The sequence below is a fragment of the Dermacentor silvarum genome, chromosome 1 (genome assembly GCF_013339745.2).
Source record: "Dermacentor silvarum isolate Dsil-2018 chromosome 1, BIME_Dsil_1.4, whole genome shotgun sequence".
Classification (NCBI taxonomy): Eukaryota; Metazoa; Arthropoda; class Arachnida; order Ixodida; family Ixodidae; genus Dermacentor; species Dermacentor silvarum.
This window is the reverse complement of record NC_051154.1, coordinates 140,001,683-140,073,499: the sequence shown is the minus strand read 5'-3', so window position 1 is coordinate 140,073,499 and position 71,817 is coordinate 140,001,683. Positions and strand designations below refer to the sequence as shown.

The 71,817-nt window shown below is 47.6% G+C and overlaps 3 protein-coding genes across 3 annotated transcripts; 2 read left to right on the top strand and 1 right to left on the bottom strand.

Annotated features, from left to right (window-relative positions):
- The first annotated feature begins 514 nt into the window (after nt 1-514).
- LOC119463365 (uncharacterized) lies at nt 515-3,823 on the top strand. Its single transcript, XM_037724225.2, has 2 exons — nt 515-2,160; nt 2,865-3,823. Exons 1-2 carry the CDS (start codon nt 2,080-2,082, stop codon nt 3,684-3,686), a joined length of 903 nt encoding a protein of 300 aa, XP_037580153.2. The 5' UTR covers nt 515-2,079; the 3' UTR covers nt 3,687-3,823.
- Nucleotides 3,824-18,746: 14,923 nt separating this feature from the next.
- Nucleotides 18,747-48,656, top strand: LOC119463244 (uncharacterized). The gene is made up of 10 exons (XM_037724124.2): nt 18,747-18,776; nt 23,616-25,181; nt 28,131-28,382; nt 31,416-31,599; nt 34,969-35,226; nt 37,111-37,281; nt 39,557-39,703; nt 40,803-40,927; nt 41,981-43,261; nt 48,070-48,656. Exons 2-10 carry the CDS (start codon nt 23,631-23,633, stop codon nt 48,316-48,318), a joined length of 4,218 nt encoding a protein of 1,405 aa, XP_037580052.1. The 5' UTR covers nt 18,747-18,776; nt 23,616-23,630; the 3' UTR covers nt 48,319-48,656.
- Nucleotides 48,657-58,862: 10,206 nt separating this feature from the next.
- LOC119463087 (uncharacterized) lies at nt 58,863-61,774 on the bottom strand. Its single transcript, XM_037724112.2, has 2 exons — nt 61,501-61,774; nt 58,863-60,406 (listed from the first exon to the last, which is right to left on the bottom strand). Exons 1-2 carry the CDS (start codon nt 61,510-61,512, stop codon nt 59,132-59,134), a joined length of 1,287 nt encoding a protein of 428 aa, XP_037580040.2. The 5' UTR covers nt 61,513-61,774; the 3' UTR covers nt 58,863-59,131.
- Between the last annotated feature and the right edge of the window lie 10,043 nt (nt 61,775-71,817).

Below are 71,817 nucleotides of genomic sequence, written 5' to 3'. Positions count from 1 at the left end.
TTGAGTGAGGTCGAGCCTTGTGAGGTAGTTTGCACACATATTTACATGGCACCGCAAACTATAAAATGTTCAAGTACTTTTTCAGGCACGGTTCGCACAAACATTACACTTCATCCTGGGACTACATACGTAGGAATAATTTATATACAGAATGTATGAAATGTTTTAATTCTTAATTTGTGAGACTTCTAGCAATTTCATTAACGCGTAAACTGTTATGAATATATGCGGACTTCGTTTACTCTCCTTAGCTGACTTCGTTCGAGATCATTCGAACCTATGGCGTTTCTTCTTCTCTAACGATAGTTTTCTTATTATTACTGTTATGTGAAAAAGAGTAGCCGTCGCCATTTTAATTGAGTATACGTTTCTTTCATTCATTTCAATAATAAAAAAGAGGGTGCCAGCTACACATTTTTACAGTGCAGTTGCTGGCCATAGTCCCAATATTTAGGGCAGCCTTCTGCACACAGCGCGCAATTTCACGCTTATTATTTTTTAGGGGTATGCTAGTGCATTGCATGAAGAGGTGGATTCTTTTGCTTCCGTGGAAAACCATGCGGCAGTCGTGGCTCGGCCTATTCTATACAGGATAACACTTTGCGTCCGCCGTGCCCAGATACAATCGGTGCATAAATTTCAACAGACGAACTTAGACGAAGTTATATTTTCCGGTATTCGAGATATATTATCACCCCTTAAACTATGCAATTAACGGGGAGAAGAAAAGCACTCAATCTGATTACTCATCTACAACATCCGGTCACGCTTTCGGTCCGCGCTCAGTTCTGTTAGCGCATACCCGCTCTTCGATTATTTGGGAAGTGGCTGTGACCAAAACAAACAACGATGCATTTGTTAGTGAAAAAATCTTTCACCTCAGGAATATTACGACATGCCAGGCCTTACTAATGCATACCGCGACTGTATTACTGATTTTTCGCATGTGAAGGGAATAGTTCTTATCCCACTCGCCCCCCTGCAAAGTTCCAGGAAGGAGGGGTATAGCTAATTGTAGTAGGTCCCAATAGCAGGTTAGGCTTCCGATTTAGCAAATACTACGTTCAGTTCTTGATCACAGCCTCGAAATGCCGTGTTTCCGTCTCCTTGGCATAGATGGGCCAGCGACTCATACACGCCGCAAGATATTGCTAGCAGCCAGACCAAGTGCAATGACGGTTGAGGAGAAGCTTTGACCTTTAAAGTCCCAGACAGCATGTGACCATACCTCTCGCACGGACAACAGGCTCGTCGTCGGCCTAATGCTATGTCGACAACCGGCAGAGGTCGTCATTCCTCACCTATAGCAGTGATCTTGTACTCATCAAAACCATGTACAATGCTTTATCAGACGTCCGTGCGCATCATCTTGGCGACGTGCTAGGGGCTACAACCAGCGAGTGCGTCGCCTTCGCTCCCTCTCTTGCTTCGGAGAGTTGTATTCGCAATCGCGTGACTGCAGTTGTGCCCACTATTGCTGCTCTGGGTCAGTGGCACTTCCTCGCGCGCGGCGAAGGGACCGTGGCGTGGTGCAGGGTGAGAGAGGCCGTCGTCACTTTTCCTGTCCGGAGACAGGAACGAGAAATTCGCGAGAGAGTGGAGAGAGCGCATATTACGAAGATTTAGTAATTGAATGCGGCGGTATACCTATATCGCTCCGAACAGCTCCACGCAGCAGGAAACAGTCACCCAGGAAACGCCCTGTGCATACCTGAGAAGGGCTAAAATCATCAGGTATACGGGAAGGTATCAAAGGGATCCGCGGCGGAAGCGCGGAAACAACCCGCGTCTGGGAGAGCATGGAAGAGATCGCGGTCGCGGAAGAAAAGAAAAGACCAGAACTGTCGCCAGATGAGAACGGATATAGAAGTGGCGCGCTGGCGTCCTCGTATACTCATCGGCGAGAGTTTCAAAGGGAGCCTCGTACGTGACGAACTTAAAAGGCGAAGCTATTGGCTCCATATAGAGCGTGGGCTGGTCTCATCTCAGGCCTTCTTCTCCTCGCTTTGCGGCTGTACCTCGGCACCGAATGGGAAGCCGCAAGTGTCTGGTGACGTATTCGACGCGTCCGTATAAAAGATGCGCACGGGTCGGTGGCATGGACACCATTCTCATAAGACCAGCGGAGAACCTACCGGGACAGCAGCCATGTACACACTTGTAAGTAAAGGCGTTGTTTTAAGGATGCAATAGTCTGTAAAGAAGTTAAGAGTGACCGTGACGTAACAAGTTAGTGTTGCAAGGAAGGCGAGTACAAGTCGGCTGCCTTGGCATTGACGTTGGCCTTCATTGCGGAAGCACCGACAGGCACTTGACTTACCTATACAGAAAAAAAAGACAAAACAAGACAGCCCTATTGCGTTTCTATCAGTGAAGCTTAATACAATATTTAAATATTTAACATTCGTACCAGACCTCAGCTTAAGAGACACCACATCATATGGCAAAAAATGCTTGCACCATCCATGCAGAAATTAATGTTTGCGATAATTTATACGCCATCGTTAAGGCGCGCGTATTTCTGTGCTTAAAACAATTTATTTTTATCAATTACAGCGCCAGTTAAACGTGTCCCATATAATAAAATATTTGACCTGCGCTCTTGAGGTAAGAGATATACCTTTTGCTTTACTTGCTGAGGCTCACTAAACCCGCGATGAACGAATGCTAGCATGTACAGGGTTATTGCCTTAGCACTTAGCTAAAAATAGAAGCAAATCAACTATGAGATGCATGTGACAAGCACAGCAGGCTCTAGAGGTGCCTTAAATTTAAAGCTGCTGCCTTTAACTGCCATTCAGTTGAGCCTTCTCGAGACATTTTAATCGTATGAGTTCGTGTTCACTGACTTTTGACTCTCGCAGCTCGCACTCCTCTCGGCCCTTGCGGCGTGCGCCTACTCTGGCGACGTGGGTGGCCTCGGCTACGGTCCCGGACTTGGAGCCGCTGGTCTCGGTGGCGTCGGCTTTGGTGGTCCCGGTCTAGGCTATGGTGGACTAGGTCTTGGAGGCGTTGGACTAGGAGGTGTTGGACTAGGAGGTGTTGGACTAGGAGGCGTTGGCCTTGGGGGCGTCGGCCTTGGCGGCGTCGGCCTTGGCGGCGGCCTTGGCGGCGGCCTTGGCGGCGTCGGCTTTGGCGGCTTCGGTCCAGGACTAGCCGTTGGTGCTGCGCCCGTGGTGGCCGCGCCAGTTGCCGCACCAGTGGCAGTGGCAGCCCCCGTGGCAGCGCCCGTGGCTGTGGCAGCGCCCGTTGCCGTCGCGAAGCCAGTGGCAACCGTGTCGTACGTGAAGCAGCCCGTGGTGCGCGTCAACTACGTGACCAAGCCAGTGGTCAGCTACGTTAGGCAACCGGTGGCCTCCGTGTCACACACCATCAGGCCCGTGGTTACATACAGCGCAGGTGGCCTCGGCGCGGCTGCTGCTTTGGGCGGTCTCGGCGCTGGTGGTCTTGGAGGCCTGGGCCTTGTCAATGGAGTTGGCCTTGCGGGCTTAGGAGGCGGCCTCGGATACGGTCTCGGAGCCGGTGTCGGAGGAGGGCTCGTAGGTGTTGATGGTCTCGCAGGCGGGCTTGGAGGGCTTGGCGCAGGAGTTGGAGGGCTCGGCGGAGGCCTTGGCGCTGGGCTAGGCAGCTATGGCTACGGGCCTGTCGGCGTCAAGAAGGGATACGGTCGTCGCCGCCGTCGCTAGATACATAATGGGCTCTCAGTTTACCTAGACGTCGTGTGCATCAGAGCCTTGCGGCGCGAACCGCTCATGTCAATTTATTGCACTTGCTGGATTTGTGTAAATGTCATCCTCATTTTGAACATGGCATGGCTAGTCGCATAATAAAATGTATGACTGATCTCTTCTGTGCACAATGTTCGTTTTCAGCGTTATTATTTGTACTACACTGTCCTTTGATAGTTATTTTAGTTACTCTGATGGAAGGAGGAAAAAGAAGAAAGGAAAGGTAGGGAGGTTAACCAGGCGCATGTCCGGTTTGCTACCCTACACGGGGGAAGGGGTTTAAAGGGATGAAAAGAAAGGAGAGAGAGGGAAGAAAGTACTCTCAGTATGAACACGTGCGGTTGTCCAAAACTTCACAATCGGTCACTGAGGCCAGTCGACTTCATGAACTGTAACAATGCCCGCGTCGCTTTGTAAGCCTGCGACGCTGGGGGCCATGGTCCAAGAATATTTATCTCTGAAAACGGTCTGCTGTCTAATCGGTTTAACACACTCCGGAGAATGTCGCGTTCGATCTCACAAAGATGACAAAAACACAACACTTGTTCCACCGTCTCCTCACAGTTGCAAGAGTCACATATTGGTGTGTCGGACATGCCCAGAAGGAATGAGTACGCTTTCGTAAAAGCTATCCCTAACCAGAGGCGGCAAAGTAAAGTTGCATCACAGCCGGGGAATTTCGATGGGATCTGCAGCCTCAGTGGATCAGCCGGTGGAGACGACAGTTCGTAAAAGTCGGGCTGCTCCATGAAGTTTCTGTCTCGGTTTGAGCGAGTAAGCGAAGACCCCTCGCAGCGTCTGTCCTTGATAGGGGTTTAGGAACTGTCAGGGTTTCCTTATGGGCTGACCGGGCGGCATCATCAGCAATGTCATTACCGACGATGCCCAGTACCCCGGCAGCCATTGAAAGATGATGTCATGTCCGTTCATGAGGGCTTGATGGAGAACCTCTCTGGTCTCAGACACCAGTTGTTAATGTGTATTGCATCGTAATGCTGACTGCAGACTCTGAAGGGCTACCTTGGAGTCACAAAAAATGACCCACTTTCGAGGTGGTGCTTCTACGATGTAAATAACAGCAGCACGTAGGGCGGCAAGTTCTGTTGCCGTAGAGGTCGTTATGTGGGGCACTTTGAACTTCCTTGTGACTTCTAAGGCCGCGATGATAAAAGCGCCTGTGGAGCTGGTGGCTGAGACAGATCCATTGGTGTAAACCTGCGTTCTTAGTTCATATGCATCGTTCAGTAAGGACAATGTCAACTGTCGTCGAGCTACCGTGGAATGACGGATCTTCTTCGTAATTCCCGGAATCGTGAGGTTTACTTGTGGCTGTCGTAGACACCACGGGGGTGACAGTGGTCTTGCTGCTGGTGTAAAGCCCGATGGAAGGCAGCCTTGATGTGCTGCAACAAGTTCCGAAAACGTGGCCTAAGGTCTTTGTGCCGGCAAAGCAGCAATATGATGACTGGGTACGCGACACAGGTGTCGAATGTGTGCTCTGAGGTTGCCAACCGTGATCTATGTTGGAACCAAGTAGTCTCTAGCAATCATGATTGTTGCATGAGTCGAGGCGCATCGTGGCAGTCGAAGACATGTCCGCAGAGCCTGGCCTTGCAAACTTTGGAGGGTACGAATATTTGTTTCGCATGTGCTCGCCAAAACCAGCAAGCCGTATCGTAAAAAGCCCAGAAACAGTGTCTGTACAGCTGCAGCAGGGACCGTAGCGACGTTTCCCAAGTTTTTCCACACAGGAACTTCATTATATGTACAATCGAAATTAGTCTCCGCTTCAGGTAGATGCAACGGGGGCTTCATGAAAGGTTCCTGTCAATAATCACACCTAAGAAGCGGTGAGACTTCTGGTGGGTAATAGCCTGCCCATTGAGAGAAACAGGGTACGGTGTCATGGATTTGCGCGTAAACGCGATGAGCGCACATTTTTCGATGGACATACTAAGGCCTTGTTTTCGGAGATACGACCAAGTTAGGGTGGCTGCTCGCTGAATTCTTGCATGCACTTGAAGATGAGTCACCGCAGAAGACCAAAGACAAATATTGTCGGCGTAGATGGACAGGTGTATTCAGTTCAGCAAGGCCAATCATAGCTATGTTAAAGAGAATAGGGCTCAATACCCCGCCCTGTGGGACGCCGCCGTAGGTATAATAGTTGGCAGAGGGGCCATTTTCGGTCTGCACAAAGAAGGACCTTCTGGTCAAATAGTCCCTGATTCATTGGAACATACGGCCACCGATTCCAACAGCCTCCAATGACTCAAGGATCGCTTCGTGTGTGACATTATCACATGCCCCTTTCACATCAAGAAAGAGCGCCACTGATATGCGCTTGAGGCATTTCTGTTGCTGTATGTACGTTGTGAGGTCGTTAGCATTGTCTATTGAAGACCTGCCTCGCCGAAAGCCTGTCATTGAGTCAGGGTATATATTGTGGCGTTCAAGGTACCATTGTAGGCGTGTAAGGATAATTTTTTCCATTACTTTCCCTATGCAACTTGCCAGGACAATAGGGCGATCTGATGTCAGGTCTAAAGGCGACTTTTCTGGTTTTAGTAGCGGTACAAGCCGACTTATTTTCCATTGCTGAGGAACAATTCCGTCATGCCATGGGCGGTTGCAGTAATTCAACAGCTCTTGCCTGGCCTCTCGTCCAAAATTGGCAAGCGCTGCATAGGTGATGCCGTCAAGCCCTGGTGAAGATGAGCGTCGAGAAGCAGCCAAAGATGCGTCAAGTTCTTCCGTAGTAAATGGAAGTTCCATTTCTGGGACGCGAGACACAGGGACGACACTAACATCTTCGGCGTTGGGTGTGACACACACGCCAGCGATCCGCGCACAAAAATCGTTTGCCACCTCAAGTTACGTCTGGCAGTGATGTCGCTGTTGCGGAGACGAGCGGAGGCCACGAACTGTCCTCCAGATGTATGGCAGTGGTTTACGAGGGTCCAGTGATTCACAAAAGGACTTCCAACGTTGTTCCTGTAATTTGTCCAAACGGCGCTGGATTTTCTTCTGGGTTGTTCGTGCCATTCTCAAGTCACAAACGGCCTTCGTGCGCCTGTATCTCGATCCTTTCAGCTCATCGTCGAAGTGCCGTTAGCCTCTCCAGTTCTACGTCAAATTGGGAACGTTTCGCTGTCAACGTTAGGAGGCATGAAGCTTCTCTCATAGCCTCTGAGATGGTATCCTCCAGGCTATGATCAAGGTCTTCTCTGCATGCATTTTCCATATGTAGCTTAAATTTAGTCCAATTGATACGTTGTACTGCATTCGACCAGGAGTAATTGTTTAGCCCCCTGATCTTCAAGTAAGTGGGAATATGGTCCCTTCCATGCGTTTCTATGTCTGAAAACCACTGTACTTGCGAGCTGAAGCATCGTGATACCAAAGTCAAATCCAGGCAACTGCTGTACTTGAGGCCTCGCAGGTATGTAGGACTGCCATCATTCAACACGCAAAGGTCGTGATCATTGGCGAATGACACCAAATTTCTGCCTCGGGAATTAATCGCCGAGCTACACCAGAGTAAGTGATGTGCGTTGAAATCGCCCGTTATAATCCAAGGACCACTGGTATGTAACAATATGCCTCGCAGTCTATCACATTCAAATAGTCCTGACAGGCGATAAGTAGACACCAATGAGTGTGAATGACAAGTGTTTCTTACACGTAGGCAGACATACTGACTGTCGTCATGTGGTTGTACTGCATGATGAGCATACGTAAAATCCGTGCGGATGTAAACTGACAATTTTGCTGCGCTCCTAGCACGTCGACGATAAAAATGGTTCGTATCCTGACAGTTTGATGGGAGTAAGTACGTTGGGTTCACAAATAACGATTATAGGAATCCGTTTTGTGAAAATATATTGACGGAAGGATGAGATGCGTTCCACTGTAAAATCGAAGCTTGTCTAACCTCAGTGCTGAAATGACAGTATTGGACAAGGCTCGTTCAATACTGTCAACGACCGATCGAAACGATCGGAGTTATAGTTTTCGAAGATGTAGCTCTCAACCAACACGACAGTTGTCTACTCAAGTACTGGATTTAGAGCATCCAGTACCTGCAGTGCACTTTGAGCTGACGGCGTTTTTAGCTTGCCTAGGAGCACGCGAATGGCGTTCATCATTGATCGAAGCATCGCGATCACTTGTTTGTCCTTTTCAGGCAGTTTATCGGCGAGAGGTTCAGCATTGGTGGTTGCCGATGTGCACTGTTGGCAAACCAGGCCAAGCTGTATCAGCCGCAGTCTCACTTTTCCCAACATTCTGGTTCCTATGAGCCGTGACCGGTCTGAGCGGCAAGGGAGGTGGAGGCGGTGGATATGCGACAGACGCGGTAGAGGCGCTGACTTTCTTTAAGGAACGTCGGCGACGATATCGCCGCTTTTTGATGGTTTTGGCAGCCTCTCGGTGAGACGAATGGTCTCTCGCCATTTGTTTTAATACAACCAACTCCTTTTTCATGTTTGGGCAAACCTTTGACGAAGCTTCATGGGGCCCATGACAATTCGAGCATTTAAGAACAGTGGCCCTGCAATCATCCGCGGAGTGCGTTTCAGCGCAGCGAGAACACACTGCTGCATTCTCGCATACGCTTCTCACGTGACCCAGCCTCATTCATTTGAGGCATTGCAGTGGCTTCGGTACAAAAGGTCGCACAGGATGTCGAAAGTGGCCCACCTTTACATATGAAGGTAGAGTCTCCCTTGAACACTATCTTCAAACAGCGTGAGCTGCCCAGGCGGGTAACACTCGCGATGACATCAGCTTCACTGGCTGGTTTCACAAGAACTTCCAAGTGGGAGCTGGGAATCACGGCCTCTACATCGTAGATGACACCGGTGACGACGTCAGAGCCCAGAGGGATGTGGGAACGGACCTTCATTCCATCCAGGTCGGTGACGTTGCGCAGGGTATTGAGTGCGGCTGCATGCGTAACATCGATCGCCATGACGTTCTTGCGTGTGTTTAATCTGATGTCGATAATTTCGTTCAGCACCACTACCTCTATAAGCACCTAAACGGTTTGCCTGTTGAGGCGTTTCATGTTCCCGTTGGGTACAGCAGGAACGAAGAGGATGGTGTTGGTCGCAGGCCAACACCATCCTCGGTCTTTCATTCAATGTGCTCAAGGACGAAGAGGTCCTGGTGATGCGTCTCTTCGCCTTACGGCTCACAACAAGTTCAAAGTCGTCGTCGTCGGAGGCCTTCTCGCTGCTCAGTGAGTAGATATGGCTGTCCTCGCTGTCAGAGTCACTGTGACGGCCAGTCCGCTTTCTTGACGCGGCCACCGCTGATAGCCATTACTCTGGTACTCTGATTACTCTGATAGTCATTAATAACACTATTAAATTGGTAAGGCTAAAACGTGACTAGAGGGCTTACAAAATACTCGTAGGAGGTGCATGAGCGCACGAAACGATCGGAGTTATAGTTTTCGAAGATGTAGCTCTCAACCAACACGGCAGTTGTACAAAACGAGCGTTCGCTACTTCACCTAGTGCTTCGACCATCTTTCCTGATTCGCTTAGTTCTGTTACTTTGCTGTAACACGTAACGCAAATTCGCTTTCGACAAGACCCAATAAATGCCGAAGGAAAACAAAATTGTAAGGGTGTTCGCATTCAATTTGATAAAAAATGTCACTGCTAAAATATTCGAGAAAAACGAGGCTAGAATACCCAATCGAATACCGCATTTTTTCTAATCACTAAACAAAGTAAGATATAAAGGTTGGGTGTAGTCGTTCTGGTGAAAAAAAAAAGGCTTATTTACATCACTTGATACAAGTAACAACATTCATACGTGGACGCCCGGTCAACTGAGGACCTTGTAAATGAGAAACAACTAACAGGTGATCTGGCGTATCTGGCGCACAATCACAATGACAGCAATGACGCACAGGAACAGCACATCATCCCAGATGAACGTAGAGTGCGGTGCTTGATGAAGAAGCAAAGTGTACTGCAGCACCGCAAGTCGTTTTAAAAGGATGAAAACATGGCGAGATTGTCCAAATAATAAATTGTTCTGCAAAATTAAAAAAAAAAGCATATTCGTAAACTGCTTAACAGTGAGTCGCCCTTGTTCAATGACTGGAAATTGCTGTACGAAAGTTAGCTACTCCATGCGTTTGCTCAGCAACTGGTGCCTTAGCGCCGAAACCGGGGCTCGACTGCAGCAGAGTCATTCGGATCAGTCACCACTTGCATGGTGCTATCTATTATATTCGAACAAAAACGATTATTCGACGCCTTCAAATAGGGAATTCTCGAATCGAATACAAGTCAAATAACAAATACAGTTCAGTTTTGTACTCGAATACTCGCATAACCCTGCAAAATTTATCTAAAAGATTGTGAACCAGATAATAGTTACTCAGTCTATAGTTTAAGACTGTTTCCTTGCTTTCGCACTCCCAATGACGTCACTGTTCGCGCTTGCAGAAGTGCTATTTTGTTGATAGTGTCTTTTCACCATTAATAGTACTTTTTAACACTCTATTCCCGTTTTCTCATGCGTGATATGCCGTAGCCGTGGAAGGGCATGGTGCTTTCAGCCTCTCGATTTGGACCCTTCGTTTTTCCGAAACACAGTTGAGGGCCCTGCAATCCAGGTGGCGCAAGCACACAGTGATGTCATTTTCTTCATATTTCACTGGATCTCTTCAGAGCCCGAAAAAAAATTATGACAGAACTCATCAGTAGATGAGCTCATTGAGGCGCGTTCGATGTTACAAATTGCAAGACTATCCAACACTAAGTCAGGGCGCAAAATTCTAGATGAAGTCGGACTTCTGCCTCGAGGAGGAGACGTCTATAAATTCAAACTACTCAAGGAGGTGGAGACACAATTACTTGTCGACCCAATACCTAGAAATATTTATCCTGTCCACAACAAGGGCAGAAGGGACGCCAGGGCCAAATGCATTCTGGGTAAATTACACCAACAACAAAGCTCAGCTCTTTTTGTCGATGCAACTAGTTACGGATCGGGCAACCGCTACGCTATTGCCGTGGTCGAGGGGAATGGTAAATTAATAATCGCGGCGTCACTAAGAACGAGCTCAATTCATGCCGCCGAAGAAGCAAGCATAGCACTTGCAATTACAATGAGGAGAAGCTCCACGATTTTCTCTGATTTCCGTACAGCTATTAGGAACTACTCCGCCGGCTTCGTCTCAATGGAAGCACACAAGTTACTTAAACACAGTATTAATACTCATAATTGCCAGCAACCGGATAGCTAACACTTAGTCTGGTTTCCGTCTCATCAGGGCCACTCGGTCAGCCCCAATGGCTGCAATCCTAACGAGCAAGCTCACTATGCTGTGCGAGATCTCACATGCCGCGCATCAGATCGGGAACTGCTCCAGGATGACTGCGGCTCCTACAAAGACCCCACTTAGCACTTTTCACGAAATCACCTCACACTATAGGGACGGCAGGAGGTTTTTTCCTCCCCCCCCCCCATCAGAAGCTGAACAGAGCTCAGGCAGTCACATTAAGAATGCTTCAAACTAAATCTTATCCTACACCTTTTGTGCTTAACAAAATTGACCAGGAGTTTCCCACGGAATGTAAAAGCTGTGGACACACTCCGTGTCTATTTGATCATATGTTCTGGCTGTGCCCCAACCAAAGGGCTTCGGACTTCAACAGTGAGGAGGACTGGAGTCGACGCATATCCAGCGAAGTCCTCCAAGATCAACTCCTGGCCGTCCGGACAGCTCACGACATCGGGAAAGCCTTTGGCCTACAGGTGCCTACGTGGGCGGAGCCACCGACTTAGCCTGCGGGCTTTTGCCCTCGGGCCCTAGTTTCTCTGGACCAAAAATAAAGTTCTTGCCATGCCATGCCAACTCATCTCGCGATGACTGTCGACGGTAATGCAAATAGCAATCGAGTAATGTAGCGACAGACCATATTCTTGATGTCGCGTTTATTTACCACGTGCCGGGGTAATTCTGAGACTTTCCTCGCTTAGACTATATGACACATACTTCGATATCGTCCCACTTTGCTGTGGCACTCGCTTGCCAAGGTCCCATATGAGAATGGAGGCACGACGACCACTGTATGACGCCGACGCAGTGGCGATGAAAGGGGGAAAGAGGAATCATATCGATGGAACGACGAAGGCGTATAACGACGACGGCATTACGACGACGGTCTGGCAATGGAGGCATGATAGCGCCTGTCTGACGATGATGGCATGGAAGGGCGGTGTGACCATGGTTGAATGACGACAGTGTGATGACAGTAAAATGACGAAGAAAGACTGACGTCGATGGAACGACGAAGGCGGTATCTCGACGCCTGAAGTGATGATGATGATAAAACGACAGCAAAACGATGACTGTGCCACGACGATGGCGTGATGACGATGGAAGGAGGAAAGTCGGATGGCAAATCTGGAATGATGACGATCCAACGACCACGACGACATCACGACCCCGAACGCATACCTAGTGGCCCAAGCTATTAGACAACTTAGGCACTAGTTTGGGGTAGAAGGCATGACGGCGACCGCATGACGAGAGTAAGACATGGCGAAGCCGGAATGACGACAATGGGATGACCACGACGGCATCACGACCAGGAGCACGTACCAAGCGGGTAGACAACTTCGGCCACTTGGTCGGCGTAGGAGGCTAGATAGATAGATAGGCTCAAAACGGCGGAGGTAGGCAAAGAATGCTGTTCGCATTAAACATTATGCAGGTCCAACATTCACGCTGGAATCAATGTGAAGCGAAGCTCTCGTGGATAGGTTAAAGAACTGGTATAAATATGCCTATTTCATTCCTGTGTCTTTGGCATGAAGGAAACTGGCGCATGCGTGTGCTGTCGCGTACCCTAGCGGCGCAATGTGACGAATCTTAGATAGGCTTTTATTTTTTCCCTAATTATTTAAAATGTACCTGCCGCATCTTGACCAGTCCCCCGTTCTGGGCATGTGCTATAGTATAGAAATCATGATCATCAACACGCGGCAATTATCTCAAAGAACTAGGTGGCATTGGTACTATGAGTGTGTTCCAATTCTGGCCAGCATCGGGGTCAGTCTACGTAGACAGCTGAGGAGAGAGCCAAGACAGCTTCGAGGCCCAGTAATGGAACGTGTTTCGAGGCGTCTGGAAGACGCTTCTGCGACGTGATTGCACCCCGCGGCGACAAAAGAAAGTTGAGAACAGCATACATTATTTCTGCATCTTAAGTCTTCACGCTTGCGAACCTATGAAAAACATGATGTGACTTACATTAAGGACATAAAGCGTGCCTACGTTTTCTTGTGCACAGACGGCCTTCCCGTCGAGTTTCCGAGCGTCCTGCTCAGCCGCCATCTTGTTTGGACAGGAAAGTAGCCTGCATCGTTTTTGACTTCGATGCTGCATTCGCGAAGCTCTCTACTTTGACGCCTTTGTGAGAATTGGAACGAGTCTTAAGGTGGCCGCTGTCCGCTTAGCTGTCCACTTAGCCGTCTACGGCAAGTATTGTAACACCGAACGCCCCACTTCTTGAACAATCTCCGAATCTCGGCATGTGCCATTGCATGGAAATCATCATCATCATAATCAACACGCAGACACACTTCTTGGCTGATCCCCCGTAGTGGGTATGTGCCATAGAATATAAATCATAATCATCATCATGCGGTCATCATCTCAAAGAGCTAGTTGACGTTGCCACGTTATGTGCCCTCCGCTTCTAGGCTAACCTCCCGCTGTGGGAAGTTAGCTGTCTCTTAAATAAACAGGAACGGCGGTGGGAAAAAGGTGGATGGGTCTCACGTCGTACGAGCAACGTAATGCCCGGCGGGTAATCCGCCCAGCGCAATGCCTACTTTGCTGCTCTTCAACCTCGTTTTCAAATTCAAGCATGAGCAAACTAAAAAGCACTAACTTACATTGGCCCGTGAATGCATGCCAGGACATGGTCATTAAGAACAGAGTAGACACTACTGTGGCAACATTTTAGCACGACGACTTCATATTTAAAAGTGCAAGGACAGCGAGGGTTACGTGCACCAACATCAGACAATGATTACTATCTTACAGTGTTGTACGGAGCGACGTTGGAAAGAACGGCGTTCCTGGAACTAGTTCCTTTTGGGAGGAAGGAGGAACTCCACCGTTCCGTTTAGGGTTGGTGGAACTGTATGGGTAAGTCGTTAGGTTTACGAAGCAACGGCAGAGGGGACGGCGTTCCTTCTGTGAGCGTTCCTTGGCATTGAACAGACCCACGCACATACGTACGCAGCACATTATTCAGGGCGCATGGGCGACAGCGTGAGGCACAAAGAACTACCGCTTGCCTGTCACGTGACCATGGTGCATTTTTTTCGTGAGTTGTCCGATTTATTTTTTCCTGACTAGGCTCCAAGATTGTCATGTGACTCTGTAAGCACGCATAATCGCTGCTAATTGCAGTGGTTCCCTTCGTCCATGGTTGCGTGGTGTAATGGTTTCACTATCGGGCTTCTGTGCTAGAGGTCCTGTGTTCGAATCCCGCCATCGAACATTTTTAATAATGCTTATTCAATTTTTATAACGCAGTACTTTCTTAAAATTGCTCACTTTTCAAAGTCACGAAGCCATTTAAAGCCAGAAAAACGAAGTTTAGGCAAATCCACCATTCCCTTGTAAACGGGGCTGTGACAAATAGTCACTTAGCCTGCTTTAGCTAATCAGATTTTGTTATATGTATTGCAGTCTAGCTTGTATTCAAAGAGTTAATAAATATAGATGTCCATACTGGGGCAAATATACTGCCGTAATCTTTTAGAATTGCGGAGGGGATGCCATCAAGGCCGCAGGATAGGGAAGGCTTCAAGCGCTTAAGGCATTCACTGATGAGCCATTCGTGAAACACAGCACTAGATGTAGGAACTATCGTGTGCTGCTAACTGACACCAGTGTTTAAACCTGAAGCTTTATATAAGCATGAGAAGTGGGCAGCAAATCAATCAGCGCTTGCTCGCACGACTTCTATTCCTCGAGTTAAGCAGACAAAAACACTCTCCACGTTTACTATCTGAGAACGCTTGCGGATATGCTTCCAAAATTGCGCCGGCCGGTCGTAGGCGCTCTTTTCCAAGAATACAATATATGAGTCATGTTCCCGCTTATCGAGGCGTTTGCAGAGTCCGAAAAAAAGCGAAATTTTTCTCTCCACTCATTAGGCACAGGACTTCTGGATTTCTGATGTGCGCGATCTTTATACTTTAGGGCAGTTGTAAGTCCGGATGAAAACCAGTGGGGGCATTCAGTTTGTTTAGGACTGTACTGGGGAATGTATTTGCGCATACTGCTGAAAAAAAGCTTCGTAAACTGGTCTGCTTGGCCATCAAAATTGATTTCGTCTATGACGAGTGACCAATCGGTGGTGGACAAGAAAACATATAAACCAACATAAACGTCATGCTTGAAAGCAAAGCGTAAAGATTAATTTATGCCCCTGGAGGAGCTCTGCCTCAGGGCTGACACAGATGGCAGTTATCTTTAGCGACGGGTGAAACCCATCGGGATGCTCAAGACATCTATAACTTGAGCATATGCGAGGCAAAGGTTTAAGACGTTGGCGCAGGAATTGGTGATCAAGTTGTGCTGCTGAAGGGAACACAAGTACGAAGTCCAACAGCAGGCTGCATTTGTTCTCTATGTAATGATTGCAATGTGAATATCTAAGCGTGTTCCAATCAATTCCAGGTGTATTAAAATCACAAAGGATATTCTGTGCTTGTTATGGGAAGATATTACACTTTTAATAGAAGATATAACCTCAAAAACAAGACAGGGAAGATATTAGACGTTAGATCCATAACACTTTTTCACAGCGCGCTAGGCTGACTTCCTGCCAAACCGACTCCTGTACACTTTCTATGTTGTTGCACGGAACACATCTTATTGAACTGTTACCAGCAATCAGTATGCCACGACCTTTTTGTTTAGATCCACTGAAGACCCGGTCACTGTGGAAGAGACTCGAAGACTTGTAGTGTGGCGGAAAAATGTCGAAAGAGGAAATTTCACTGCTGAACCAAGTTTTGGAAATAACAAAAAATAGGAAAATAAGACGAAATGACATTGTAGGAAGAAGCCCACTTCCTACAATGCGTTTTTCTGCGCAGCACGGACAATCTGCTCAGCCTTGGACGGTCGCGTTCAGTTCATTCCCTATAGCTTATACTGGGTGTTTCTACGAAGACGTCAAGTAGTATTTAAATATAGCCGTTTTGAAATAAAACGGCTATTACTTCGGAGACATGCCGTCAAAGGTGGCGACCACGGGGGGACAGGTGAATCAGGGAGCCCGGAGCTGCCGCATGCTGCCGCTCCGGGTTCCATGCTGTGGTAGCGTGCTGCCTGTCCGCTGCTGGGTAACGTAGCAGAACGTCGCCTCGAGGGCGAATTCATTTATAGCATTATAGACGGACTTCACCCACTTTGAAGATATCTGACAAAACGCGAGGTGTGTTGAAGAACCGTGCGTGCGGATCGCGGAAAGTGAGTGGCCGCTGCTATAGGCATTAGCTTCACATTGCGTCCACAGAGAAAGAAATTCAACAAGAGCGGGCACGCCGCGAAAACTGGCAGCAGGAAATGCGTTACGCTAGTTTTACTTCCATCCGTTAGCTGACTCGAGTATAGAAAAAAAAATGTGAAATAAAGTTAACAGACAACATCATATTTTTGTTTATTCTTTCCCGATAAAATTAAAAACGTTTTGCGTATAAATGAACTCATACGTTGTTCTTGCGTCACCTGGCAACAAGCCAATGACACGCCAGATGCATGCGTCACAAGGTAAATTACGCCTGGTAGCGAAGCTTCCACAGAAGCCCATACGTTCAAAACATGGCGGTTCATCGGCGGTTCATGGGGCTTAGCGCCATCTGTGTGAGGAGGGAACACTTCCGGCGGAAGAAAAAGTAATGTGACGCCATATCCGTTAAAAACAGAAGTGACGTCATTTTGTTCACAAAGGCGCGAAATTTGTTTTCAAGGGCCTGCCAAAAGAGCTGTATATTCGAATGCCCCGCCATTCGACGTGATTGTCGTTTCGAGCTTTCAGAACCGATGCAGGAAAAGTTCAGCCATACGGTCGTAAAAACCGCACCCTTGCGCAGAAGATAATTTGCTTGGATGCCGACGAACGCTTTGGGCGTAGAGTGCTCGTCCTTTCCTCGGACGCCAAGCCCGTCGGCCAGCGCTCTCCCACGAAAACAACTAAAGTGAACAATTATATGGCGGTCGCCACTCCGTACTTTTGACTGAACAGGTTAAGAAACAATGAAACTACACACGTCACCAAATTCAGACAAACATCCACAAACAAAGCAACACAACATGTGAGGGGGGGAGGGGGGGGCGCATTGTAACAGGTGAACTTTACGAGTGCCCCTTTCTGCCCACTTCAAGAGCTGCATTGAATTGCAAGTGATAGCGGCTATCGGTGGGCGCTTCTTACGGTGGGCGCTGAAAAAAAGGTATTTATTGATAATGATCAAGTATAATAGAGTTGTTCTTTTCTCGCCATGCGTATGTAAAATTGATTAGGAATTTTATTTTCATTGAATGAATGTAACTGTGTATCGCTTTAATTAAAAACCGCTTTTTTCTTTCGCAATGTTTGTTCCTTCCCAACATAGTCGCGCTTCAATCGCTGCTCCCATGACCACCCTTGCTAATGTCGGTGACAATTCGTTCTGAAGCGCCTTTCGCCCGAAGCTTCGCGACCATTTGGATCGACCTTGGCATGTGCGTTGCCAGAAAAAATTGGATTGGTCGTTTATGAACCCCGTCTACAACGTAACGAAACGCACTTGGTCCTTAAGTGAATATTAAAAATTTTGAATAATTCATCTCAGTTAATAAAATAATTAAGCGGAATATAAAAAAATATTTTGAGGAGCGCCACATGATCGCAAACCATATGTCGTTGGTTTCATCCAGCTGCGGTTAACCACGTTTCCTTTATATCCTTGATTCAAGTTACATGAAACACCCTGTATAAAAATATATATCTCTCATACTTATGAGCATGCTATCGTATATTGCTATACACCCATGCTAAGGCTCTTTCACAAGCATGCTATCGCATACTTGGACGATTAGCGGCAGCTAAGCTCTGCCCGAACCTTTTCCCTTTCTTTCCATGTGGGAAGTTCTTGCGAAACAAACGGACATGTTAAGCCTATTTCCTATCTGGTAACTGCAGTTCGCACTGAAATCGCTAAAATGTTCATTTCAACAGCTCCAAAGCAATTCACGAACTGGCCCCGCCACAGCAGCTGTGTGACTATGGCGCTGGGCTGCTGTGCTCGAAAAAGCGGATTCAGTCACGACCGCAATGTGATGTGGGCCAAGTACAAAAACGCTCGTTTACTTAGATTCGGGTGGACGTTAAAGAACGTTATGAGGTCATAATTATCTCAGAGTCCTCCACTACGGCATACCTCATAATCAGATCGTGGCTTCGGCTCATATAACCTCAGAATTAAATTGTTTTTAACTCACTAACTGTGAGAGTAGTCATAGTGAGGTGCTCCGGATTAACTACGACCACGTGGAATTCTCCAACGTGCACCAAGAGCTCGGCAAGCGAGCGTTTTTGCATTCCCTCCCCATCGGAATGTGGCCGCCGCATCTGGGAATCGAAAGCACGGCCTTGTGCTCAAAAATGGACAGTGATATGAATGAAACGCGACCCCAGGTCTGCTCAAATGTGCATGGTTCCTATCAAGCTATCAGCTCAGCTGGCTTTCGACTATGAAGAATGAATTGAAAGCGGAACGCGCCTTCATTGTGAAGGTAAAGATGAGGTTAATACTGTATCACACTTTCACGCGATGCTCGTGCTTGCCCCGCCCATGGTTCAATCGTGACGGCGACGAGCGACCGCATTGCCTTTCTTTAACCCCCAATGACATAAGATGACGTCATTCGGAGGTGATATATTCGCTAGGCCTCTGCCTTCGCCATTCATTTGGCACACAGCGGCGCACCGACTAGCACCCGTTGATGTGAGTACCCGCCATTTCAGGCTTAATATTGTTGCACACTCAAGCCGTTCCGAATGGCAGTTTTATCGTGTAGTAGGCGATGTTTTTGGTTGTCAGACGTGCAGCGTAGTTTCATTGCGCTGTCGCTGGCGTAGGTTTCGGTGTGTGAGCTTTCTGTATGCAAAGAAAACGAGGCAACGCGCGAAAGCTACGCCCATGCTAAAATACACTCGGCGCCTATGTTAATTTGACTGCTTTTTAAGAGCAGTGCATCGGTCCTTTCTCAACGCCATGAGAGCTGTCCGAGAGCATAACCATCTCGTCGTAATGCTGCGCCTTGCGTGACATGCCATACCCCGCGCTTTTTCGTTTCTTCTCCGATGACCAGGGCCGGTATTTTGTAGCGATGCCTTATGCCTTATTCTATACTAGTTTTATCATCCACCGCTCGCGGCCAGCTGATCCCGTTGATAACGTGAGCGGACCGTCGCTCTGACCACTGACCAAGCGTGAAAAGGCATTAGCATCGGAAAGTCATCGCTACAAAATACCGGCCCAGAGCGGCGGCGACACGCGGCGCTATATTGTACCCGAGCGCGCCGATAAGCAGTGCCAGACACGATCCTCGTTTCAAATCGGGGGTGGCCGAAAAGTGGCGCAATAAAGTAGCATTACAAAATGTGGGCTTTAGGATGGGATGCTTTCTGCCGACCAATCCCGCTTTGAAGCGCGGATCGTGCCTGGCACTCTCGTTATTGGCGTGTCCAGGAACAAGAGTACTCCGTGTCGTGATTTCGCCGCTCCGGTCATCGGTCACTTGCGCTAATCCTAATCCGTTGCCGCGCCGGGGTTGCCACTGTACTATCTTGATCTTTAGAGCGTGAACACGGGATCGAGCTCGTGGCGTTTGGTTCTATCAACGCAATCTAATGGTCGCGCCGCAAAGCTTTGCGCATGCTCAGTGCGTGCAACGCGAAAGAATTCGCGCACATGAGGTCGCGTCATCGTGCTCGTCGTCTGCTACGACGAGTTGTCACGACCGACAAGCGAAGTATTAGCCTGTGTGAAATGTATGCTGGGGCGCTTGAAAGGAGCCGTGGTGGAACGTCAATTTGTTCTACCACTGCACGGCCGGTATTTTGTAGCGATGCCTTTAAAGTAATAATGCCTTTTCGCGCTTATCGCGCTTTGTCAGAGGTCAGAGCGACGGTCCGCTCGCGTTATCAACGTTGATATCGTGAGCGGACCGTCGCTCTGACCACTGACAAAGCGCGATAAGCGCGAAAAGGCATTATTACTTCAAAGGCATCGCTACAAAATAGCGGCCCAGACTAGCGATTCGCATTTGTTTGCGAAGATTTCGGAAATATCAGATCAGACGTACACTTCGTGCCTGTTGTGTATTTACTCCAGTGTAGAATGGCAGAAATGGTTCCGGCCAAATAATGTTTCACTAAGTGTCCCGACGTAAGCAGTGGTTAATCCCAGCCAGCATTTGTTCAGTTTGTAATTGTTCCAAACTATTTAGTCAAACATAACTAGACGGGAAGAAAATGGTCTGTAGCTGCCTTTGCGCACCCTGTATCTCTCTTTATAAAAATTAAAGTATGAATTACAAGTCAGAAATGATAGCGAAAGTTATACCCCTGTCAAGCGGGCAAGTTAAGTGCACTTACGGAGAGTGTCACTCGGTTTAAGTGCACTTTGCCCAATCTAAACGTCGCAAGTGGAGTGTCACTCGCCGCAGAGTGTACTCCGGTCGAAGTGCGTTCACGGAACACACTTTGCTGGCCGAGTGCGTAGCCTCGTCGCCAGCGGTGTCAATGGTATAAAATGTAATGCATAAAAAAAGGACACGGAAGTTCATTTTAGTGATTGAACAGTTCTTGCACACAAATAATAGCCTAAGACGCGTTCATATTCTGTTCGAGCAGGATCAAATGCCGCCTCGTCGCACGCCGCTATGTCGTTTTGGATTGGCTAGGCATTTTTCTTGGCCGGCATTGACTTGCCACACTCTTAAAGAAAAAATATTTTCGTTTTTTGTTGAAAAAACATAGATTAAGTTTGTTTTAATTAATAATACAACGTAAGACAATCACTTTTTAGAAGTACTTTTCTTTTTAATCTACGTTTTCACAAAACGCGCTCGTAGTCTGTCGCCATTTTTTTTCCTGCGAGTGCACTCTGTTTTCCCGTTTAGAACCGCGTAGCCTAAAGTGTCACTCAAGGTCCCGAAGCACACTCCCTGTAAGTGCACTTAACTTGCCCGCTTGACAGGGGTATTACTCCATGGTATTTAGCCCAGACCGCAGGGTTCAGAAACGCACCGTTTGATCTTGCAGCTGTGTAGTGACCTTTGAGTTAGCTGCGACCAGCACTACAGAAAAAAAAAAAAAAAAAAAAAACACCACAAACTTCGTAGTGGGGCTTGTCAGATAGTGCGTAAAATTCTTTCCTATCGCTGATCTTGCACACATACGTATGTCTCTGACGTATTTGCACACGTCTTGTCGTATGATGGCCATGTTTTTTTAAGCGACTGGAAATGCTCCCGCACTATCTGAGAAGTTACGCACACCGCGGCTCCCTGTGTCGAGGAGGACACAATCTGCTGCAAGTATTGTAATGATCTGTTGAAATTAATTGGTGAACCTACTAATTAGTCGGAATTAATATTTGCCTAAATGTACTCGTAATTAATCTGAATTAGGCTTAATCCGTCTTAATTAATCCCGGTTATCTTGCATGTTATTCAGTCGAAATTAGATTTAATTAATGTTAAATTATATAATCTTAATTATACTTAATTCATTGTGCCGTAATTGCTTTTGATTAGGTTAAGAAGTTAACCTAACCTAATTTTCATTATCCTCACTATTCATTCCCCTGAAATAATTGTCATTACTCCTAAGTAATTTCATAGTATTTAATCCCCATTAGGCTGCCTTACCTTTCCTTAGTCTTAAGTCTAATTCAGGATTAAGTTCATCGTAACTAATATTGTTCCTCCTTTATTAGCCTTAATTACTCTTAATACCTCTTCAAAACTCGCTATATACCGGTTGTTTCAGCGAACACTTAAAATTTTTTTAATGGTTGCCTGTGGTAGATATAGGACAATTCTCGTTCATGAGCTCGTCGCCTGAAAGAGGCGGACATTCGTACAAATTACCAAAATTCGCTCATTTTTATCTAATTACCTTATGGCTCATATTCCAATTTACAAATTCTAGCAGTGGAGTTCGCAAGGCGGATCCACTTGGAACGAATATTCAGGATGACGCCAGTTTCTAGATAATAATGCCCGAAATTTGTGGAGAAATGCATTGGCGTTCTAGTTACTTTTGTGCTTCAATGCATAAAACGACCGTTTTGTGCAGAAAGTAAATGGATGTATGAGCCATAAGGTAATTAGGTAAAAAAATTGGGGAATTTTTGTTAATTAGTCGATCATACATTTCAATTTTTTGCGCAGGTAATGTCCACCCGCCTCTTTCAGTAGACGACCTCATGAACTAGAATTGTGCTATCTGCCGCAGGCATGCAACCTTTAAAAATTGTGTTCGCTGAAACACCCTGTGTAGTCATAATCATAAATCTCGGCAGTCATACGTAGTTATGCGGCATTCTAATATATACCTCCCCCATAGGACCTCATGTGTATTCACCGCAGTTAGTGCGTGTCAGCGTGTGTCACTGGACCGGTTGTTGTATAGTTGTGTTAATGGTTCAATTTTCGGCGAGCGCGACACAGCCGGAATTGAAGCTCTAGTAGGTGCACTATCGCGCTCCGCGAAAGCTGAAGCAGCGCCTCCTGTTCTTTTTTTTTTTTTTTTTCAATGCCAGCCAGATGCGGCCGATCCAACGGTTCACCACCCTCGCCAATTACCCTTTCCTGCTCTCTCCCGTCGGCTTGCGCTCGCACCTGCTTTACGGTCGTGGGGGAGAGTACCCTCCGAGTGGCGCCTCACGACGGAAGTCGAAGTAATCCTGACAGACGCGCGAAACGCCTACCCAACACCACCGAGATAGCACAAGGCCTGTTCACTTCGATCCATGACGTCATGCTACCTGGCCCGAAATTTCTATTGCCAAGCCTGGCGTGACGAAAGCGATGACGTCGAAATCACCACTGCTTATTCGGGAGCATCCCCATTAGATTCTATGGCAGTCGGGCCAGGTAGCATGACGTCATGGATCGGAGTGAGCAGGCCTTGTGCTATCTAGGTGGTGTTGGTCTACCGCATCTCCTGCGGAACGGCAGCGGCGCGCGCTCAGTGGCTCAGGCGCACGCATGACGCAAGCAGTCGTACTTAAAGTCCCTATATAGGGGACTTTAGTCTAAAGTCCCTATATAAGAAAAGTACCGCCATCCTTTGATCAACGCCGCTTCGCTCTCTCCTGTATCTCCGATTGGACGATGATAGCGCGCGCTTTCACTTTATATATATTTTTTTTCGCCCCAGAGCCATGATGAATGTACCTCTGCGTAGCCGCAGTCTCCGGCGGCGGTGGCAGCGCGCCCGGCCTGAAAGTTTCAACGTGGACTTTCTAGAGCCGCCTCCGTCGACTTGCCTTCGCAAGTAAAAAATAAAGAAAAAAGCAAGCGCTTTAGGAGAGCAGACGACGGAGGAAAGAGTAGATGGCGGTATTTTTTCTATATAGGAATTTTAGTCGTACCCTCTCGGTAGCGTCACATCGCGGCAACTCGCTGAACTAAGGCGCACTAACGGCTCCCATTGCGGAGCGAGCGATTGCACTGGCATTGAAAAAAAAAAATAGAGGAGGCGCTGGCTGAAGTTTGCATCCTTACATGGGTATCCTACGATTAGTGACACTCTGATTTCACTGTTTCAGGAGTGGCCAGAAGAAATGGCAGACAGCCTGTCTTTTCTGGTCGTGTGGAAAGCTCATGGTGGTGAGCCGCAACACTCCGTTTCGATGTATAAGCGATTCTTCACTACAATTGACATATCCCGAAGAGCACGTTTTAGCATGAGCGATGTCGTGCTGCAACCGGGTACACACACTGAGGAGCGCATCTTCCAGGCTGTATGCACGATTACTCTGCTAGACGGCAGCGCCTCCTGTAGCGAGATGGGCACCATGTGTTCAAAGATAGCCCAGCAGTGGTGTTTCCTGGGCAAGATCGTTCCGTTCAAGGGGCATTTGCAGTGGCTGATACCGGACCGCGAGCGCGGCTTTTGGCGCGGTTGGGCTCCGCACGAAACAACTATACCACTGGAGTCGCTCTCTTTCGGAACCTTCGCAGGCCTCTCCGTATTCGCACAAAGCCACGTAGTTTTTGCCGATGATGGCCCTCCAGGTTACACGCTCACTTGCGCTTTCAAGCATGACGAGAGGTTACTGCAAGTGCTGCTCTTTTTGCGCCACAGTCACGCATGCAAGCACGTTTCCAGCACGTTCAAGCTGGAGATACCATACGGCAGCATTTTTCGGGTTGTTGTGAATGAGATAGAAAAAGACCATGACACCATAGGCATCTACCTTCACCTAGTCACCGTCCCATTGCTATATCGAAGCGCAGAGGATTCCTGCAGGTGGGACATGCCCAACGGCAATGTCGACGGTGCATGGTTCAACAGAGTGTTTCAACTGGGATGCCCTTGCTTTTGGATGATGCGCAGCTGCGACATCGGCGGAAGCTCTGTTGTCAAGTTGAGTCTCAGGAACAAGCTGAAAGCACGACAAGCGGTCAGTCGTCTAACTGCCCGTTGCAAGCGAGAAACAACTTTTCAGTACGCTCCGGTGTTGACGCACAAAATTGGTTCTCAGCTGAAAGAGATCAGGAAGCGATGCACCACCAAAGTTAAGCCGCGCCTTGGTTTCTCCGCTTGTTATGCCTTAAGCGCAGTTCTACAGCAAGGAAACAATGGATACTCTCAAATGGCTTTGCTTGCTCGGGATAAGCTGGAAGAGTTCGAAGAGGAATTGGTTAACTTTGCCCACAATAACAGTGCTGCCCTAGAGGCTGCTCTTTTTGCGATCCGTAGTGCAATCGAGGAACACGAAGTTGTGGACATCATCCAGTGTTTACCGAAACTGTATGCCAAATTCTGCACCGCTGCGATTCACCTGCCAAAGGCCCCCGCTGGAACGCGCTTGGTTCGACGTTCGATAGTCACTCCGTCCAAGGTTCTGTTGCTCCCTCCCCAGCTCCACAGCGAGAACAGAATCCTTCGCAAATTCGACGCGGAGTACTCGCTACGCGTGTCCTTTCGCGATGACAATTTGCAGCACTTATCCTACTCGCTCATGTCCGGCTCTTGCCGGCATTTGGCAGTCGAAAGGGTCGTCACCGACACTCTTCGACAGGGTCTGGTCGTAGGAGACAGGCAATTCAAGCTTCTGGCTTCCTCGTGCAGCCAACTGCGGGATCACGGTACATGGTTCTACGCTACGGTGAGTGGGGTTGTTTACGAGTGCTTTCTGATGCAATGCTTGTACTGTGATAGCATTGTAAGTTATAAGAGCGGGCTAGTTGGTGTTTCATCTTGTTCAACACGAAACAGCACGTACGGGTAAAAAAGTGGAGGATGAAGAGTTTTTTTTTTTTTTTTTTTGCCGTGCTTTATCTTGTTTCGCGCTGTTTAACAAAGTAGCATTGTAACCGTCACGCTTTATATGAGCTGATTTATTTTTGGGAGGTCTTTTCAGCCCAACTAAAGTATCTTTCAAATATCAAATTCTAGTAAGCTTTGAAAATTACCTGAAAACCCACAACGCCACATCACAGCTCGCAGTGGTGCTACCCTGTCAATTTCTCTAAACACCCTGTGCCAGAATTTGCACCACTCAAGATGGTTTTACGGCGTCTGCTGTCAACAGCGCGATCGACGAATGTCCTGCCCTGTTCTCTCCCTCCCTAGCCGCCACTTCGGACGTTGTTGGTGCGTCTCGTTTCGTGACTCCTATGTAATGGTAACGTGTCAATCAAACCGGATCTACTGAAGGATGTTAAGATTGGTTAGTGAATGTTAAACAAATGACTGAATACTCGTCGACTACCGCTTCAGAGGGAGGGGCCGTGGCGACAATCGGCAGGCTTAGTACGGCACCATTTGGGGAAGGAAAAAATATCTCATAGCAGTCCGTGAGCATCAAAGTACCAAGAGTCCAATCGTTTTCCGTGGGGCTAGGTCAATCGACGTTGTTTTTCTTGTCTCTTCTCGGTGCACTGGAGTTTAACACGCGGCTTTCCCCGCGGTGACTCGTTTCAAGAAATTTCACGAATATGAATTTCCTTGTCATTGATGACTCTAGTAGTATCTAAGGGCAGCTTGCTCCTTACGTTGCAACTCGCTAGGAATCTTGTACAAAGCCAGCTGGGTCGCTGCCAGGTGGTTACTGTCGATCTTTGAACCGATCTTTGCTTGTTGTGGGCAGGAGCCTGCGGAGAACTTTTCCGCGATGGCCCTACATAGACCAAAAGTTGTCTCAAGGCTCAGCTTTTCAGGAAACTAAAGGGCCCACGTGTTCGTATACTGGCGATAGCCCTAAATGTTGTCCACTAAAATCTGAAAGCCCACATTAACTTCCAACGTTACAATGAACCATGGTACAGTGGTGGGTTCTGCGGCAACGGGCGCAAGTTTCTAATGGTCCTTATGTAAGTCTTTCCATATACTGGAGTACTTAACGTTAAGACTCTATAAACCGCGCGTCTCAGACTTGAGTCATTCGTCTCCTTTAGGGGTCGCTCGCAGCTGACGCTGTGCTCGATGCATGCTTACTGCGAGTTCGCGTATAGCCCTCCACCGGAGTTTTATTTTATTGCGATAGCGGCCCACTTCAATCGTGGCGTCACGTCCCGCTTTGCTGTCCCAGCCACCTGCAGCCCGTTTTGGGCAACGAAAGAACGCAACTCTCATTCGCCATGCACCTTACACAGCTTTCCTCTGTCGAACACGACGCGCTATGCTGGAACACTGGCACGTGAACGCAGGATTAAGACAATCAAGAAAAAGCACCTTAACGCACGGGTAACGTTCCAAGACACTGGCAGCAGCCTATCTGATGGCATGACCATAACTGCAGGGAACATGAATAAATCGGCGTGTTTTTCCTTTTTTTCTCATCTAGGCTGAAGGCTCCCTGCCGAGTACACACCAACATATTCATACATCGCAGCCACTACGGCTCTCGTATCATTAACCAAAGAAGCTAACTAACGAGTGTAGCAGCCCTGAGGCACGCGACATCTCGCCAAAGTGATCGTATCCGCGATAGGGATAGAATAGTTCCTCTCTAGTTATCTCAGATATACGAGGAAGTTGTCGCTTCAGTTTCAGCTGAAACTAGCGGAGGATGCTTGCTAATATCTTTTTTTTTTGCATCAACATTGCGATAATTTGAACGAGAGAATACTGTTCATATTTTTGTTTTGTTCCTGCAGGTTATTGAAAATTATGGATAGCAAAGCAAAAATAATGCTGCACTGCTCATCGCACACATTAAAGACAATAACACCCTCGAGGGTGGATTGCATATCGAAATACCCTTTCTGCACCCTTACCATTTCTGAATATTGCGAAAATGATCCGATCCTCAGAAAGACGAAGCCAAGGGAAAAAATGGGTGTACTCGTCAGCAGAACACCCTTACAGCATCTTCTCGTTGTTTTCAGGGTGCTAAAATGGTGTTATGTGCGAAGCATACTTTACTGAATTTAAGGGTGCCCTGGCACTTCAGCATTTCAAGTAACTAAAAGCCGTACGGGTTTATTTACCAGCGGTTTGGGCCAATGCATTGTTCGAGCACGTCATAGAGGCTATGGATGTCATCCTGCTACTTCATGTATATGGCGTCCCCAGTGGTAAAGGGGAGAGACGGGACCGCGGACAGGGATTTTTCTTTCATTTCCTATCCGACCTTTCACATTTGTATACCACTGGCCTCGTTTCAATGGTTACAGCACGTTGTTTTATAGATCAGTTGCCAAGCGGTAAATAATAGCGCGTCAGCCAATCATAGTTCTTCAGGCACGTGTTCTTTCTGTATAGCATCGGCGGCGGCTAAATACTTTTTGTGCATAATGCAGTAGGTCTTGCACCGTTTCATGCAGTATCGGTTGGAGTGAACAAATACAGCTATGTGTTTGCGCAGCAATCTATTACCGTTAAGAACACATTTTTGTAGAGGCGGCGCGCCCTGTTCGTAAACTTGGAAGACTATTTTGTACTTTTTCCTATCCTACATTTCAAATTAGTAACCAAATGTTTATAGTACTTTATACAGCTAATAAAACGACTAATCTTACTGCGTATAGCTGTCTCATAATTTGCTATCGCAATCAATGCTGCTTCGACTTTCGAGTGAAACTGACCTTTTGTTTTCGTCATTTGTTCCTAGGATGGCAAAGGCTACTCCACCGACATGATCCGCTACTGGATGGGCGACTTCAGCGGCATTTCTAACACTGCAAAGAAGATGGCGCGCATGGGCCAATGTTTTTCATCCACAGAAGAATCCGTGAAAGTTCCCCTCCTCAGCGACTCAGTGCTGGAAGTCCCGGATATCTTGGGAGGGAAACATTCGGTGACAAACGAAGAGTACATTTTTTCGGATGGCATCGGCATGATTTCCACACAACTGCTGAAAGAGGTGCGTGCACCCGCATTGGGTTTATTCTGATTCCATCTGTAGGAACGGATGTACAAAGCGCCGATTTCGTTGTAAGCACATATGCCGCATATGCGACTCATCCTAGCGGTACGGTAAGGTTCCTAGGCGTATGACGCTGCTTGTATGTGCCCAACGCCCATACTCGCCTTCCAGTGCTTTATGGCACGTTCGCTTTGTCGTTTCCAAGTGCTCTGGCATTGCTGCATATGCCGTGTAAAGGTATATTCAGACTGTGGTCGTAACGTTAGCAAACCGCGCATCTGTTATAAAGACCGTATCGCGCGTTACAAGCGTTAAGATCGTTAACAATGCTGGTCGTTCACATTGTCAGTTGCATACGTTACGCATCTTAAGACCGGCCAATCAAAACGTGAGCTGGCCAGTTGTGTCTCGGTGGATTTCAACATGGCGCCTGTAAACAGACTACGCACATAACTACGCACACTATTCGAACTACGCACAGAAGCTACTACGCACACACGCAGCCATGTCCGTTGGGCCGTTGCTCTAACTGGGGATGCCGGTAGTCGCGTCACCGGAAATTTAAAACCGAAACTGCGGCGCTTACTGGTCACGCCGTAACTGTCGTATCTGTATGAAACGTAAAAGTAGCGGGCCTTCCAACAATTACGCTCGCGTGCGTGACGACTGTTGCGCTCTTAACGCTTCATACGATTGTAGTCTGAACAATTTAGTTGCGCTTTTTGCGTTTGCGCTTCCATTTCTTGCGAAATATCTGCACATTACGTACGTAGTCTGAACGTACCTTAAGACAGCCACGAAGCTCTACCGCGATCATAAGTTCTCTCCAATAACGATAATACAGCTAGATTATCGCTACTCTACCCACTTATTCTCGTAATATAGCTTGACAGCGGTCTTCGACCACTTTAGCAGCATTAACAGAGCCCTCTGATACATGTCCAGTGTCCAATAGGAAGGCTGTCGTAGTCCCAGTCATGTGGCCCAGTAACGGCATGGCTACGCAACCATCGACACAGAAACGTCTAGCATCGCCTATAGTATGCTCGATGGTTTGAGTGTGTATCGATTGATAATTGACAAACCAGATTTTTTGGTACCTCCGTGACACACGTGCCCAAAAACCTCTGGTATCTCATGCGCGTTTGGACGCCACCTTATGTGCCTAAAGGTACCCTTCTAACATACACTTGCTCTTGAATATGGTCCTATATGCTACAAGTTACGCTAGCACCAGTCTGATTGCGGCCATTCGTCATGGTCACTCCGCAAAAGAGCGAAATTTTTGGTCAAATAATGTAAACACTCCTTAAATTGCGTGACAATAAGGGTGCAAACTAAACGGTATAGGAAGGGCGCATGTCCCAGGAACCTGACAACACTGCCCAAACTGCTGAATTTAGTGCGTGCGATTATTCCCGATTTGTATTTTTCGATGGAGATGGTGCTTGACCGAGTCTTGTTCTTCCGAATTCATGAGAAGTTTACAACCGTTTTCAGAAAAAGTTTTCGCCCTTTCTTCTATTCGCGCTGCGACAGTGTACTCGTGTTCTTGAAAGCTTTTCCTCCACTAATGCGTACCACTTGCAGCTACCGCTAGCATGAGACAATCGCCTTACGCAATTTTATGTTCTCCCTGTGCCTTTAGTTAGCAGTTGGCACAGTTAAATGAAACATAAGGCACTAAGGAGATATTTAGATGACAACGCTCTTTCGTAGACAGTGTTTTCGGAAGGGGCTGTCTACTGTGATTCGGAGGCTTAAAAGTTTCTGGGTCTTCCCTGAAATGGGAACTGTCAGGCGGATTTCTTCAATACTTCTGCAGGTGGACTTCTGCAATAGTTTCCTGCACTGCGGCCTATCTGTAAGTTGTAGGGGCAAAAATGTATTTTTTGTGAGTTGTGTGGCGAGTGCCACTTTGCGCAGTTTGGAATTAATGCGGACTTTCAATTATGCAGGTTTAGACACAGCTCAAGCCTTCACGGAAAGTAATTGTTCCCATTCCGCGCGTGTGGAATTGAGAACTAAATAAAACGAGTGTGTGTTGACTATTTCACAACGGTATGACGTGTCGGGAATGAGCGTGATATCACAAAGGGTAGTTTCGTTACTACAGCTTCTTGTCTATCAACCGTTTACATGCTTTTGTTTACTTTGAAATGAGGTGCCAGAGCAGTACCCAGGAATAACATTTATGCAGTATAGTTCAAGGACCGATGTCAGCAATAGCTGTGCTGCAGTTTTCCCACAATTAGCGTTTTCCGCCAGCGATGAGGGACCGCACCACCTCCCGTGATGCTTTGGAGCCTCCATCAGGAGTCTCGTTTAAAGAATTTGATGCACGTTTCTTAGCTTTTGTTCCGAGAACTCGCATGCACTGGTGTAACCCCCCCCCCATCTACGCCTTAAAATGGGGAGCGCTATCTTGCCTTCGCGGCGAGTTTCGACTTCACTGAAGTTCTTATGCCTGCCTTTTTAGGCACAGTACAAAAATTAAGAGTATTCGAGACTCCCCGCCCATCAGTCAAGCAGGACTAAACATAAGCTATTTATTAAAAATATTCGGGGGGGGGGGGAAATACCAGTAGTGTCAACTGCCATTTTCGCACTAGAAAAGTCTGAAGTATTTCGGCTTACGCACTGCAGTGTTCGTATGTGTTGGTACTAAACTGCGCAATATTTTAAATACCTTTCGTTTCCTGAATTTCCGTTTCTGGTTACGTAGGTGCTTAATCCTGCGTGCGCCTGTGAAAGGTTCGCAGTATGAAACGTATGCGTAATGTCTCTAGTTGTTCTAGACTTTCGTGCCTCAAACAAGTCGCACTTACAAGCGTTTTTTTTTTTTTTTAACGTAAGACTGCCTCTTCTGACTTCATTTTATTTTTTAGCTGTTCGTCTCGCGTTTCTTCGTCGCGTAGTGACTGCGTAGGGGCATAATCCAGCAGTCTAAAGAGGCAGTGGCGTTACTCTCGTAACTGAAGAACCTTTCTCTACACGAGCATGTGACAAGCGATATTGTTTCTATGCTAGGTACACAAGAAGTTGAAGCTTCTTGTGACACCGTCAGCCATTCAGATACGCTACGCCGGCTACAAAGGCATGCTTTGCCACAATCCTTTGCTTCCTGGACGGCAGCTGGTTCTACGGAAGAGCATGCGCAAGTTCAACTGCGTCAACTCCGACAGCATTGAAGTGATAAAAATTTCGGCTCCTCGTAAGTGCGCACTGTCCACTTCATTCACTGCTTTTCCTTTGTCTAATTTTGCGGGAACTCGGGGCGTACTCGCACCTTGATAGTATGAGCATGCTGTAATTCCCGTAGTTTACATTGCATGTTGACTTATTAACCCTTTAACTGCCCCTACCGAGATAACTCGTGAAACCACCCACGGGCACCCCCTGCTACTCCCGAGTATACTCGTGTTGCTTTTTAAACTCGCTCCCTGCCACTCCCGAGACAACTCGTGCAAAAAAAAAAAAAAAAATTGCGTTCATGTCCCACCATCTATGCAGAGGTAACCTAAACACATAGAACGTCAGGGAGCGGGCGGCGCCGGCACGAACGGGCGCGCGCGGAGACCGTCGAAGGTGAGGGAGGAGGGCGGCAGAGCATGCATTTGGCCTTGGCTACGCCGTCGCTTCAGTGGCAGTGACTTCGAGGCACGTGTGCTTCGAGGGCCCCCCTCGCCCTCCTTCTCAACTCCCTCGTAGCTCCCCCACCTTCGACTGTCACCGTGCGCGTTCGCCGTGCCGGCGCGGCTGCTCCCGCCGGCCCGACGCCAGCTTAGCCCGCTACCTGAAGTTCCGTTATCGGGAAGTTGGGGGTGGTGGTGGTGAAAAACTTTTATTTGTACGACAAAACGTACGAGGAGGTATGCTCGGGACGACCCTGAAGAGGCCGCCCCTTACAAACACTAGGTGGAGTCCCTAGTACGGGACCCCAGTGGCAGTAGCCGCCGCCTGGGCGCGCTTAACCAGGGCCTTTTGGGCCCGTAGGTCTGAGCAGCCAAGCAGGGCAGCCTCCCAGTCCTCCCGGGTAGGGTTGGGTAAGGGGAAAAAGGCAGGGTTGGATGGGCAAGCCCACACCATGTGGTAGAGGTCCGAAGACTTCTCCGCACAGTGCGGGCAAGCTCCAGTAAAGGCCGGATCGAAATGTTTAAGAGCCGCCGGGCACAGCATAGTGTTCGTGAAGAGACGGAGCAGGAGACGCTCCTCCTCCTTTTTGAGGCCTCTACACGGGCGGGGGTAGAGTTGGGCGGACTGGGCCTCCGCCGTTGCTTCTCTCTGCGCCGCAGCGTTGGTTGAGACGTCGACTCGTACACGCGTGTTCCGGCGCGACGTTTCACCGTCGAGAGTGACATTTCCGCCACGTTTTTTCTACTGCGATGGCAATTATATGGACACTTCAAACGGATTTCTGCCGTCGCCTGTCAGGTTCCGCGTAAAGTCCAAGGGCGATAAAATCGTCGCCACGCGCCGTGTGCGCGAGCGAAAGCGCGCAGGGGGACGCGCGCTATCACGGAGAGCGAACGTACGGCGGAACGCAAACGCGACCGCCGCGCGTAAAGCCGTGGGGGTATGGGAGAGAGAGAGAGAGGGGGAGGGAAGCGGGACGACACTGTGCTGCTTCACCAAAGGCGTATCTTGAAATAGGGCGCAATGGGAACTGCCCACTCAATCTCCCACGCGAAAGTAAGAAAGCGGGAAGGCAGCGCGGGAGGAAGGGGGAGGGGGGGCGCAGCTTCTACTCTGCCAACAACTGCGCTAGTACTTTGCCCGCGGTTGTGGCGGTCGCCCGCACCGTCTGTTATCTCCACACGGCTCTGACCTTTGTATGCGCTGTGCATTCGCCGCTCAATTTCCGTTGAAGCGATAGACCGCACGAACCTTCGCCCGCTGCGGCGGCTGCGCTTGCTGCTAGCGTTTTGACAGTCGTCTGTGGTCATTCAGTGTGATCTATTCATGTTTGCTTGTGCGCGCTGACACTACGCTTGTTAATTCAGTTAGTAAGCGAATGTGTCAAGTTTATGCAGCCGATAAAACTACTATCCCTACTCCGAATAGCTCTCTACTAATTTGCTATCGCAATTGATGCTTCGCCTTTCGGGCGAAACTGCGACATTTTTTTTCTTTTGCTTTCTCTCCGTTTGGCGTTGGGGGGTCGCTCCTAAGCGCTTTGCTCTATGGCGGTGTCGGAGCAATGCCGGTCGGAGGCGCCGCCGCGTAATTTGGACGCGCTGTTGAACGCATTGTCGAGGCGCCGTATGTTCGAATTAACCGTTACAAATGCTTTCGCGTTCAAATTACCGGGCGCATTCGCCCATAGGAATACACGTAACTTTAACGGGACCAGATCGTCAGTTCGAATAAACCGGAAATTCGAATTAAGCGTGCTACAAATAACGAGGTTTGACTATCTTTACATGTCCTGTGGAGTATCATGGTGCATTACTAGTATGAAATTTCCACTGAACCAACATGAAAAAAATACCCGGCAGGGGGTGAGGAGCAGTCAGAAAAAAAAAACCCGCCAGTGGAAGGGTTAAATTGCTTCGACTTGGAAATTTACGCAGATGCAAGTAAAAAATCTAATCTCGACAAACGTCGGTAGCAAGTCTTTCTCTTTTTCTTCTTTTTTTCTTTTTCTTTTCTTTTCTTTTTTTTCTTTTTTTCATGGGGTCAGACTTGTTTAGATAACGTACAATTATAGAAATTTGTTGCAAATAATAAACTGTGGGCGACGTCATGTAATGTGGTTGGTGTAATTAGTGAATTGGCGAAGCTGTTAAGTGTACGGGTCCATATAGCGACAGAATAAGTTTACTAGCAGTAGAAAACAAAAGTTGATGCGCTTATATACCCTAAACAACGCTTACAATATTTGGTACTCTTACAGAAACTTAATAACTATACCAAATGACACACATGTGGCAAGTCGTATGCACAATATTCCTACGATCAGTGTCGTAAAGCATTTAGCGTAACTCGACGGCTTGTACAGCTAATGCGCTATCGGGCTTCTACGAAACCTGCTTGGGAAAAGTGCTGCCTATTGCACATTTACTTACAAATGTGTTCTTTGCAGTAATTCTGGAAAGTATAGTCGAATAAAGTTGATCGAAGCCCCATCTTATATGCACGAGGTCGCGGATCTCATCCCGGCCACGGCGGCCCGCATTTCGGTGGGATCGAAGTGCGAAAACATCTGTGTATTTAAATTTAGGTGCACGTCAAAGAACCCCAGGTGGTCGAACTTATTCCGGAGTCCCCCACTACGGCGTGCCTCATAATGAAATCGTGGTTTTGGACATGTGCTGAGGGGTGTAGTTGAATTCTGCGTGAAATGCATTTCGTGTCGCGCCATTCTAACTTTCTTATTCCTGCTTTCTATTGGGGTTACTGTCAATAACTGCCGACCTCTGTTCAGTGCTGTTCTGAGAAAACGAGCGGGGCGGCATTCCTCATTGAAGTTCTGATTGACTCTTGTATTGTGGTGCAGTATTCTTGCCTTCATGCAGTACTGGTGACGGCGTGTAATCGCCTTGTGCACCTGCTTCTTTCCATCTTCTCCCACCGTTGCCAGGTCCGGTATTTCTCAACCGTCAGCTGATCACGCTTCTAGAGCAGCTCGGCGTCCCAAGCCGCATGTTCTTCTGCCTGCAGCAACGCATGGTGATGCTTCTCACAGAAGCCCTCGTCTGCGATAGCAGTGCGCTCCAGGTGCTGGACACATACGTCGGCTCCGCGCTCCCGTTCAACCAGCTGACACGATATGGTTTCTCGCTTACTCGGGACCCCTTCGTGCGCTCAATGCTATTCGCGGTATACAGGACATCCATGGGTAAGCGATAATACCAGCTTAAGAGTTGCCTCACTCTGTCAGAAGCTGGCTGATTTTTCGCTCTCACTTTTCTTTTCTTTTTTTTCCGTTGTTGCGTAGTACTTAGCAATGGTCTCTAAGCACTTTGGCCCAAATGATAGCTAACTGGAAACTCTTGGATTATAAAACAAGTGAGCGGATAAGGCATACCATGCTTGTTCGGTGTTACATGTTTCCGCGGGATCCATATCCAACAGTCGCATTTTGGGGAGTGTTGCCAGAAGACGGGCAAGCTAACTTGTGCAACCGTCGTTCATGTTCAGCATTGCGAACACGTCTAGTCTCCCCTGAGAGCAGGTATTTCCCTTTCTTTACAATCTAGTTGTGGTCAGTTTTCTCCCTCAGTCTGAGATTAACCTTCAAATGAACGTTTAGCCACAGTCAGCACACAATAACTGACGAAAGTAAATGTCTATACATTTTTTTTTGTTGAAGTTGAAAGCTGAGACAGCAGCCAGTAATCGCTTAAGTTGTTTCCAGTTTCAGGGTTCTATCCTTTGTACGGCAATGATCTGGTTGCTACACATAAAGTAGACAACAGCGCGCTTTTCATGATTCCGATGCGTTCATAACGGTTACAAGGTTTTGGAGGCGGTACAGGAAGCCCATTAGTAACAGTTACACCATTATAGTTAATACAGTTCTAGTTCAACGTGCTTAGCGTAATAGCGGGTTTAGTGGAATAGCAGGGTAACTGGAAACACCAACACGTTAGTAACATATGTGACGACCAGTTAGTAACCTATAGTAGTAACTACAGCCTTTTCCCCCCATAAGTGCATCGTTCGACAGATTTCTGAACGAACTTTGCACTTAACTCACTTCCGAAAAACATTGCGTACACCCACTTTACTGTCCCAACAACTCAAGCTTGGAAATTTGTTGTAAACGTTCCCACAGCTTTCCATATGCAAAGTAAGACGACATGGGCGACTCTTCGCAGTCAATGTCCAAATTAGCAACAAGAAAAAATTCCCTTGAATGTAGCAGATTTCAATACACGTTGCAAAGCAGTTGCCTCAATTTTGATGTCTTTGAGTTTGTGCACGAGTAAGCTGTTTACTTTTACGATTTCTAAATTCTTATAGGTAGCTAGTTCACTTAGACAAAGAAACGACGTGAAATCTTGGGAAACGGTTTGCACATGTCGAACGTACGATGTGGCTGAATAGGTTGTTTCAAATGACTGGGAATGCTATTTCGGCAAATGCATGAAAATATACATGCATATACATGTGTATATATGTATGTTCATAAATAAAATGCATATACATACAGCAGTAAGACTTCCCACACCAGTGGTTAGATTGCACGCGCATAATGTCACGTCATCCTTTGATTTTTTTTCGTAAAACCTTTCGACATATCATTATACAGCCTCGAACGCTTTTAGGTATCGCTGCTTCCCTGGGAACCATTTCAGGCTTGACGACTGGCAAAGCTCCAATACCCGACCTTTTAGTCATCACTCAAGTTATAGCACGCAGTACACTGCAGCAAGCGCTCGTGGGTAAATAAATTACGCTCATGCCACTCTGTTTTCTTTGTGAAGTTCCTCTGTGCCTCTCCCTGTCACCTCATTTTCTGTGCAGTAATAGTGTGCCGCTTCCTGCGTATTCACCCAGAGCACATTTTTTTGACTGCTCAGGGTCTCCGAGCACGAAGTCGCGGGATCGAAATCCGGCCACAGCGGCCGCATTTCGATGGAGGGGCGAAGTGCAGAAAACACCCGTGTGCTTAGATTTAGGTGGACGTTAACGAACCCCAGGTGGTCCAAATTAATCCCGAGTCCCCCACTACGGCGTGCCTCATAATCAGATGGTAAATTTCTTTTTTAAATTTCAGAGTCTCTGTTGTCCAAGTCCCGCATAGCTGTGCCACACAACATGGGCCGGAACATGTTCGGCGTGTTGGATGAGACCAGGACGCTGCAGTATGGCCAAGTGTTTGTGCAGTACACTTCCCTGGTTCCACATAACCGACCTGACGATGACCCTGTGACTACAGTGCTGACGGGTATTTTTTATTCATTAATATAATGCATATGCTTGCCTTCATATAGTTACTGAGCATTCTGTATAAAGCGAGCAGCGTCGTTCAGTACCAACGCTGTTCGTTGCTGCCTTCGGTGAGCATTAATCGACGCAGTCCATATATTGTAGCTATTGGGTCAATTATTTCAATACAAGCGACACGGGTAGCTTTCCCACAATCGCACTATACTGTATTTACTCATTCAGCATTCCTGTCAAGCTTGTTTACATTGCTGTCTACGCCGCTAAAAAAAAAAAGCAAATTCCATGATTAGCTTTTAGAGGTCTTTAAAACTGCGAAAAAAAAAAAAGGACACGCGAAAGAAACACACACGACACCATGAGCGCAGTCTGCCAACTGTTTATTTGTGGAAAGCAAGCAACATATATTTCATTCAGGATCCTGAACACGTGTCCGCATTGTCATTTTAAAACTGCGCGAAAAAAAATGCCGACACGTGTTCAGGATTCTAAATTATATGTTGCTTGCTTTCCAGAAATAAACAGTTAGCAGCCTGCGCTCGTGTTGTCATGTGTTTCTTTCGTGTGGCCTCATTATTTTTTTCGCACAGGGTAGTAAAGTAGTTCCTGCGGGTACACGAGAGCACTCTCGTATATGCGACTCCACAGTGGGAAATGCAGAGTAACCATGCGTCACTAAACTGACTGCTTCAGCCCTTGCTACATTGCCTGCAATGCAAAAATTACTTTCGTCATAACGTTCGCCGGTTACTGCGCTGTTTCTGTAAAATAAACGGGCCACCAGCGATTCGCATACAACATGGGCAGTGTGCAAACTACCAATGCAGCTTTCTTTGTTAAGGTATGAGGGCACTCATGAAATACTTCGAGTTGAAATACCTCTTGAAAATAAGCTTCTTGTCATACCAACACGCCAAAACGCTATTTGCTTGGTGCAAGCGTCAAGTTTCCAGTCCATATTTTTACTTGCTTGTTTTACAATCGGTTATTTTAGTATATTCTGCTCTCATTAATATGTGGCGAACGTATTTTACAATATTGCTAACGTTTTGCTGAAATATCTCGTAAGGGGCACTTCAATGGCCTGATTTGACGAAGTGCGCGAAAGGGAATGGCCAACGGGCTCCAAAGGACGTGTACATAACTTCGACATCCGTGTACACGAGCCTGCCAATCCTGAAATTTGGCCTCTTTGATGCCGTCCTCCACTTTAACCGCGGAAACCGCGCGATGTTAGATGTCCTGCGGCAAAATGGGAATTGCACCATGTTCGTTAACATTTAAAGCTTACAATGTGAAGGCCCAGTCTCGTCTCGGGCAGACATCTTGCCAGTGCTCTGATGGAGCAAAGCAAGCAAGAAAAAGAAAGCTGGAAAACGGCCGGAACAAGATGAACCGCAAGGACACCCTTGCTACTAGTCTTCTGGCCCTTTGCTTTCTTGTGTGTATTGAAATTTGTAATCTTTACTCTTTTTCCCGGAACGAAAATTTAATTTTTGCTATACGAGCATTGAAGTTTCACGCAATGAAGATTTTATCTTGAAAGTTTGCACGTCTTAATATGTAATGCACTAGCCTACGATTATCTAAGATTTTTGAATTTCATTGAGACTGTATTATATTACAGCCTCTTGTTTAAGAATATAGGCTTGCAAAATGGCAGTTATTGTGTTTTTTTATGTATCTATTCCCAGACACGTATCGCATATTTTTTAAAAAATTTTTCATTTCACAGCTCATAAGTAGTCCTGCATAAATTCTAAAGCATTATGGGATGCAACAATCGGTTTCAAAGGAACGAATGGTGTCGTGAAGGATAAACTTGTCACTTTTTAAAGAAAACATTGGAAAACATTATGTAACTCTTAATGCTATTTATGCCTTTTAAGCTTTGGATTAAGAGTACTCCTGACGACGGAAAACCACACCATAATTTTATCCTCTAATATAAATGTCTGCAGAGTGTCCTCGTACCTTAACGCGAGACTAGATGTACGCTTGACGCCGTCAAGAGAAAGGGAAGGAACACGCAAAGATAGCGGACCAGAGAACTTAACGAACTACTGATCGTGGTCATATCGTAGTTTGTGCGTTTTGTGTTCGGTGTCCGAGTTCATTAAACATCTCCAACGAGCCACATAACACGATAATCGGAAACCCCCAGTTAGACTGCATTACACTGCAATACAAGCATTACTTAGTATACGTCACTTGTTTTCATTCACAGAAAACTGACGGCTCAGTGGCGTTATGAAACAAAATGCTTATTTTCACAGGAACGGTGCTGGTGACGAAATGCCCCTGTCTTCATCCCGGCGACGTGAGGAAATTCACTGCAGTCGATCTGCCTGCACTTCATCACATAAAAGACTGCATTGTTTTCCCAGCCAATGGACGCCGGCCGCATCCTGACGAAATGGCAGGCAAGCTTACAAGACCACCTTGCATATGCAGATGGCAGTGCTGTTTCTTAAAGCGTAGTTGCTTGGTGTGTTAGAATATTCATCCTGTTTTCTTAATTTTGTTTTGGTTAACCTCCCTGCCTTTCCTTTTTCGCTCTTTCTGAGCGTGGGCCCACGTAAACCTCGCAATATTTCAATTGACAATGCACCATGAATTTCTGAAGCACTGGAATGACGGTTTCCGTAATACTTTGAGCTCTTTCGAGAATGTTCGAACATACGCTCGCTGCTAGCGCCCAGACGGTAGTAGCGAAATACTTCAGATGCCCTTCTGCTGCTAAGATAGCAGGGTCGTTTCCCGACCATGGTGGTCCAATCGGGCGTGGAATGAAGGAAAAAAAACACGCTCGGTATGTTGTCTTTTTGATATACGAAGAGCCCCAGGGATAAAAACTAACCCGGCTCCCTCTCTTGTGCAGACAATAAAATTGAATGAGACCAATTTTTTTAAAGGAAACTTGTTAGTTCCGCATGACGTTAAACGTTGGCTGTCATTATGTCGTGTGAATGTGCGAACTCTATGAAATGCGAAAGCTTCGCAAAGTTTTTGGTAGATGCCGACTGAACATTATTTCAGTGTGGAGCAAGCCACCCGTGATAATTCTGCGCTGCCAGCCAGACGTCATCGTAGTCGCATGCACGCATAGTTTCGCGTGAAATCTAGGTGCGCGAGTGGCCATTCCAGCCGCGTTCAGCAGCGCAGCCCATGCACTCCCGTCAAATTTCTCGCCGCGTGCTCGGGCCCTCCCTCGCGCCAAACCAGTCAAACTAAACCCGATCGGTGTTACTTGGACAGTTGTTTGGTGCACTAGGCAGATATACCTGGGGCAATGCAAGGCAAAGCACATGTTTGTAGCAGAACAGCATGCCGAGAATGGTGAAGCCGGTATGCCGACAGGCCGCGTACTGCGGGCCCGACTTCGGTGGCACAAATTCACAACGTTTCTTGTTCTCGCACGCATGATCCGCTGCGGAAAAAAATAAAAGCGCTTTTACTCCTGTCATGTGCTTAGAATGATATTCCCAGCACAGAGATATACCGATATTCTTTCTTTTGCAGGTTCTGATTTGGACGGAGACGAGTATATTGTCATCTGGGACAAGAGTCTGTTCTTTCCGGGGTTCAACAGAGAGCCTATGGTTTACGGACAAAAACTTCCACAACACCGATCGGAGCTTAATCTGGTAATTGCGGTCTTCATGCAGACGGTACTTCTGAGGTGTACATTAGTCTGCAGTGCCGCTTGCAGAGAAACATTTCAACTGCAATTGCAATCTCCTGAACAAGTGCTGACCTGCCCTGAAGGATATTGGCTGCTCCGTATGGTATCAACGTTGTTTGGTGACGTTTCACGAGATATTTTGCGGGAATGTAGTCATTAAACTTCAATACGCACTGAGGCGGGGTCAAAGCCCACCGCCGGACAGCCACCGGTTTACAAGACGGGTACAAGCCCTTCTTATATGCATGAGCACACCCCGGCCAGGCATCCGCGGCTTCTTAGGGGTTGAACTTGGCTTCGTACCAGGGGTGATTTTCCAAGAAAATCTTCCATCCGCTTAGGATCAGTTGTAACGTCTCTACAGTGAACTCTTGCTGCCGAATAACTTGTTCAATGGCTTCTGCGATGTTAGTAATCCGAAACAGCGAGTCGCTGCGCTATGCATTGTCTTCTATGCTTACAATTTTCATTGGCTAACAACTTAACAACGAAACAGAATATCGTTTACTCGCGCCTCATCTTCACTCCACCGTATGAACGATAAAAATCTGATTTACTGCAGAGAATTCAGCGTAGCTGTCCAAGCATGCATGCATGCATGCATGCGCTAGCACAGACGCGTCGCCATGAAATGTGACGTTAGAAGAGCGATTTCCAGTTGCGTAAATCGAACGTGTACCTAAAACTTCGCAATTCGCAAAACTTCGCAACTTCTTGTTTGCCTTGATGCCTTGCAACCGTACCTGCCTCGCGGAGATGGTCGCATCGCGACCCATGGCTTGGCTATAGCGCATCCACGTGCGCTTGTTCGCGAGCGGTCAGCAGGCGGGCCTTTGCGAAATAGTATACATCAGACTTGTCGACATCTCGACGCTCGTTTAGGCTGCTCGCTTTCGTTTTCATTCGCGATTAAAATGATTCGTATAAGTCGGGCGAACTTCAGTGTTTTCCGTTAGGGGTGCTTTGAACATTTTTTACGAGCCACTGATCTTTTTATTTTTTGCATGCTTTCAAGGTCGACGGCATGGCGCAATTCATCTCTGACTACATCCTGAACGACAACGTTGGGGTCATGTCCAACGCACACCTAGCCCTAGCTGACAAGCTTGAAAGCGGAGTGTTCTCAAGGCCATGTCTATCTATCGCGAAGAAAATCTCGACATGTCTTGACTTTGCAAAGACTGGTGTTCCCGCTCTTTTGGAAAGGAACGAGAGACCCGAAGAATACCCGGATTTTATGGACAAGGGCGGTCACAAAAACACTTACCGTTCGAGCAGGGTTCTTGGGCACCTGTACAGGTTCCAAAGGTTCCTCGAGTCGGTCGTTAGCTCAAGCTTCAACAGCCACCTCGTTGATGGTGGCAGCAATATCAAACTGCTGGAATTGGGCGGCTGGAACCGTTACAAGTTAATCGTAGAGGAGCTTTTTGCTGCCCACGAGTCCGATATGGGGCGCATACTCAAGCAGTATGGCATAAAGAGTCAAGCGGAGGTTGTGTCCGGCTTCATCAACGACGTTTCAGCCTCCAACAAGAGCCACTATGAGAAGAGCAACGTGGAAGTACTCGTCGCGAAACAGTACCGAGCGATAGTGGAGTCAACACGGGAACGCTTCTTCAAAGAAGTTGATTATGCTTGCCGCATGGAAAATGCGCGGTCGCAAGTAGATAAAAAGAAGATTCTTCTGAGGATGGCGTCCGCGTGCTTTATGGTGACGTACTGCAATACAAGGAAGACTTATTCCAGCTTCCCTTGGTCTTTTTCGGACGTTATTCTCCTCGTCATGCAGGAGAGTTCCTCTCGCCATGAGCATACGAGCAAGAACCTTCTCATCTCCCGCCTTGATGACCAGTTGGCGGCTGCTGCATCTCAATTCTCGGCCAAGAGAGTGGCCCTCGAAGTGGTGTTGAAGTGGGCCGAGAAAGAAGACTTGCTACTGCAGACCGCAGCCGTGAACTGTGCTCGGATTTGCAGGCGTTGTTTAGAAGAGCTCTTTGCCAAAAGCACGCTTGCAGAAGATGCCACGGATGCTGAAAACCGACCAGAAAAGCAACCGCCTTCCGCTGGTCGTTACGTCACTTCTTTTCTGCGTTACGTCAGCTGTTCCTCTATAGTCTTCCCCGATTGTGACGCCTGCAGCCGGTCATCACAGACCCACACTCTTACCATGGCTGCACTCAGGACCTACAGCATGTTGTCAATCTTGTGCGACCTCTGCCATCTGGGCCTGCCTTGCGACGCAAGCCTCCATGAACCCGTGCAGGAGATAAAGGAAGGCAGCTCTGTCCGCATCAAAGTAAGCCACCTTTTCTATGGTTTCTTGAATAGTTCCATTTACGAATGCGAATATTGGAGGAAAGTTTACTTTGATTATCTCATCGAATACCGAATATTTAATAATTTCTTAAGCAACGTGAAACGTTTCCGTGGCGCTCTTTGGCCATCATTGGCCCTTGCGTCACAAAACTGCATACATCATCTCTGTGCAGGTCGCTTAGTCAAATAAGGCTTTTACATTATTTGGCAGATGCCTGTCATTTCTTTTACAACTGGACGTCCGGTCAACCGAATAATTTATACAGTGTTTCGGGTGACAACAGCGAGAACTTGTGCGCGTGAGCTTTGCGGATCGCTCGACAAGAAAAAAAAAAAAAGCTCACTCGCTGATTTGTTCGGGCTATTCGCTTACATTAACAATCATCGGCGATGGCTACTCCACAATTCTTTTTACCACGAGCGTTCTCACAGCGCGGTCAAGCATCCGCAGTAAACTGCCCCCCTGTTTTCGTAAACGAAGCAACGTAGCGAAAGCACGGCTAATGTCAGCTGGCATACCCCCCCCCCCCCCCCTCTCTAAAGAGGAATTGCGTCACGAACGCTGGTTTATCCTCTTGTGCCTGGTAGGCCATGCTTTTAATAAAAAAATAAACATGAAACCTGTTGTCATAGTAACAGTTTTGTTAATGCACGAGGGGGAAACGCCATCCTGCTTGTCAAATATGCGCGCGACAAGCGCAGGATTGTCTCGGTAGACGCAAGAAACGAACACGAGTTGTGTACAGCTGTCGGAACACGACTGCAACAGCATTTTCAGCCTTTTTCTTCTTTGAATGACGATTTCTTTTTGTGCGCGTGGTCGTTCACGTATTAAGTGCCAACAGTGCTTCTTCGAAATTTACCCTATTCCGTTCAAGATTCGAGAACCAGCACGCCATAGCTTGCGGCTATTGCGTTTCGGCAGGACATTAATAGGCCGACCAGTGTGTTCCATTTTATTGCGATAGCAATTAAATGGACACTTCAACCGGATTTATGCCGTCGGCGTCACCGTCGCCGTGAGGTTCCGTATAAAGTCGAAGGGCGATAAAATCGTCGCCGTATGCGCGAGCGCGGGGGGACGCGCGCTATCACGGAGAGCGAACGCACGGCGGATAGCAAACGCGACCGTCGCGCGAAAGGCCATCGGGGTAGAGGAGAGAAAGACAGAGAGAGAGAGGGAGGGAGGGAGGCGGGGCGACGCTGTGCTGCTTCACCAAAGGCGTATCTTGAAATTGGGCGCAAGGGAGTTCGAACTGCCCACTCAATCTCCCACGCGAAAGCAAGAAAGCGGGAAGGGAGGGAGGGAGGGGGGGGGCGCAGCTTCTACTCTGCCAACAACTGCGCTAGTACTTTGCCCGCGGTTGTGGCGGTCGCCCGCACCGTCTGTTATCTCCGCACGGCTCTGACCTTTGTATGCGCTGTGCATTCGCCGCTCAGTTTCCGTTGAAGCGATAGACCGCACGAACCTTCGCTCGCTGCTGCTGTCGTGCTTGCTCACGCCAGCGTTTTGACAGTGGTTGTCTGCGGTCATCGAGTGTGAACTGTCCATGTTTGCTTGTGCGCGCTGACACCATTCTTGTTAATTCATTTAGTAAGCGAATGTGTCCAAGTTTATGCAGCCGATAAAACTATCTCTACTTTGTATAGCTGTCTACTAATTTGTTATCGCAATTGATACTTCGCCTTTCCGGCGAAACTGCGACGTTTTTTCAACTGCTGCTGTATTGAAGTAACAGGCTTGGTAATGCTTTCTCAACTGCTGTCTGGAAATACAGCTAAATAATTTTGATCCATGAAATCTTTATTCACTTGTAAATAATGCACCAACAGATTTGTTTGTTCACTTTTATTTCCTCGTCTTCCTCATTCTGCAGAATGCCTATTACACGAAAACTCGCTTCCACAAGTCGTGAGCTACTCGTCAACTGTCTAGGAGTATGTACTATCTAGAGGAATTTGTGTTGTACAGGGGGAACAAAACTTTGCAGGAACACCGGAATGCGTGGATCCGTAAGCGCCTTCATAAGGAATGCGCGTCTTGCCGCGAAAGTAAAGACAACCGCGAACATCACACATCGCAGATGAATATCCCATAAAGAGCAGACAAGCAGGCTTTCTGGCGAAACGCAAAAAAAAAAAAAATCGCTTCGTAACGTAAAATGCGCCCGGCACCTAGCAGCCTATGCACCGTAACAGCCTCTGTATATGTACCTCGAGCAAACGAACACCAGTACCCGTGATATAGCGAAACGTCATTTCAGTCAGCGGGTTAGCTAGCGCTCACTCGACTCAGGAGCTGCTGTCGATAGGTATACATGTGCATGCAATTTACACACCAGACAAATGTACTGCGTGCAGAAGACCTTTAAAGTTTGCTTACCTTTCATTTTATTGGAAGTGGGGGGGGGGGGGGGGGGGGGAAGAAAAAAGCGGCCCTGCTGTGCCTTCCCTTGTTGGTCCAACATAGCACCACGCAGAACGTCTTGTGGCCTTCTGTTTTCCTCAAGAGCGCCAGGAGCAGACGAAGAGAATGACAGCGGAAGCGATAACCTTGATAGCGCGCCCGTTGGCGCAATGAATGAAGCCGCTAAATAATAAAAAAAAGCGCGAAAAAGCGACAATACAAGGAAACATTTGTTTCCTACTCTAATTCCGTGAGGTCCCCAAGTTAGAGCCAAATATGCCAAGTGCGTTTAATTTATCGTTGGCCGCCATAAACATGGCGACGCTATTTGCCAGATACCGAAACTAGCCCACCTGTCCAGCCAGTGGTGAAAGTCAATGCTGACTGTTTCCGCATACTGAAAGTGCTGCAGCCGATAAACGCCATTAATCATCACCTAAAGTGCTGCAAGCACGATCCAGCTCCGTCTACGATGCTGAATATCAAGCAATTCCTGCTGTTTAGACCAGATGTGTAACGAGCTCATTATATTCGACGCGAGTACACGGGCAACCTCCGTATCCCCCTTTAAATTTCGTTATACGATGGATCGGTGACATTTTTTTTTCTTCGTGGGGCCCGCGTATGGTCATTTTCAACAATAATGGTCCACGACTGAAATGAGCGAGAAGTTCACAAACGTAAACAATCAGTCTCAGCAGCATATTGGGAAGGCATTTAGATGCCTCAAAATAATGAGCGAGCTGGCACTTGCCATCACAGCGTCACCATTAAAGTACCCTAGTGGCCCAGCTACAATGTATTTGTCCAACCACTGATGATTGCATAAGATGGATGCAAGTTTTCACAGCATGCAATCTGCTTTGCCTATCTGCTAGACAAAATTGGGCGTTAATTAGGTTTGTAGCAACCTCGCAGAATACCTCATCCACTCGGAAGCGAAGTTTGGACTTCTGCTAGTACCCGTGTTGGGGAACGAGAAATCCTCTCGTAATGTTTTCGTCTCTGGTATCGGCCGCAACAATCGCAGCTTTACGAATCTCAGAACTCGTCCCACACGAGTGCTGCTACTCGTGTGTAGACATGCTTGCACACTTTTCAGAAGAGCCGGCGAAATGGGTAAATGGTGGCATCAGTGTTACCGTCACAGCTACTGCCCTCTTCGTCAGTCATTTAACGCGGCGAGAATATGCGCGTATGGTTGAAATTGCCGCCGAAGCGATAACGGCTGCTCCGAGAACGCCGCCTTTTGCGGCACCCAAAGATGTTCTCGCGTCGCTTTTCGCACTTGGTGATAACAGGAAAAATGACGCATTTACATCCGCCTCATTCTTTTACTGCTTATCGCGAAATCGACAGCCCTATATTGCGACGGCGAATCTCGCCCCTGCAATCCTCCACTTGGTGGAACCATAGCGAATGGGGGAATTGCCAGCAAAGTGGAACGTCACCGGTTGCAGTGTCATGGTAGCAGCACGGTTCACGTCGGCGTGCGCCAACAGTTCATTTGTTTGGCAGTGGATATAGCTGCAAAGCAGGATGAACGTCTTCGACCCTATAAGCTAATAGCTGAGACGATGTCAGTGACAGTCACTGGGCGACGGCCCGAAGGGTACACAGCGGTGCTACACCGCTATCATGCGTACGAGATTGTTATCATGCGTACCTTGTTATCCTTTCTTGTCCGTGTCTGCAGGCCAGCGCGTACAGCTAGCCTGTACAGTTTTACACAACTTTTATTGCATACGATATTAATCGTGTGATGTTGCACGTAACCCTCGCTGTCCTCCTTGCTCTTTTAAGTATGATGTTGTCGTGCTAAAATGTTGCCACAGCAGTGTCTACTCCGTTCTTGATGGCCTTCACCTGTCTTGCATTCACTGGCCAGCGCAAGTGGGCGCTTTTAGTTGGCTCATGTTTGAAATTTAAAACGAGATTGAAGAGCAGCAAGGTAGGCGTTGCGCTGGGTGGATTACCCGCCGGGCTTTTCGTTGCTCGTACGACGCGAGGCATGTAGTGGGGTAGGCCATGCAATCTGTCCAATAATCCAACTTTCAGACCCGTCCACCTTTGTCCCACCACCGTTCCTGCGTATACCTATGAGGCAGCGATGAACGACGTTAGAAATAAGTCTGTGCGTTGCGGTACTAGTATGCTCCCTCTCTTAAGCTATCGGATTTAAACGTTCAAGAATGTGAATTTCGCACGTTTGGTCTGTGATGTACTAATGAATTTATTAGCGCTGTCTTCCATACATGCATTTCCTGTGTAATGCCATCAATCGATTGCGGGCTGTCGGTGACGGGTGACCTCCAGCTACACTGTGCAGCATAACTCGGCTGCGGACCATGCACCTTATGCGTGGTGATTTCTTTGCGCAGGTGTCCAACCCAGCCTTACGTGACATGCTGCTTCACGGACAAGATGAAGTGGCCGGCCTGCTTTCCTCTTGGTCTGGCGTGCAGGAGGTTCACATCCGGCGTGGCGTCGACCGCAGTGGCGGTCACTACATCGTCGTATCCTCTGTCGGCCGCGACTGGCAGCGCTGGTTCCTCGAAGAGTTGCTCCTCCAGCCTTGGCTTGCCCACGCGATTCTGAAGCGCAGCCTTGCCGAATTTATTCGTGCCTGATTTGTTTTGACGCAGGTGCAAGGCTGCACTTGCACCTAATATACACATTTTAACTGACTGTCTCTTTTAATCTTTTAACAAGCTGACTTTTTAGCGCTGTGCAATGGTCCCGCGAGAAACTTCTCCGTTGTGGCCTGTAGTGTGGGCACCTAACTTTTTTTTTTTTTGTACTCGCATACATTTTCTTTAAGAGAACTTTTTTTTTCGTTTCGCGCAAAGGGCAAGAACATTGCACCCATCACTCAAACTAACCAGCGCGCGTCTCTGTAACAGCTGTTTTAGTTGTACTTGTTTTGTGTACATGTTATAAGCTTTAAATAAAGTGACAAAGAAATGGCTTTCCTTTTCGAGAAGCGCTTACTAGGTGCTATTTGTACAGCATATTCTGCGATCAGCATGTACTACGCTAATCACGAGATCGGCTTCCAGACACAAGCGTTAGCAGCTGGTACTGCCAGTCAAACCCTTGCAAGTATGCAATCGCTATCGCCGTAGCAGAGTTTCTGTGGTATATGTGGTATGTGCAGTCGTCAGCCCCGATATTTTTAACCTTCGAACGGCAAATAACGCTCATACTGGCAGCTGAAAGAATATCGCTTCCCTCGCTCCGCTCACTGAACCGATTGAGCGGAGCGTGTCTACTTGGCTTCTCGGTCATTTCCCAGCCGAGCTGATAGCGCGTCGCCCGCGCCTCGCAAGCCGCACTTATGAAAACGTGAAATCTACGCAGTTCCTTGCAGTGCCGGGGCGTGCGAAGTCTGAGCGTAAGCAACGCACGGCAAAAACTGTCTACTGTAGCCACGCTTCCGCAAACGCCTTACCAACCATGCTTTTATAACAGCCTGATTCAACGCCACTAGGTGCAATCTAGGTGACGCTTCCGATTAATTGAAGTCTAGCTTGACGTTAAATCCGGAAGAAACTTCACGAATGCACGTGATTTGCTTTCGTAACGCGACGCAAACTTGACCTTTTGCCTAAGAAACTGAAATAGAGGCAATGTTTAAGTTCTTTATAAAGCAAAGCAGTTTTGCTCCTCGGTAAAAATAACGCAGCTAGCTCAAAGCGTACGATTATTTCATAAAAAAAAAACGTCTGTAGCTTTCGTCGTCTACTTCATTCGCCAGGATGCGGATCTCCGAGAAACGGCCTGAGTCGTCGTATATTGGCGCCAACGTGCTTGTTTTCTACCTTGACGCAGCATTGGTCAATTCCCATGAATGCGAAGATGAGGCTGAAATGCGGTTCGAAACCAATGAGCAGCGGCATTAATTATGGTCGTGCGATCAAAACGCGATTACATCTAGCGGGGAAAAACGGAAGTTGATGAAAATTATTCATCCAATACGTCGTCAACGAAAATATTTTAAAAAGTACAGACAATGTCATTAGGATAGGAAAATGTGAAGTCGCAGGCCGTTTGCTTCCATCCAGGTATGATTTGAGTACGAAATTGTGCAGGCTTTGTGTCGTGGTGATGCGGGGTGAGTGAGACATGCCGAGATTGTATTACCGCATTTAACACTGTAATGTCGTCAAAACTATTATGCGTAGCCATGAAAAGTAGTGGCAATATATAGAGTATTAACATTATGGGATTTGATCAGTAACTTTATTTTTAACCTGCATTTTTACTAAATATGTTTTAGCTATGACTTCAGTACCAGATAAGACTACAGGTGGTACGCATGCTGTGTTAGTGAAGATAAGTGTGATTTTTGTGAATTATTTGGATGTGTTGATTTTATCTTGGTTCATAAATAACAGATGTGTATATTATGGACACGTGGATGTGGTACTTGCTTCACAACCTGGGTGAACCCATTCCTCTGGATTCATGAAAAACTCGCAAGGTTCACCAGTGTGTGCTGCTGTTGTTGTTTTACAACAGCAGTGTCTGCTGTTGTAAAATGAGGGCTATAAATAAACAGCGGTCAGACGTTGGATTGTAATGTGATGTTGTGGCGATTATTCTCACTCACGCTTCATTTGCATTGTTGTGTGCTCTGTGCATGTACTAAATGCTATGTGACGTGAGCTGGCGGCAGTGAACGACTTAGCGCAACGAGCCCCGAACGGCGAACGCTGATCGTTTTCCACCAAGAAGTTTGCCCCTGAAATGTAGATGACGCTGCCATGCCTCCAGAATGCGATGGGATCCACCCAGCGAGAACCGTAGGTAACGTGCAACTTCCAAAAGCTATTTTGTTTAAAGTGGAAGGAAACATCAACAGAGCAGCCGTAGAGGTAAGCAAGAGACGATTAGAGTACTGGTGGAAAAAAAATGCAGGGAAAAGATGGTAACGACCTGATCTCTTAAAATCATAGGTAGCAGTACAAGGTAAATTTTTGAAAAAGAAAAAGAATAATGAGAGGTATACAAAAATGCTAGATAAAGAATATGTATAGTATACCCGATTAGATCAAGCAAGCTAGGTGACTATTTGTCGCCGCCCCGTTTCAAAGGGGGTGCCAATAAATCATCATCATCAAGCCGCCGTTGCAGGATGTATGAGCTTCTATGGAAGTTTCGCTACCATGCGTACATATATGTTGCAGCATACTCCGGAGGCGGCTGTGTATGGCGCAGCCGCGCGGGCCCTATCTGGAAAGCGATCTGCGATGGGAACAGACTGCGCCAAGTGCTGATAGCTTCGTGTGCGCTGTGTTCTCGCCGCTTGTTCGGGTTGAAGCGAGAGGCAGCACGAAGGTCAATTCGCTCGCTGCGGCGGGCCTATATCTAGAAAGCGATCGTCTTACGTGACGGACGGGCGGGTTTCCTCGTTGGGTAGGCATAGAAATGCTTAACCATTTAAAATTCTCAACTTTGGGGCTTCCAGAAAGCAAAATACCCCGATTTCTCTCCCCTGGTTTCCCTCTTTAAAAATAACACTCGATTTTTAACCCCCGAATTAAAAAAGAAATGTACACAAAACACGAAGACGATGGACCCTAAATATGTACAACGCATGTGTTCGCGTATGTACAACACACCCGGTGATCATTTTTAAGTGTTACGGAATTTTTAAAAATCACCTGTGGTGGATAGTACAGTTCTTGTCCTTTAGCTGTATTATCTGAAGTGGCGCCCATTACTGGCACGAGAAATCGAAACATATTTAACTAATTACCAGATAGTTCACTAATTCGCCTCGTTATTAATTACTTCACGGCACATATTCCGCTTTATGAATTGTAACTGGTGAGCTTGCAAGACGTATCCACTTGAAATGAATTTCCGGGAGGACACAAGTTTCGCGATACTACTTGCCAAAGTGTGGGACGAAATGCATGGGCGTTCCAGTTACTTTTGTAATTCATCCGAAATCGAAACATATTTAACTAATTATCAGAAAGTTAACTAATTGACTTCGTAATTAATTACTTCACGGAAATCGCAAGCGTGATTGTTTCTATAGCTATGCAGCTTTGTAGCTTTATATAGCCATGTTCATCAATTGAGCGTTTCGTTAAAAATGTAAATGTAACAACAGCGCATTTTTACGGCGAGTTTGATGGCGCATATCTCCAAAACTGGTACTCATTCTGGAAATTAATTATACGCCTTGCAAACTCACCGGCTACAATTCATAAATTGCAAAATGTGCCATAAAGTATGAAGTATTTAATTAATGAATTTTTGTTAATTAGCTGAAATTTGTTTCGATTTTTCTTGCAAGTAATGCCTGCCTCTGTGAGCAATGCAGCTCAAATACTAGAATGATGTTACATGCAACGGGCAATTTTTAAAAATTCCGTAAAACTTAAGAATCATCACCCCGTGTAATACGCGTGCACGAAGAGAACGAGAATACAATATTTATAGGACAGCTCTAGTATTATTTGAGGATGGGGATGAGTGGAAGGGAGCTTTGTATGGTCCACTATGGAATCGACTAAGGTTTCAAGCTGGGCTTGTTGGTGCGTAATATTACATGCCATTGGCGTAGCGCATGTAAGCCGGGACAAAGAAGCACAGAATCACACACACAGCGCTAAATTTTCAACAATACACGTTTTTCCGAGATGAGCAGTACGTATATTCTCCACTAGGTGCGTCACTGGACACGTGCTGCAAAAGTGTCAGCAAACGCAAAATAAAAAATGAAAGAAAGAAAGAATAGAGGCGCGAGAACAGCAGGCTCGTGGTTTGCATTCATGACATTTGCAAGAACTATATTTGTTTTGTTGATAATGTGATAGAAGGTTTTCTGACGCATGCGTCACCACACAAGGCTGTGTATTGTGCTTCGATGATTACCCTAGTCATTTCATTTGCGCTCTTACCCAGAAAAACAGGTTCGCTAAAGAGGAGCAGGCAGGCGCACTTATTGCACTGAAGTGTAAGGAAACCATCGGGTTGGTCTTGGCTTACTTGATTCCTGTGTTCGCGCAGTCTATGATTAAGGCTTCTACCAGTTTGGCAACACAGCTTGCTCCGCATGACATTGGGATACGGTGGATAGCACCTGTGCTGCACCCTACGTATCTTTCGCTGCGTTTATTCTCGCAGTTTGTTTTTATCTCTACGCCATGGCCTCATTTTCCGGCAAAGACAGCTCAACCTGTTTGGTGCCGATCGAGAATACAACCCTAATATTGCCACGTTGTGCAATTTTCTTCAGGTGGTGTGACACACGGTGAATATAAAGGGTTGACAGCTACCCTATTCTTGTCAGAAGTAAAGCGTGCTTGCGTGCCTTCTTCGTCCTTCTGCTACTGAGATCATGATATAGTATGGATATCCAGAGTCACATAAACGTTTCGTCTGTTGCCGGAAGCGTAAGTGTACCAGATGATCACGAGACTTTTTCAATGTGTTACTAAGGCGCATTTTTACTGTCCCCCTCTTAACGAGTTTAGAATGCGCTGAATAAAGTGGGAGGAGTGGCTTATTTTTTGTTAGCGCGAAGATGATAGGACGAGCACGTGTAATGATCAGGTAAAACAAATTGCAAGTCTAAAAACCGGATGACACCATCACATGGCATTTCAAAGGTAGTTTCGAGCGGATTTAGACGCTTACATATGACAGGTTGACCAATGGAACACTCATTGTCAAAATGTTGGGAAGTGCTATCAATAAATATTAGGAAATCGTCAACATAGCGAAACAGTTTTCAAACTTCAGAATCTTTCAACCTTTTCTCAAAGGTTCTATGCAACATAGCTAGAAACAAATTACTCAGGATAGGAGCTAGACAGGACCCAATGCACACCCCATTTTTCTGCAAATACGAGGATCCTTTACATGCTACATATGTAGACGTTAAATGAAAACCTAAGAGTTCTAAAAAGCTCCCATAAAAACCCCTGCTTGGTTATGAAATTGAATGGCGTCAAATTCATCAATCTTGCTTCACCTGCCGCGGTGACTTAGCGGCTAATGGTGTTGCGCTGCTAAGCACGAGGTCGCGGAATCAAATCCCGCGGCTGCGGCGGCCGCATTTCCATGGGGGCGAAATGCAAAAACGCCCGTGTCCCGTGCATTAGGGCCACGTGAAAGATCCCCTGGTGGTCAAAAGTATTCTGGAGTCCACCGCTACGGCGTGCCTCATAATCAAATTGTGGTTTTGACACGTAAAATTCCAGAATTCAATTAAATTTAAGTCATTAGTTGTGTCTGCGGCAGTGAGTAATAAACGTCTGTAATGTCAGCAAAAAAAAAAAAAAAAAAAAAAAACTTTCAGTCCCTTTTTTTTTGGCGTGGACGTTAATGTACTCTAAAACCTGGTCGGAATTTCTGACGAGAAACGGGTCCTTGAAATCCAAGGCGTTCAGTTTTTTTTTCCATTAAAAAGCTGGCAATGCACTTCTGCCATGTGTCCGTTTCTGAGACAATTACCCTTAACGGGACGTCAACCTTATGGGTATTTGCGCTTGAAAACACTTCTAGGTTCAGCTTCTTGCTCTTTTCGATATTTTTTTACACCTTTGACAGGTTCATCTGCTTACTTACATGGTCCTATAGCTCGGATCTTATACAAAGCCGTCGCTTTGTGTTCATTAAACACTTCTGAAATGGAAACGCATGCATTTTTATCAAAGTTCCGGTGAGAAAGGCAGGTGAATCCGCCTTCCTTATCTGGTGGTATAACACATAGCGAATTTTCGCGTAAGAAAGAAGTTACACGTTTAACAGGCAGTTTTGAGAGTTGAGGCTTACATCGTGTCAGCACATCGACACCCACAGATTTCATTCTTGCGGCTTCATCCTCAGGCGCAAGGTGAGAAACTTGATGCACAAAGGATAGAAGCTCGTGCTTGGTCCTTGTGGCCTCGATGGCGAATTTCGGTCCCAGCTCTAGGACCTGCCGCACGTCGTCGGGTAACAGGATTCCGTCAGGATTGTGAAGCTCAGTGACCGTCGTCTGGCGATCCTTCGAGATTTACTACCGAAGGACCCGCAACTGAAGTTGCCAGAGGTGCTTAGTGACCTGGTCCGCAAGACGCATGTGGTTCGGAACTGTAGTCTGGCCGTGTGTTGCTCGAATGCGTTGTGCAGCTGGTCACCCAGGTAGGCGCGGTAGACTCGAGCCTGTCTCAGCCACTCAGCTCTCAGAATCTTGACGATGCGTGTTCCGTGCCCGACAGACAGGCTGAGGCCCCCAAACAGGGTTCTGACGTCCTCAGGGGGCAGCTTGTTGCGGATACAAAATCCAAGCGAGCGGGCCCTACACACAGTGAAAGCAATGAGGGTAGCTGTACTGCACGGGACCCTGAACACATGTAAGAAAGAACCCGTTGAACTAGAAATGAAGTCGACTATAAGGTTGTACGTTGGACTGTTTCGGAGCACGTGTCCAGTGACGCGCCTATTGGAGGATATATGTACTGCTGATCTCGGAAATGAATCTATTGTTGAAAGTTAGCGCTGTGTGTGTCATTCTGTGCCTCTTTGTCCCGTCTTATACGCGCTACGCCAATAGCATTTAATATCCCTATGGAAGCTTCCCACGCGGACCTCCTAGGGTGCCAAGTGTCTTTTTCACGTTAGCCCATGCCCACTTTTCAAACGATGTCACCTCCTTATAAGCCGGTACATTTTGCAGGTTGTCTTGAGTCTTTCGCATTCCCAGACGAAACGAACGTTTCGAGTGACCTGCCTTGAGCATGCACAGCATTTCACTTGCGCAGGTGGCTGCAGGTGGTCGGGGCTACTACATTGCGGTCGTCCCTGCAATAATTCGATGGTGTCTTCAATCATGGCGTACCCTTGGTTACAACATGGAACATGGAAGCAAAATAGGAGAGGCCCTGACGTGATTTTATTTTGAAGCCGGATGTGAATGCTCCACCAAAATACAGAAATAATGCGTGCTTTTTTCAACTTTTTCTTGTCGCCGCGAGGTGGCGTCTCGTCGCAGACACGTCTTCGATACGTCATCCAGACGGCTCGAAACGCGTTCCATTACATGGCCTCGAAGCTGTCTCGGCTGTCTACTTAGCTGTCTACGTAGACAGTCTCCGATACTGGCCAGAATTGGAACACACCCCACATCTGGAAACAAAGCGCTGGCGTGGGCTTCGGACCCACTGAGCATGCGCTACATCGCCTGCGCCGCCGCCGCTAGAGAATGCGCTCCGCACGAGCCACGTGTTCCCGTGTTCACACATTCTTTCTGAACAATGAGCGACGCAACCGGTGGAATTCAAAACACCTAAAGAGCTGCGCTCAAATTTTGCGTTAGGGACTATCGTAATCATCTGTGAGTTTTTTCCTAGGGCCTCGCTGCGATTATCGCACTTCTGTTTATCGCTAACAAAGCAATGAAACTAAACACATGCCTTTGCGATCGCAAACGTGATTCCACAGCCCATGTTGACAGACATGACGCTGTCTTGGCTAGAGAGAGGCCAGACGACCGCCAGACAGACGGACGACCGGCCAGCATTTTCAATCCGGCCTGTGAGCGGAGAAGGCCGGACTCAGCTGCCGAAATCTCTGCTCCGTCCCCTTGTCTGAATCCGTTTAAACGATTTCTATGATAGGCCGACGGATAGCGGAAATAGCCGTCAATGCGAGGCCTTGCCCGAGGTGGTGTTTGTGCCTTATGAGTCAGGCACGTTACGACGAGCTGTGACTCTAATAAAAGCCACAACAAGAAAATTCTGGAAAGGGTGGCAAACATTTAACAGAGATTCAGGATGTCCGGTATATCAACTCTACTGCAAACATCACCGCAAGGCAAAGCGAGGCTACTTGAGTGTAAAACCAGGACGAGCGTCATTCCAAAAACCTTGAAATATCGCTATATGATGGAGTGGAGATGTCATGTCAGGGTCGCTAAACACTTTGGGCGACGGTGGCCGGAACGGGCCAGGTTTGCAAAACAAGCTGTAAAGAACGTTAGAGAGTGCCCCTCGTGAGAACACGCTGACTCGTTGGTGATGGTCTTTGTGGAAACAACAGGGCCCACGAATGAAGTATTGTTAGGCTGAAGAATGGTGCGCATATATCTGCGCACTAGTAGGTGCATCTGTGTGGTGAACAGACCAAATGCGATTAAGTTGGTGCTCTATATCATACCCTACGGAAGTGGCGAGGCGAGAAGCCTTTATATAGGCGATGTGAATGTCTCTCTCATGAAGCCCTCTCACTGAGATTATAAACATAGAGTGTATATAAACGTTTGTAACCTCAGCTGCTGAGCTCCTCCCTTGGAGATTGTATAGTCCACGATTCCTTGCTGGACACCGCCACTGTTACACATATAGTGATATTTTTCCTTACCCAAGCTGTTTGCCTTCACTGATCCTTATCACTAGAATATACACCACTGGTGACCTTACAAAGGTCACCTTCACTGGTAATGCGCATAACTGTGTCTCACTTTTTTTTAACATGGGGCTTGTTACAAATGTTATGTCATCTTGCTTCGATGTATAACGATAAACAACATCAGACGATTTCTCGCACCTTAATCAGAGAGCACTTGTTTGGTGCCGTTAGTATAAGCTCCCATCTGGTTTTCTAGCCCCAATTTTCTGATTTTATGCTGCCAGCTATCTCTTGTATATCATTAAATACAGCTCATGAATTTTGGAAGTGCCTGCTAAAATTTGCAGCGTATTTGAGTAAACGGCGCGAGGCTGTCGGACGCGAATTCGAATTTTACACAATACCAAATGGAGTAATAAGGTAAACGTATAGTTGATGCAGACAAACAATATTGTCTTCAGTCTGCATTAGCGCAGAAATGTAAAATTCGAGACATAGCAAAAAAAAAAAAAGCATCTTCAGGCGGCGCACGGGGCGGCTCGAGGGCTTACGGACCGAGCCGCCAACCACACTACCGCCGCCTCGGCCGCGACGTCTGGTGAAGGGTGGGAGGATCGCCTGTCGAGTTACAGAGAAATAACGCAGCAGTACAGACTGACTAGGTGGAAATTTCCACCACCACACCAGAAACTCAACAAGAGACAGGCGGTCGCAAGGCGACAGCTGCAGACAAGAACGTTTGTAAACCCGGTGATCTTGAATCTCTGTTCCCCAGAGCTTTATTCGTCAAACCAATGCAAGTTTTGTGAGGCCAGGGCAACCCTGAAACACATGTTATGGGAGTGCAAACAAGGGGGGTTCCAGATGGGGACGCAGCCTCGAGCCGAACGCACTGGGAGACTACGCTGCTCAGCTCCGCCCTCAAAGACCAACTCTGGACCGTCCAGCGGGCCGAGGAAGCCGCCAGAGCTCAAGGGCTCGTGGCCGACACCTAGGCAGGTGTATTCGCCCAAATCCCCGAATAACTCGCCGGATTATAAATAAAGTTATCGTTCGTTTTTTCGGGTAGTAGGCACGGAGCCGAAGTTCCGCACGTGAAACGTCTTGTGTGTGCTGCTGAGGGCATATGGACACTACGGGACAGCAATGACGTAACCAAATACACAAGCGACATTACTTCACGCATTACAAAATTTACATGCTTAGCTTATGATACAGCTAGTGGGGATCCTACGGTATAATCTTGCAATCATGCTCACTTCCCATTCGTAAGGAGCCCGCGATGGTCAAAGGTAGTGGGCGCGAATCGGCACCCTCTGTCTTGATGCTGGAGTCTCCTCACGCCATTTCTGGATCCTACGTGTCAAACGCGGGGTCGCCTTAGCCGAGCAGCCGTCAAATTTCAGCAACAAATTTCACACTTGTAAGCCTTATAATTACTGATGAGCATAGTTTTGAGTTCGTTGGATCATACCTACTAAAGGGCCAGAGTGAGCTCTCTCAAGCGCGAAAACTCCCGCTCGAATCGGCAAACGTACTGCCGAACTATGCCTCTCTTAACGCCGAACGAGAAGCTAAATTTAGCTTCGATTGCGTCATGCATGGCGCAACAACGGCCCATCTGTGCACGCGATTCATGCATGTTCGAGTAATGGCTTATTTCCTCTACACAACGATACCGAAGTAAAGCACGTGTATAATGTGGTAGCAAAGATAAAAGTGATAATAATATTACATGTTCTCGTTACATGTGGTTTTAGCAAGCGACCCCCTGTGCTAACCAAACTGAAATACGTCTCACGTCAAAAATGTTCAAGTAACGATTGCCACAGGCAAATTTATTTGATAGCTTTATACAGCAAAAAGCACGCTTAGCAAAAACAATGGCAGCAAACTGATGAGGGACGAGAGGGAGTACTGTACAGGCAATGGAACCGCATGGCACGCCCTGATGCACGAGTTCCTGAACTAGCTTGTAGCTGGTGGGTGACTTTTGAACTGGCTCCTTTGGATCAACTTCTTTGAAGGCAAGCTGTACGCAGACGCAGCTCACTACCTCTTTTGTTACGTGAGTGACCTATTGCTGAGGACTCAGTAATGATGCTTTTTATACACGTTGAAGGATGGTCCTCGTCCTGCAATCCGAAGAGGCTTGAATCCACCGCCGTTTCCGAATCCACCACCGCCGGCACCTCTGTGGCCGCCACCACCGCCACCGAAGCCGCCACCACCATTTCCTCCAAAGCTGCCACTACCACCATTTCCTCCAAAGCTGCTACTGCCACCGCTTCCTCCGAAGGTGCTACCACCACCGCTTCCTCCGAAGCCACCGCCACTGCCGGCACCGCCGTGCCCTCTGGGGAAGCCTCCTCCACCTCCACTGTAACCAGCAAAACTTCCACCTCCGACGGGACCTCTGGAGAAACCTCCTCCATTTCCACTGCCTCCAGCAAGGTCACCACCGCCATTACCACCAGTGTAGGCACTACCACCACCGTTTCCACCAGTGAAGCCGCCGCCTCCGCTTCCACTTCCGCCACCGAAGCCACCACCGCCACTGTGTCCGCCACCGAAGCCGCCGCCGCCGCCGTTTCCGCCACCGTTTCCGCCACTGAAGCCGCCGCCACCGCCGTTTCCGCCGCCGTTTCCGCCACTGAAACCGCCGCCACCGCCGCCACCGCGGCCACCGCCGCCGCCACCATTGTCGCCAGCAAAGCCACCACCACCACCACCACCACCATTGCCTCCGTCAACTCCATCCACTCCGTCGCCGCCAGCTAGATCCCCGCCGAGATCTAAGCCGCTAGCGCCACCGAGTCCTAACAGTGCTCCGGCGTTGTTGTAGTTTACGATCTTCTTAATGGTGTGCGTCACAGTTGCGACGGGCTGCCTCACGTAGGTGGTGACGGGCCTGGTCACATAGCGGAGCTTAATAACTGGCTGCTTGACGTACGTCACAGACGCTACGGGAGTGGCCACTGGACCCGGGATAGAGACGGGGGCCGACACGCTCACCGGGCCGGACACAGTCGCCGGGCCTGCTGCCACGCCCACCACGGTCGGACCGGCAGCCAGGAGTGCTCCTCCGCCTCCTAGGCCTCCGAGGCCGCCAAGGCCCAGCGCGCCAGCTCCTAGGTTCGTGGCACCTAGACCACCATGATCCAGGCCTCCAGCACCCAGGCCCCCAAGGCCACTGACACCACCGAAACCACCGAGGTTGCCCAGAGCTGCGTTGCCCAGGCCATCGCCGACGATCATGGCTGGCCCGAGGCCGCCGCCTAGCAGCGCAGCACCAGCCAGCGGGCCGCCGCCAAATGCTGCGGGCACACCGGCCGACGCACAGGCCAGGAGGGTCGAGAGCAATGCCTGGTTCACAGAAGCGCTTTATTTAGTTTCATACTACAAAGACGCTTTTCGTAAAAAACCGAATTTGTTTGCAAGGATCATGTATGCGGCGCTTATACTGATATCCACATGGATAATAAGTGAATGCATTGAACATTTTCGGGAAGATAGCATTTACCTGTTCGCGTTATTTCCATACGAAGTTCTTATGAAAGAGTATAAATTTGGGGGGTGCACAGGTATGGGGAACAAACACCTGGACTTACACCATATGCTCGCGATATATATATATATATATATATATATATATATATATATATATATAGACATTATTTTCAAGGCCACTCAGCCGAAATATGTAGTTTGCCGCGCTAATGGGTTAATACGTTAGCACTCCAGCATGCTGTTCATGTGAGGTCCGATGAATCAGCAGGCTCTTGTGCTTACGTTCAGTATTTGGCTAATAAACTGACAGAAAATAGAACTGGAATCAGCTTTACACTAGAATTGTGCCTGAAAGGAAATGCAAAAAAAGGCCAACTAATAACAAATTGAAGACGCAAGACAGTAGGCAGTCCTTACTGTGCTAGAACAGAGCGACTATAATGACAAAATTAGTGCCATAATTTCATTTCTAGCTATAGTGATCATCCCACTCTATCCTCGGCAAGTTCTTTTGCGATTATTCACTGAAGTTAATCATTATTATATCGGGCCGTTGCGGCATGTGATGCCTCATTAATACCACGACGAGGACGCACGTTCTAAATTTCGGGTTCGTCAGACATTTCTCTAGACAAAATTAGTTGAGACAGCCATTGCACAACGGTTAAAATATTAATACAACACGCTTACACTTCATATTTCCATGTCGTTGATAAGGGTAAGTGTACAAACGAGCAGTAAAGATTTCACAGCACTGTTATGCAAGGGGATGGATGTCCTTATGCAATATGCCACGATTTTCAACAGTTGCCGGAAGCTCATTTGTGAAAACTAAAATAAAAATACAGTCCAGTCACGCCGCAATCAAAGAAGCTGCACAAAAAAAAAAAAAGAATTAGAGGAAACGAAGATAATAAAACACCAGGGTTTTTCCCAGAAGCAGTACTTACAGCGAGACGCATGATGCGGCTCAGACGAGGCAGAAGACAAGCTAGCCTCGCTCAATGGCCGTCCCGCTTTGGCTCTCTTTATACCCCGCAGTGAGAGGGTCTGGGCGAGAACGACACGGTTTTCCCAGATCGCGGGCAACGGGGCGGTCGCGCGGCGAGCGCTTGCGGTGCCGCCGGTAAGGTATGCAACTCCACTTCTGGGCTATCACGTCGCCACCCCAAACGAACACCGTCTTCATTTTATTTTCATCGTGTCCGTGTTTTCACTGCTGATGCGCTCACTGTCCAAACGAGTTTCCGTCGGTATGCTATCGCAACTCTTCCCCAAGGCTGGCCGATGTCGGCCTCTGGCTATAAAGCCGCTTTCTTGCATGCTCTGCTCCTATACCTTCGCCAAACAAAGGAGCTGCCAGATGGTATTGCGTGTTCGCTTAGCGATTGAGTGCAGTCAGTGTGCACAGACACGCAAGCCACAATTTGTCAAATTACAAGAACAGACAATGTGGACGCGGAAATAATGCAACCCTCCGGTAGGAAATTTCCATGCTACTACTTTGACGGAGAAATACATTATGAATTTTTATCATCGCCGCTGGCTGTTCCCGAAAGTCCGCCTGCGTTTCTCTGCTGCTCTCTCGAATTTTCGCAGCTATGTAACAGGTCATGGGAGCATGCTTGTACAAAAGTCTTAAAGTGAAGGTCTCGTGAGATGGCTCGGTTAAGGGAACGTTTCATTCAAGGTCAGATTTGAAGATTACACCATTGAACGAAGTGACCCGGAAGCTGATATTTGCTGACACGTCATCTCATATAATATGCACTGTGCCAACGTCCGCTCCCCCTCCCCCCGACTGTTTTTTGATAGAAAAGAAAAAAATCTTCACAAGGCATTCGACAACACCAAACAACACAATTTTTTTTTCTTGAGCCATGACACAATAGAACGGAGGACAATTATATATTTTTTGTGTTTTTTGTGTGAAACTGCTTCATTTATTATTCAAGGCTGATAATAACACGCCTCATGCTTCAGTCTGATGAATGGCCGATGCTCTTTAACGTCCCGAAGCTATAAGCTTGTTTAGAGTGACACCATATAGGGGAGGACATTGTGTACAGAGCTTTGGATGAAGGTTTAAGAACCACAGAGAACACAAGAAACCACTGGGCACATGGTCAAAATAATCCGTAGGGTCAGAACCCTTCCACAAGGCGTTTCTCATATTCAGTGTCGTTTTGGGACTGTAAACCATGTAAACAAATCACTTAGTCAATCCTGGGTGGCTATTTTATCAACCCAGATTAGTTAACGTGCATGTAAATCTTGGTACACGAGCGGTTTTGTGCTCGACTTCCATCAGAATGCGGATCACTGTGGCACGAACCCGCAAATTGGTACTGAGCAGCCAAACGCCATATACCAGTCATGTCAATGGAAACTCAGAGACGGGTCATCCTACAACGTTTTCCCACATGGATCAAAAAGATTTTCCACCTGTAATTCTGGAAATATCTTGATGCAAAAAAAATCAAATGTGACTTTTTGATAAGTAATCAAAGTAATATTTTACTAGGAATCGAGATCATTCTAAATTACATTCTTGCGATGAAGTAAAAAAGGAAGAATGGTCATTTTATGAAAGGTATCCACCTTTCATTTTTTTTAGTAAGAAAAAAAATAATTCTAGCCGGGTATACAGAAAAAACAAATTGGTACATTGTCATCCTGACAAGCGAAGGCACACATGAAGTTGGTTCTCACAATATAAATGTGAAAGCAGCTTCCGAATAGCGTTCGAGGACCACCGACACTTGACGCAGTACCAACGCTGCGCTAGGCAAGGCGACAACGCCAGTGTTGCAGGAGTCTATACCGGTGCCTTCTCAGATTCTCTCACTTACTGGTGGTGGCTGGTTAAAGGAATAAGAAGAGAGAGAGGGAGAGAGGAGTAGGCGTGGCGATGACAGTCCGTGCGGCGAACAGCGGCACTATACCGCAGGGCAAAATAGGAGCCATGTGCACTCGGTGTTTTTGAGTGATCTCAATAAATCCAAAGGCTACGCGATCCGCAGGATTCCGCGTGTTGTTCGTGTTGTTGCTGGTTATATGTGCGTTGCAGGCGGGACTCACCAGGGTACTGAGCCAGAACTAAACCGAAAGTCGAAAACCAAAATGAAGAAAAGTGTGATTCATGTAGAGCTCATCAATAAGCCAATCGTCAAGCAGTGGCTGGCCAGCCCCAACCCTAAGGTTCAGGCGAGCCTCGTGGACAGGACGAGGTGGACGGCCAGGGCTCACGGCGTCCATGGACTGAGGACGCCGCCCGCCTAGGGCGAAGACATCACCTACTCGTTTGATGAGTAAAGCGTAGACCGGAAATTCTGCATTGACCAGAAATTAAGCGCTACGTTAGGATTTTTTTTTTCGCTCCGGAACCAAACGGAAAATCAGAATCGCGGTTTTCGATGCAGGCTCAACAACCGTACCTCATTTGTAAACACATTTGAACTTGATATCATTTTAAAGTGTCAACACCGTTATTGTGCCTTCCCAAGTGTCGAGCCGGAAGGCTGGTATACACTTGTGAGCGTTTAAAATTGGTGACCGTCAAATATTTATCTGGCGGTAGCACACCTATTTATAATCATTGGTATGAAGAAGCGCTAGCAGGGCGCTCACTTTTGAAGAAGAAAAAAAATGCAAACTGAAGAACGTGCACTAGAAATGACGTATTGCTTCTGAACTGTGCTTCCACAATGCGATTTACTTTGTATGTGGCTGTATACTCGTACTTGTGACCTGGAGAACAACACGCGTAGCTTTTTTGAGTCTTTGTGTGCAGATCCGGAGCACCTTTGACTTTTTGTACAAAATAAATTGATGCTGTTTTTCTGTAATTATTCTTAGGTTACGCAAACGATCATAAACCAGTCAAACGGGTCTGAACAGTTATTTTTTGGCTTCGGAGTTGAACTGGAACGGAACCATTTTCACTGAACTGGAACGAAAACCAGAAAGAACGAAGTTTCGGCTCGACACTCTGCCCATGACGAGGTAAGCGAGAGATATGACCGCGTCTCTGCTAGCCAGGAGGCTGTCTCCTCTGAAAATAAGGCGTGCGTGCTTTTGCTTGAATGCTCAGTTGTTTTCGCGGTTTACATTCGGTGTAATACTTGGCCGACACGATCATCACCTCGTCATCAATAATCACCACACAGGAGGCAATTATTCACTTGGTTTAAGCAGTAATGTTGCCCGTTTCATTGCCGCCGCCGATATTTGAGCCTCTTCTTTGGCACTTGGAATGGTAGGGCATAGTTGAGGAGAATACAGGTGCCACAACAGCGACTACCGTCTTACTGTAAGCTGTAGTTCGACGCAGCTGGACGCGGGGAGCAGCAACAATGTGGCTGAAATTTGTGTGTGGTCTGTGAGTAAGTAGACAAGCTGGTGATGAGGTATTCGGGCAACATGCCAAACATGCATTCTTAGAGTGTCGCAGTTTACTGTGTAGTCGTCAAAAAAAAAAAAAAAAAGATTAGTGCATGCGGCCGATGACCAGAAAAGAAAAATTCTGCTGGTTGGCGCTGCGATTAACAAACACGCCGACCGCGAGCTTTCCGGACCGTTTCGACTTTTCAATCTTCCTTATTGCAGGTACAGTGACTAGAATATACTTACTAATTATATTCTAGGCACTGTAGTGCAGGGTAGCCAAAGGGCTCAGCCTGGTTAACCTCCTTGCATTTCTCTTATTGTTTCTCTCTCTCTTTCTCTTTGGAGTGGAAGGGGGTTGTATAGAGGGGGTAGTGACGGGACGGCAGGGGTAATCAACTACGCTAAGACCCGGAAAACTCACATGCACAGTCACGCACAGCTCATCGACTTTGTGCGCTCCTTAGGAACAGCTGTAGGCCTGCCCCTTGTGCTTAATTGGAGAGGCCCAACGTCCTCGCTAATATGTTCGTTCACTTGTAGCAGTGCCACGGAGTAGAATCAAACCTCTATGGAACGATGTCAATAAAAATATACCTTGAAAAGCATTGGTTCAATAGCCTTGCTGACTAGCATCTGGACCAATACAAGAAGGCCAGTGTAGGACCAGCACAGGTGTAGTAAAAAAATTAAGCTTCTAAGAAATCAACCACTATTCGTTTAACAATCGAGAGTAGATTGAAAACAAGAATATAGACGGTAATCATGAATGAGGTATTTATGATGTTTGACTGGACAGAAGCACCACATCCCGTATCTGAGAACACTGTATGCTAAGGCATGGGTAAGCTATTTTCTAACCGAGAAAGAGAAGAATATATTTAAGTGATCAGGGAGACATGGCGACACTTCTAAAATTTTTTTAAAACGTATTCGCGGCTTGCGTTCCATGCAAGGTTGCTGTCAACGTACTTACCGACGAGATACTTGAGCGTCAGTGCATCATAAGGCCACAGACGCATGCATACTTCTTTTGTGCCAACTAGCACTGTGAGACGATTGGCGCATGATTCACGTCACATCGCAACTATTTGCTCTAAAAAGCAAGAACACGTGCGCGCGATCCAGTTTTCATTGAGTCACACACGTAGACATGAAACGCGCAACCTTAACACTTGCCATCATGTGCGTCCCGTCGCATAGCAACAAGTCGCTTACAAAAGTGAGAGCGAGCCTGCTCCTCCCAGCCCTCCCTAGCGTTAGCGTGTTGAGACGCCATGTAACACTGCGCGGCATTCGAGAGCGAACCACTTTCACCAGTTATTTCCTCGCGCCAGCTCGCGCTTTGATACTCTATGTGACTTTGTAGCGCCCTCGAGATCGGTCCAGGTAGTAACGAAACAGGTTCTAACACTCCTTCGTCATGTCATCGCCGTCATCTCCTTGCTGATGTCGTCGCAAACACACACACGCTCGCGTCACGCACGCACAGTTCGTCTCCTTACACAAATATATTCGTTCATCTGGCAATGCTTTGCAGAACCGCTAAAGAGGCTGTCTAGCCACCTACCTCCAAAATGTTTCACATAGCATTGATTCCCACAGTGCGTGGGATTTGCATAGTGTCATTACATAACACCCTCCAGCGCCGAGTCATTACAGCAGGAGAGTTGGTGTAAGCGTAAGAAAGAAAAGTTGAGGAGACGCTTCAGACTGCTTACATGTGGAAATACGAAAACATTGCAGTCTCTTGTGTTTTTGGCATGCATTAAAGTTATTTCTGGTGATTCAGTGTGTGTGTGTTTGCGTATACGTTGGCCACAAACCGGAAACATTCGGACCATTTTGCTGCAGAACGATTAATGGCGAGTCTGTCGTGATTATGTCATCTCGTTCATCATGATCTTCACGTTTCACAGCTACCACTGAGGTAGACGCTTCAGAGTCCATCGCAGTAAAGATAGCACCGTTAAAATCCGAAGAGCAACTGATGCGCGGTAGGCAGCACGCTCACTTTATAGACTCATGACGTGGCGCCACCTCCTCCCCATTGGCTGCGCCGTCACGTGGCCTATGACACACGCACTGTACTCCATCTCAGAAGCTGTTGTCAGCACCGTGGGAGCTACACGAATTCTTAGCCAATAGGAAGGCCGAATGCCCCACGAGATGTTCTCTTCCGCGCCGCGACTTCGGCTCAGCGTCTGCTTGCCATCCATTTATATGCTCCATGGTTGGTGGACTGACGCAAAAAAATGTTTTGACGCCGTAACCATAAGTTGCATGTGACAGCCTTCGCTTTACATGTACGCTTTCCGTGCAGTTACCTTGCAGCCTCCTTAGCAAGCAATAAGGACGAACGCCCTCATAAATGCTCACCTGCAGCACAGCGGCTGCTCGGCGTCTATACTTGGCGTTTGCTCGCTACCGTTATCCAGTACCATGCTAGAGCGGGGTAGTAAATTAATGATGCAGTGAACAATTAGGCTTTTATAGCGTTCCGCATCGTCAACGCAACACCACTGCTAATGCTGTGGCGCCATCTGCTAACTAGAAATCAAACCAGTTTTACGGCTCGGTGCCGTGTCTGTAGTCCTAACAGCGTGAAAACAAACAGCTGATCTCAATAATTGCGTCAAAACATACCTAATGTTTTGACGTCAGCTTGAGATGAGACGTAACGATGACGAATTTTGCCCCCTGTTCCTTGCTGACAGGGCAGAGAGACACTAAAAAGCGCGAATTCAGATCGAAGCGGGTGGCCGGCGCTGTATGGGTGCTGCCATGTTTCAATAAGTGATCACGGTAAGGGTGGCTATTATGGTTACCGGCGGTAACTGCCACAGTAATTCTCCGTATACGACGTGCGTGCGCAAAGGACATAACATGTCACGTATGGCTGCACCGTATCATGTAGTGAGCGAAAATAAAACTCTGTAGTATTGCCAATAATCAGCCAGTTACTCCCGGAACTGTATATGCTGCGCAAGGATATTGCCTGTGTACACCTCGTAACCTTCGACGTGCTCCTGAACCCGGGCGTCGGGGAAGCGTGCTCGTCTCGCACCCCGGACGCCCGGGTTCGATTCCCACCCAGACCCAAATGTACAAAATTTTCCTATTAAAACCATTAATTTACTTTGTTTATAGGAACCTCCCTGATAAATTTGACATCAATCCGGGTATTTCTTAATGTGTTTTTACTCTCTGCGCCATCGGCTATTTTTCGTACCATTGCTCAATCGTCTACCATTGCTCAAGATTTCACAGAGCAGCATCAAGTGCCAGAAAGACTCTACAACGTTGTGCTGTCAAGAAAGGTGCGGAACGGCAGCAATGACTGGACCAGGTGGGGCAGTTCAGCGCCGAACGCCACGAAACAGGATTCAGCAACCATCTTCGACTACTGCTGCTGCTGGGGCTGAGGTGCACGGTTCGAAGTCGGGCGTCACTCAGAGGGTCGCTAGCCTACGCCATCGGAACGTGTCGAAAGCGGGTAGCGGGTGCCGGGGCATCACGTGGAGGCTAAACGGACCCACCCCGCTGTCCATGGCTCGCTGTGGCTCGAGTGGCTCGCTGGCGAGGAGTTCGTGGACCGAAGGTTGAAGGAACAGTGAAGGATTACTTTTTATTGCGGGAGCAATTAAATGGACGCTGGAGGCACCTAAACACCGTCGGCGCGGCCGTTGTCGTGGTGTCTCGCTCGACGGTGTATGTGCAGTTCGCGGGCGGAGGGCAGAGGGGATTTTAAGACACGGAGTGCGTTTGGCTGCAAAAAGGTGAAACGAAGTCGACGCACTGTCAACGCTACGCTCAATCGCCTCGGCGACGGATCCAGGGCAGCGTTCTGTTTCTGCTCATGGCACGAACCTTGTGCGCACGACACTATAAGAACATGCGTTCCTACTGAATAGATGACCCGTAAAACAGCGAGGGATTCTGGGATGCACCGTGTGCTCGCTGTTTCCGGTTCGAGGAAGCGCAGCCGCCGCCACCGCTTCGCCGTTGAAGCCTATTGATGCGCTTGCAGTCCGGCTTTGTCACACTCGAAGATTATCTGGTTGCAGGCACCTAGCCAAACCATGGTCGGCTGTTCAGCCGTTGGCTGCTCAAATTCAAGCGTTAAAGGTAAACTTATGTAACTACTGCCTTGCAGCGTCCCTTGCTGAGACAGCTGTTCACAAGCATCAGAGGCATGGCTGCCACTTCCAAAACTGAACCATCAGTGAACAAAAAAGAAAATGGACGTACAGTGGCACTTATCAGGCGGCGATGAGCTGTGTAAGGGCCGACACGGAATGATTCCCCAAGATATTTCTTTCTCTAACATTGACTCAAACAACAATAACTATTTCAGTACTCGCATGCACATATATAGGTATTATGAAACATGGTTTTGCGGCGCAAATTTAAACGGGATACAGCAAGATACATACACAATACTCGTAACCAACTAGCCCACTTTAGTTCCTTGAACACAGATAGAGATGATGCGCAGCCGTAATATGTCGGCGATGCGGTCTTGTTGACAAAAAAGCGATAACGTCTTACTATGTACCACTTCAAATGAACCTCGTGATTTGACCAAGAAATGTCGTTGACAGCGCGCAGTTTTCAAACATTTTCAGCACTTCATTTTCTATTACGCTAGCTGCGCCGTTACTGACAATATCAGTTGCAGCGACGATCATAGGGCAGTATTTACCAGGCTGCTATAGCCATTGCCTCATCGCCCAATTTTCTAAGTAATGCTTCTATACGCTTGATAAATTATCGGATAAAGATAGCATTTTCATCTGTCTGACTGACCCACAGGCAGAGCAGTTAGTGACGGAGCGTCCGAGCAGTGCCAGAGCTAAACCTGGCAAAAACAAAAAAGGCTGCCGAAACGAAAACCAGAGTTCGTTTATGAATAAAAGCGTATCCTTGCCTTTTTTGGCTCGTCATCGTCGCGGCCAGAGTCAACTGAAACCTAGAAATCAGCTGCATGAATGGTACGACATTGATGGTCGACAAAGTGGACGGAAAGCTTCACACGACTGACAGTTGAAACCGCGTAAAAAAACACGTGCCGCCGATGCCACCACGTAGCCCGTCGAACCGGAAGCTGCTAGCAGACGGCGCGCCCCACAATTCCCTGCGATGGCTCGTTTTACGGGTCACGTATTCATGTGTGTATGCACTGCTCTGAGCGCTACCGGCAGAAAACGTGAAGCTAACGTTACCGAATATTTCACAGGGCGCTGACTAAGCCGACGGTTACCGGTTGTTCTCATCTCGTGCACCATCCAGATGCGACGCCTGCAACGCCACTGGCGACGCTCCTCATCACGCCAGCGTTCTGAGACGCCTGCTAGCTGCCAGGGCGCTGTTCCTTCTACCCAGCAGGAGTTTCCTTGCGTCCTGCGTCGCGCGAACACCTCGTACCCGCGTATAGTGAGAACATCGTTTGAGGAGTCCAAGTGAGACGCGAAATCATGCTATTGCTGTTTGGCACTATTTGGCTAATTGACATTTTTTTAACGAGAAACTAAGGAACAGACATATTTATAGGATTAATCTTACCGGATTAAGGGTTATTAGAGTTACAAGCGTGCGGGACTGTCATATTTACATGTTATATTGAAGCACACATCCACATGATTATCGGAGCCCACTAGTAACACACAATGTGTCCGTATATAAGCCGTCAGTTTTCCCGAGATCCCTACACAAGGAAAAACGAAAAGAGCGCGTACGTCCAATAGGGTATCTGAAGCCGCCGTTGGCTCAGCCTTCGCGGTGGCGAAAGAGCGCATGGACATGCGCGACTTCGATCTTGAGCGCAAAGTCAAAAGGGACATAGCGGGAGCAGAATGCTCATTGTCGCAGTGATACGAAGGAAGAGATCAACACCGCAACAGAAGGTAAGAGCTCCTTGCCCTATAATCACACCTTGACTCGTTGAATGGGTTGGTGCGAAGCGCCAATATTCGCATATGCAACTAGCTGGGGCTATCCGTGGCGGTCGGCTTGGGCTGCGTACAGATCTTGAACGATCCCTTTCAAAGCTAAGCTTTCTTTGTGAACCCCCCTGCGCTTCTCTTGCTGACCGTGGCTGCCGCCTGCTGCCTGCTGTCTCACCGAATAACTCACACTCGGCTGCGGGACGGCGGCGCTATTTAGGAGCGATGGCTCACACTACGTCGCCCGCAGCAGTGGAAGGTACAGGGAAATTACTTGTACAGCAAGTACAAGTAATTTCCCTTATGTTGTCCTTGGTGTCTTTGTTCGTTGGCTTCGTATGATGTGATTAATAAAAATCGTATGCAGCGTAGAGGCTACCCCAATGACAGACGATGACGTGAAAAATCTCGGGAGGAGCTGGAAAATGCTTCGTGTTAAAAAATACAGCCGTAGCATAGATTGCACAGGTGCGCCCTTCTACTTCCTGTCAAGTAATGTGAATACGTGTGCAATTACAGTCGATGTCTTAATGTATGACAGTAGCGGTGACAACGACCAATCACAGCCGTTAATAGATCCAAGAGAATTGTGTTTTTTTGTACTAAATCGATCGTCAATGGATGTCTGTAACACGGCGTAATTGCTTTTGATGCAGATGAACGACGCAGCACCTTTCTGAAGATAGGCCTAAGCCCTGCTTTAGCAGATAGGAACACGTCACTGAGCGCGAATTGTGCATGGAGTTTTGCTACTATTTGCGGACGTGTCGTGCCGGATCCCTATATACAGATATCTGCATAGACATCTGTCTCCACCGACGTTGGCAATAGCCCAACAAGGCCCACGAAGACTAGGTTGAAAAACACGGATATTAACACTCATTGACAGGCTGGCTGGCAGGATGTTGCAACCTGGGTAAATAAAAAGAAGGATCT

Coding starts and splice junctions, on each gene's coding strand:
- LOC119463365 (XM_037724225.2), top strand. CDS start 2,080: ATGCGCACGGGTCGGTGGCATGGACACCATTCTCATAAGACCAGCGGA. Junction 2,161..2,864: donor CAGCAGCCATGTACACACTT/GTAAGTAAAGGC, acceptor TGACTCTCGCAG/CTCGCACTCCTCTCGGCCCT.
- LOC119463244 (XM_037724124.2), top strand. CDS start 23,631: ATGGCAGACAGCCTGTCTTTTCTGGTCGTGTGGAAAGCTCATGGTGGT. Junction 31,600..34,968: donor GATAAAAATTTCGGCTCCTC/GTAAGTGCGCAC, acceptor CACCGTTGCCAG/GTCCGGTATTTCTCAACCGT. Junction 37,282..39,556: donor TGTGACTACAGTGCTGACGG/GTATTTTTTATT, acceptor TTATTTTCACAG/GAACGGTGCTGGTGACGAAA.